This window comes from Cydia splendana, chromosome 7, assembly GCF_910591565.1.
Source record: "Cydia splendana chromosome 7, ilCydSple1.2, whole genome shotgun sequence".
In the NCBI taxonomy this organism is placed as follows: Eukaryota; Metazoa; Arthropoda; class Insecta; order Lepidoptera; family Tortricidae; genus Cydia; species Cydia splendana.
The window spans coordinates 12,650,746-12,722,834 of NC_085966.1; the positions used below are offsets into that span (position 1 = coordinate 12,650,746).

Consider the following 72,089-nt stretch of genomic DNA (forward strand, 5'->3'; position numbering starts at 1 on the left):
CAAAATAAGGGGAGGTGGCTTACGGCTATGTAGGCTGAATTGGAATCATTTTGTTGAAAATATGGTCTGCTCAAAACTCTTCTTAGCGATTTGTGCCGTTACATTAGGTCTTTAGTAGGTAAAATTGATAAATTAAAATAAAGCCGAATATATCACGATTTTTCAAGTATATAACAATGACCCGGTGGGCTTTTGAGGTCAGAACAAGACCATTTTGTCACTATTAACATAATTATAAATGAATCAGCCAACCCTTATTTAAAGCAGGGCAGAATGTAGCAATTAATAAGTTTTTGGCAAAAACTTTATTTTTGGAACAATATTTTCTCGTTTCATCACAGAGTTCCTATAGCCACCTCCAGTCTCCATAATATTACATTGTCACACGACCTACATATATATGAAAATTTTCAGCTCAATCGGAAATCGGGAAGTGGGTCAAATTTAGCTTCCAATATTTGATTCACACTAACTAACCAACTAACAAACCTACATACTAAAACTAACAGGGCAAGTTAAATAAAAGCTTACAAGGTTTTATTATTACAAGGCTACAATTAAAAAAGTAAATAATAGTTTAACAATTTCGAGCGCTTACGTACTACTTCGAGTACAAGAGTGTTTGTAATAACCAGAGTTCTAAAAGAGGGTTATTGTATATTATTCGAGCATTATTATTGTTAGGGATGTACCGTCTAGTCGGGAAAGCCGACTAATTGGCCACATTTGTAGTCGGCGTTTAGTCGGCAAAAAAGGCCGATTAGTCGGCCTATTATTTGTTACAAAAAACAGAAAATAAACGTAATAAACAGCCAGCATAAGCATATTGTTAACACTATTAATACTAGTAGTTCGCCCCGAACTGAGAACTCGCGGTTTGCCAAAAATTATATAGAGCGATTGACTTTGTTGCACCTACTTACGTATAGCGTATAGTACTTGCGTATAGTTCGACATAAAATAGTCGAAAAAGTAATTTTCTAGAAAAAAAAACCGACTTGTATGGGGGCCGGTGAAAGATTATTGTACATAGATGGTGCACTATGTAGAAAAGGTGGTAAAACCACCCACTTTTCTAGTAGGTAGCATTTCGTTTCTGTAAGGCTCGTAGTTCTAACCTAACCTAACCCACTTTTTTTCGGTTCTGTGAGGATCGCAGTTCAAACCTAACCTAACCCACTTAACGGCGCGTGCGGTGCGGTGTACGGGGGTTTGAGCGGGAGGGGCTAGTAAGTTTGGCATCATTATACTTTATACCTACATTTTATGGTAGGTAATCATAGTGGTTTATTTAGCTTAGGTACTATCAGTGGTTTTCCGGGTCCAGGTCCGAGTCCGGGTCCGAGTCCGGGTCCGGGTCCAGTTCCGGGTCCAGGACCAGGTCCAGGTCGAGGTCCAGGTCTAGGTCTTGGTCCAGGTCCAAGTCCAGGTCCAAGTCCGGGTCCAGGTCCGGGTTCAGGTCCAGATAAGAGCCCGGATCCGGGTCAGGTCTGGCTCCAGGGCCAGCTCCGTCAAAATCGAAATTCGAAATCGCCAAACGTGTAGTCATTGAAGAGTTCTGTTCTGATCATCATCAGCAATTCCACTTCTAATAAAAATACACAAATCTCTATACGCATGCCTTTAAGATTTGAGAAGTTCCCTCGATTCCTCATGAATACCATCATCAGACCTCGAGCTTGACAATAATGTGGCTTAAAAACTTAACTTGCTTAACAAACATAACGAAGAGGACAAATCGCCAAACGTCGTCGTCGTTGAAGAGTTCCATTCTGATCATCATCAGCAGTTCCACTTCATCAAATGCGACAGTTTTTAATGAAAATGCTTGATTTTCTGATGAAAATACAAAAATCTCTATACGCATGCCTTTAAGATTTGAGGAGTTCCCTCGATTCCTCGTGGATCCCATCATCAGAACTCGAGCTTGACAAAAATGTGGCTTAAAAACTTAACTTGCTTAACAAACATAACGAAGTGGACAAATCGCTAAACGTGAACTATGCTTTGTTGAAGAGTTCCGTTCTGATCATCATCAGCAGTTCCACTTCATCATATGTCACTTTTTTGAATGTATATGCTTGATTTGTTGATAAAACACATAAATCACTATATATATGCCTTTAAGATTTGAGGAGTTCCCTCGATTCCTCATGGATCCCATCATCAGAACTAGGTTTTGACAAAAACGGGACCAATCTGTATGCATATATGTACATACAATAAAAAGAAAATTTTTCAAAATCGGTCTAGTAATGACGGAGATATGGAGTAACAAACAAAAAAAATCACAATCGAATCTCCTCCTTTTGAGATTTGGAAGTCGGTTAATAAATGAGGGCACCACTTTCTACGTAGCTGTCACATTTTTGACGTAAAATGCTTACACATGGCAACAATTTATAGTCTGTCAAGCCATTTCCGTCAGTAGAAAAAAGCGGCTAAAAATGTAGGCGCGAAGGGTTATCGTCCCATAGAAAATTTGAATATCGCGCCTTTTTATACTGACAAACTTGTTTGACCGAATAGTATGGAAATTTTAGAGCTCCATTTTATTTAATTTCTACTATTTTATGTCCCACTATAGGCGCATGTATTACAAGGTCTGTGGAGCCCTTAAATGATACTGTATCTGTGGTAAGCCGAAATATTTCCTGTCATATGTCAAATACCTATATTAAGGTAACGGCGGCTATTAACGCGGGTATCAAAATCGACGTCTAACACCGCGGTGTTTACAAATACGCATTTTGCAAGCAAACAGATCTATTCCCTAAGAAATAAAGCATACACAAAACAAGCTCATTCATTGGTCTATCGTGCCCAATAGTGTGAATTTGTGTAAGTGTAACAAAAAACTCGCGATTCGTCAGTTTGTGCGACGGCGGCGCAAGAACCGATTATTCCATACAGACGCGTGACGCCACAGGTAAGTGCACTCCAATCTTACTTAGTGTTTTACGTAATAGTTATGGCAAATAAACTAGTGCAATGCCTTTTAAGAGGTTGTGTATTGTTTTCTACACGATTTTGAATTACTTTTAACTTAGTTTATAACCGGTAAATACGTTTAAAATGGAAAATAAAATACAGCGGTGATAGGCGCCAATTACTTCTGTGGTAAGTAATTCCGTGGTATGCCACGGTAATAGAAAAAGTGGTAGTTTTGTTATTTACTCTTTAGTTTCGGTACAAATTATCAGTTTTATAATTTATTTTATTTATTCCAATCTTGATCTATTCACGCTATTAAAGAGCTATTTCCGTGGTATGGAAAGTATTCAACTAACCCTTAATTTTTAAGAAAAACTTCAGCACCGATTTCCTTGTTTCTATGGGAACCCTTAATCTGTCAACTTTTTTTTATTTTGAGATAAAACCTAAAATTTACTTGCCGGTTATGTGATTTTGTCTTTACAAGAAGCTTGTAATATACGTGTTTGATTTGATTTGAAAAACCATCTGTGTTTTATTCTTTTTATGGGTCGGAATTAGGTTTAATCAAACTCCAAATTAAGCCTATTACCGATGGTATGATCAGATTACCCTCGGTGATAGAATGTATAGAAATCTATTACTGACCCAGAGAAATATCGAATGGGTCGGTAATAGGCTCTTAAAGAGTTATCTATTACCGAGTGACTGTTTGGTATTGTATTTTTGGTATTTTTAAACATACTCCTATAGTTTTATTTTTTATTTTTGTATCATTATTAAACTTAATGACACAAAAAGAATATACAGAACCCACGTCGTTATTATTGTTTTAACCCTCGGTATTAGGTTTCGAATTTTGAGTTTGGTTTCTATTAACGAGTGCAGAAAAATCATGCCAATTGTACCCTCGGTAATGAAAGCTCAATTCGCGATAATAGAATCACAGCCTGTCCCTTGCCACGGTAATAGAAGATTTGGTCATTTTGGCTTCAAAAAATATTTTAATACATATAATAACCGAAAATGAATCCAAAAACGTGTGAAACGGAAAGTTCATTAAATGCTCTGATGAAAAAAAAAATATTCCTGGCTGTTAGACAGCATTGATACCCTTAATTTTTGGATCTCTTTTGAAAAGTTCCTTAACTACCACGGTAATAGGTGCCTTTACCTTATGTTTATTTTTATCTTGCTAATTATTTCAAAATGGTAAATTTAAAACGATATTATAAAAGTGCAAGCCGAGCACTTTCATTTGGTACCAAACTCGACCATACTTTGTTGCAAAAAGATGACCAGAATAGCAAGACCCCTCACAAATAGCTTTTTAGCCTAAGCTCTTCTAGCTCAATAACCCATTGATCGAACCTGCTCATAATTTAATGACTAAAATATAATGCCCTCAACTAGAGTCTGGCTACTGAAATATTACACAAATGTTTGGTGGGAAATTCAAAAAATCTTGGGCTGGTCACACTTTGTGTAGTAGGAATTATAGTTTTGATACTAGAAAATATTTTTGATTTTCTGTGCACACGTAAGGTACCTAAAGATATAAGTTAAATATACGTTGACGTGCACTCAAAGTCAACTCACATAATTTCTACCACAATGTAAAGTACAGTCAACGATAAACACATGTTAACACTTTCTCACCATATACCATTGTAACAAGGCGAAAAATGAAATGTAGTGTACATAAGACCTAGCTCGATAATACCGTAATATTAATCCATCACCAAAAAAATACACAAGTACTATGCCAAATATGCTAAATGCTAAGTATCAGAATATTTATAGAGAACCAACTTCCAAATTTGTTTACATTTGTTTAGGAGTTGTAAACATTGCAGTTTTTTGTTATACAACACTACACGTCGACTTCGCACATTGTCGTAATTATTTATGAGCTTAAATAATAGTTTACGAACCTCACTCAGTACCTATAGACATTATTAATATTATTAAAAAAAAACCCTTATAAACCGCAAACAATTTGAATGAATGGCATAAATTGACAACTGACTTTTAGCTTTATTTTTTAAATCATAGACAATTGGTGATACAACAACGAAATATCTGTCAACAATTTTTGGCTAGCCAGACTCTACATGTTTACCCAATTTCATTTAAATTAGAACAAATTTACTTAAGTTCTTGAGTATCAAACTATCCTCTGATTTCAGCTTAAAAACATCGAAATGCCGGGACGTGCCCCTAGCCAGCTGCGTGTCCCAAGTCGAATGTAAGAACTTCGTTCGCTTCGCTCGCTCGTTCGAAAACAACTATGGAATGATATACAAACTATAATCAGAGCCTTTACAAAGCAGTTTTTTTTTGATATTTCTCCTGTTTTCTTCCAGACACTTGACCGTTGGTTTTCGATACACCCACAGATTAAAATCTTCCTCGCCTCCCTTTTTCCGTGTTGCCAGTGCAATCTTATTTTGACAGTTAAAGTTACATTTATAATAAACTATTATCTTTTTATATTGATATTGAAATAAAATTGATATTTAATTTTAGAAATGCTCACATTATGTTTTATACCAATTTTATTCTCAAATTAATACCTACCTATTTAGGGTGTACCATACTACAACTATTGTTCACATTATCATAAAAATGCGTGGGTACGTACTATCTCGTCGCAGTCCGTATAATATTTTGATTATTTTGTAGTTGGTTACAATTACAATCGTAGTATTATATTATATTACAGAGGGTAAGTTTTATTTCTATTATTAGAGGTGTCTTTAATTAAGGTGCTAGGATCTCACAAAGCATGGGTTTCAAGAAAAATCTATGCTTAAAGGGCTATAGAGAGAGAGAGAGAGAGAGAGAGAGAGAAGTTGTATTGAAGTTCCCTGCGAGAATGAACTAAGAATGAGATAATCAGGGTAATTATTAATGTTTTGTGTAATGGCGGAAAAAAATCGTAGAGCCCATGTTCGCTGGGAACTGGCTTCTGGTCACTACGTACGGTAAAAAATGCCCGATCATTAAGCCCTTGAACTACATAGCAGAGAACATCTTTCAGTTAATACGACAAATAGCGCAACACAAGGATCAAAACGTTTGTTTCTGGCCGACTAACCAGTTAGTCGGCCATCCGAGCGCCGATTAGTCGGCTAGTCGGCCATACCGCCAAACCCATAGGTCGTTACATCACTAATTATTATATAGGTACCTATCTGTAGATGTATGTGTAGGTTCTTTGGCTCGACCGTTTGATGGATTATAATGTATGAGGTGTGATCAGATTATTCCCAATTTTAGGAGTGACATTTTCTATATTAAAATTGCTTCCGAAGCTTAACCGCAACGAGACCCCATATATTTTTAAACCTTTTTTCTAATGGCATTAAAAAAATATATTTTAGAGTTCCATAACTCAAACAGAAAAAAGAGAACCTAGTTTATTCAGTTTGTCTCTCCGACTGTCAAGAGCCTATTTTATCAAGAACGCTTGAAGTTTCGAGTTTAAGAGGGGGTTTTTAAATTTAATTTTTACACATTTTAATCAAGGGCAAATGTTATGAAAAACTTCACTCAGAAACTAGACTATATTTGCGAGGGCAAAGCAAACCTTAAAAAGATAAAGTTGGCTTGGTAGAAAAAAAACACGAAAACATTTGTGTAGTTTTCATTTATTTTCAATGGTAGATATATTATTATGGTAGGGGAGCCTAAGAGGGGATTTTTGTGTTTACTCGAGCGCGTCAGATTAAGATATGAAAGATATCTTGCTACCCCGTGTAGTCTACCTTTACCCCTTTTAGCCATCTATGTTGAGCCCTTGGTTGGTGGGGGGTTAGTGAGGGGTTCAACAAATTGTTAAGCAGATTGTGGATTTGGTCATATTAGTCCAAATTAACGCTATAATTGTGCTATTACTAAATCTGATAATTATTTGCAGGCATTTCCTTAATCTGACGGTTACAATGTAAAAATTAGGCGTCAAACTTGTGTTCGTCAGATTAAGAAAATGCCTACAAATAAGTATTATATTAAATTATAGAAAAAATATAGCATTAAAGTGGACAAAAACGACCAAACCCACAAACTGCTTAATGATTTTTTAACCCTCCACCAACCTCCCGAAATTAAAAAAAGAACGGGTTGCACTCCGGGAGTGCCGACAGAAGCGAAAACTCAATGACTAGTCCAAAATGACTGCAGCACTATGTATGTATAATTGACCCATCCTCCTTTCTATTGAAAAACTTTAGTTCCGAAATTGCTGGCCAGTGAGCTTTAAATTGTAGCGTTAATTGTTTAAAATTCGAATAGAAATTAAAGTTACCTTGCAGACCTCGCATCTAAATATATTTGGTCATGATATTTTGAGTTTTATTCACCAGTACTAGAGTTCACTTTTATTAGCGATTTCATCAAGATGTAGCTTTATTGAATTATATTGGAGTGATATAAAGTTATGTAACTGTGAGATCCTCGTATTTCAGCCCGTACAAGATTAGAACATTGAGCTTTATTGCTTAATATAAAATTCCAGTTTTAAATAATTGACCTGATTATGATACGTTATGACTAAAGTTCTTTTGTGAATAACATTGTCCGTGACACATGACGTCACCGTTACGTTACGCGTCTGAATCGAGTTTATCATTTTCTCCCCACCTCAAAAAGTGCTCAGCGCCGCTAAAGAAGATTTCAATTCAAAAAATTGTAGATGGTTTCCGGCTCGCTGGAAAAAAAACTTGATGTAACTTTTTTTTCTTCTTATCATCTAATATTTCGATTCCAATAGGTCTGTATGACGCTCGAATAAATCCCGATTTAGCATCGTGGGCTCCCCTACTATTACCCTGCATACCATAGCAGTATAAAATAGTTAATGATATAGTGTAGGCCTGCAGGGATTTATTAGCGTTTCAAATTATTAGCATTTTATATTTTATAACACTTTAAACTCTCGCGTTTTGTACACATATTTAATTACACACACACTATTATCCGCGGATCGTGAGAGAGGCGATTGAAATTAAAAAACACCCTAAAAATTTCAATCGTGAGGACGGGTACAAATTATCGTCTACTTGGGGACCAGTGATTCAAATGTTGAAACCAGCGGATATATCTTCGGACCAGTGTACGGATACTGTGAGTGTTGCGTGTCGTGCCGTGGACAATAAACATTAAACTTTAACGGGTAGCTGCAATTTCTTTGTCTACCCCGAACATTTTTATAAACTAATTTCGGGTAGTTTAGTGGTGTTTTATTAATATCTCCGTTGACATTTGTTGGGACGTCAGTCTTTCCGTGACCACAGCTGGTGCAACTCAGCTGAAACGTCGGAATTAAAGGTAAAAACAATGAAATTATATCGCGGTAGACCCGTTTGTGTAATTAAATATTTTATATTTTGTACTAGTTTATATTATATAGTATTATTCCAAGCTTAACAACGTAACGGCTTAATAAAACAATATGGCTAATCAGTGTACCAACGTACGATGATTGTAATATTAGTTCTAATGACAGTGCGTAGGGCTGATATATGTTATCTGTGACTCTTAGCTTTTGCCTGTCAACTTGCGGCTAAATGAGAAACCTCTTTGTAAAACGAATATTAATTATAAACCTGTCAAGAAGAACATCGTCTTTATATTTAAAAGCAGCATAATAATCCCCAGAAGAGGCTCACAGGGTGGGCTTTCAATTCAGAAGCCGGGATATGTTGGAGCAGGTTGCTTTGAAACCGACGCCCGCTAGTTGGAAAAGACGCTATTTCTATAAATTGGGAGCCAGAGGTCTGATAATTCCAATTATTTTCATCTGTTTTCACCGTGTTTTGGCAGTCAGAGAAGTGATTACTCACTAACAAATCTGGGAGTTGGAGAAAGTAATATCCGTTTAAGGAAAACTAACCTATTTGAACAAACTTTACACTACTTACTGACGTCCACATAATAAAAAAAGAATAAGATAACATAGCGTGTTTTGTGTCGTGAATGTACTAACAAGAGCATGTTTCATGTGTTTGTTTAGCTTTTGTTCGTGTGCGTAATTTCTTTTTTTTTGGTTATTGAAATTCTTACAGTAATAGCTGTAATAGTACCAAGCGATTAATAGATGTGTTTGGCTTCTCGTGAGCGTATTGATTGTGAATGGAAATCAGTTTTAAGGAAATTCTGGTACATAATTGTTACTTTTGAATTTCACTCTGAATTACTGGTTGTAACTATCATGTTATGTGTATGTGGATTTGTTTTCATATTGTCAGTTTAAACAGTAAAAGTGAAAAATGGGAAGATTCCATGGTTGTAGTAGAAAGTGTGACAGAAAAAGTAAGGAAAAGTCAAGTGCAAGGCAAGGCAGTATTATATCAAATATCAGTATGCTCCATAATATAGACAAGTGAGTAGTAGGTCTCTGGATATGGATTGTTGTAATAGTCATTCATCTCATTCACATAGATGGTAGCGAGGCCTGCCATCAGATATTTTCACATGGCATAGAAAATTATTATCATGATAAAATGGCATTAGGTAATAAGTGAGATAAAAATAAGAATAAGAATAAATTTTATTATCAATAAAAACACACAACAGAATATGTCAGGGGTCTTCAGGTCTCCACACTAGGCTACGCCTGTATCGAGGGGAACCAGTTACAGTTAAAATGATTGAACTAGTTACACAATAAAGTTACAATTACAAATAACAAACTTAAAGTGAAGCACGAAGCTGCTATGTGATATGCAAGAAACGATTTCAATTTCAATTTCACTTAAATACAAGTGAGAGAAAATATACAATCTTATTGCAAGGTATGGAAACTAAACTTAAAGTATTTTAACTACAATATCTTCTGTCTCAGCATAAGTAAGTCAATGTAAAAATTTAAATAAGAGTGTTTTAGCTTCTATAATGGTAAATATTTAAGGTTGCAGTGTTTAAGCAAAGCGTTGTAAGTAGTCACTCTGACTCTTTCCCCAAAACGTTTCCCAAAGGCGGAACGGACTTCTGGAATTGGTAAGTTAAAGATGTGTTTATTAATTAAAGAATTATAGCAAGGCAACAATTTTGAAAATTTGTGTGTGTGTAAAGAGATTTTCATTAAAAATTGCTGACATACTGTTAAGACCTTGGCTTTGGCGTAGAGATCTATGGTTGGAAATCAAAAGGGTTTTTTAAGCATCACTTTTAAAACAGAGCGTTCAGCCCTTTCAATTTCCAGCATAGAGGTATTTTTGCCGCACTTCCCGAAACTGTGATGCAGTAGCTAATCACAGACCGACAGAGCGCGGTGTAAACGAATTTAAGCACAGAATCATCGGCAGTGTTACGAAGCTTTTTAAAAATAAATATGGATTTTCTTATTCTAGCAGATAGTTTGTGAATGTGGTTTTTGAAATTCAGTTTTTCATCTACTAATAGACCAAGATATTTTATTACATCAGTATTCTGTATTGAATCACAGTTACAGGAGCTAGAAATAGGGTAGTCTGTGCATGAATGAAATTTTATAATGATGATATATGTGAAAAGTAAGCTTGAGTCAGTCATTAACTATAGGAACTAAAAGACCGAAATAGTTCTTTTGACCGAGAGCAGAGCACTCTCTGTAGTGAATGAGAAGGCACAAGCCTAGTGAAAAGGTGTGATCATGATCAATTTGAGGTTTATTAATCATAATTTAAAATAAAGTAGTATTCATAGCTGTTGCAAAATTGAAATGCTTAGCAAACTAATATTTGTGATAATAACTTGGAATTTGGAATACAAGAGAGTCAAGAGACTGAAAAACTTAAATTATGCATGTGACTGTTTAAAATATTACCTATTTATCTTTGTGTTGAAATTGTGACGAGATCACTACAAGAGTAACAGTAATATGAATATAATGAAACTGTGAAAGATATATTCAATTCAATACAACTGGTTATGAAGTGAAACAGAGAAACTTATATTATTAAGAGATAGTTAAGTAGCCCAAGCCCTCTCGCGCATGAGAGGAGGCCTGTGCCCAGCAGTGGGACGTATATAGGCTGAAATGATGATGAATGATGAGTTAAGTACCTGACCAGTGAAGATGTTCCCTAATATTTATTTATTTTATATATAGGTACTTATCCATGATCATTTAAAAAAAAAGTGAGTTAGTGAATTTTGTGACCTTAAAGAGAAGTACTTATTTTATAATAATTTGTAACAACAGGAGTAATTATAAGAGAGAAATTTTAAAGAATAATACATTTTGTGTCGTTAAAGAGAAAAAGGTATTGTATAATAATTTGTAACACAAGAGTAATTATAAGAGCGAATTTATAAAGAATAATACATTTTGTGTTGTTAAAGAGAAAAAGGTATTGTATAATAATTTGTAAAACAGGAGTTATAAGAGCGAATTTATAAAGAATAATATAGCAATTTGGTAATATGTCAAACAATAAAGAGTGATTCAGTATAAAAGACATGCAATTATTAAATTTGAGTGAGCTATATATGGTACATACATTAACAGTGAGTCATTGCAGGTGAAGAGCTGCAATGATGTAGTCAATGAATAATAGTGAATCAATGATATGTAAATCCATTTATTTTTGTATTTAATGAGTAACAGTGAGGCAATGGCATGTATTATGTACCTATTGATAAAGTAAATGAGTAACAGTGAAACCAATGACATATTAGTCCATGTATTGATGTAACGAGTGACAGTGAGTTAATGATATATGTGAATCCATGTATTTTTGTATAAAATGAGTAACTGACATGAGTCCATGTATTGATATAGTAAATGAGTAACCAAGTCAATGACATGTAAGTCAATGTATTGATCTATTAAGTGAGTATCAGTGAGACAATGACATGTTAGTTCATGTATTGATGTAACAAATAAAAGTGAGTCAATGATAAATGTGAATCCATGTATTTTGTATTCAATGAGTAACAGTGAATCTATGTAATGATGCATTAAGTGATTAACAGTGAATGACATGTGAATCCATGTAATGATGTATTAAGTATCAGTAAGTCAGTGACTAGTGAACCCATGTATTGATGTATTATATGAGTAACAGTGAGTCCTTGTAATGATGTATTGATTTAAAGTGAGCCCAATCCGCATTGGGCTAGCGTGGGGACTATAGCCCAAGCCCTCTCGCGCATGAGAGGAGGCCTGTGCCCAGCAGTGGGACGTATATAGGCTGAAATGATGATGATGATGATGATGAGTCAATGACATGTGAGTCCATTTATTAAGTATCAGTGAGTCAATGACATGTGAACCCATGTATTGATGTATTCAGTGAGTAACAGTGAGTCCATGTAATGATGCATTAAGTGATTTAAAGTGAGTCAATGACATGTGAATCCATGTATTAAGTATCAGTGAGTCATTGACATGTGAACCCATGTATCGATGTATTAAATGAGTAACAGTGAGTCAATGACATGTGCATCTGAATCCATGTATTGATGTCGTTTATAAGTAACAGTGAGTCAATAACATGTGAATGTATGTATTGATGTAACAGTGAGTCAATGACATGTAAAAGCATGCATTGATGTAGTTTGTAAGAAACAGTGAGTCAATAACATGTGAAGGCATGTATTGATGTAGTTTATAAGAGTGAGTCGTTGCAGGCATTGGAGGAATGCCTGTAGTGATATTGTTCATAAGTTGAGTAATATTGATTCTATTGTTCTGTTGTGCATTAAGTATGTATAATGTGGATTACTTATGTTTAACTCTTTAAAACGCAGAGACGCGTTGTACTCCAGGATTGGCCGAATATTAGCATTTTATATTTTGTACTAGTTTATATTATATAGTATTATTCCAAGCTTAACAACGTAACGGCTTAATAAAACAATATGGCTAATCAGTGTACCAACGTACGATGATTGTAATATTAGTTCTAATGACAGTGCGTAGGGCTGATATATGTTATCTGTGACTCTTAGCTTTTGCCTGTCAACTTGCGGCTAAATGAGAAACCTCTTTGTAAAACGAATATTAATTATAAACCTGTCAAGAAGAACATCGTCTTTATATTTAAAAGCAGCATAATAATCCCCAGAAGAGGCTCACAGGGTGGGCTTTCAAAATGGATGTATACTTTCAGAGATATTGACGAAAAACTTACGTTAGTGTTCGGTAAACTGACTGAACTCAATTGACTAGACTTACAAAAGTCATCATTAAGTATGGGTCCGACGTAAATAAGGATCGAAAACAAATTTTATTAGAAATTTTGCCGCGAACTAAAGCGGAATTTATTTAGGAACGTAATACAATTCGTATAAATTATGTGGCATCAGGGTTCTTCTTCTTATTGACAGGAATTTTAAATTCTTCCCTAGGCATTTTTCACAGCTTCGCCTGTATAATCATGGTAAACTTGGCTGATATTCCATTTGCTTACAGAACGGAGGCGAATCAAACAATAATTAATAAATTATTACATTACTTTTTATTTTCCCAATAAACGTAATGAACTAAATAGAATTGCTGTTACCAAAAATATTGTGAAACGCAAATATTCCTGGTAGCATACCCGAAAATATTCCTCACTCAAAAACTGTAAGCAATGTTGTGCTCAGAGCAGCTGTGATCCTGTTAGAGGCTAGTGAGTGCGAATGCGAAAGAACACGTTATCGGCGCCATGCGTTAGAGAGAAACAGCGTGATTAAACCACCTTTCCTTTCCGACCTTCCGCAGTTAAACGTCGATTCGTTAGACAGGAATAATACTAAGTATTACTTCTATTATTTAGTTATTTGTATCCTATGCAACCACTAATTCAGTCGAGTTCAAGGGAAGAAGAAGTAATATTTTCCAAACAAGGGAAGTTCGGAAAATATTACTGAGAACTTTATTCCTACTGCTTATCACCAATTTACCGATATCGAGGTCAAAGTTACATTGGTTCCCTTGGCCTGCACGCGCTTGGGCTTGGTAATGGGAAGGAACGGCCTTGTAACGGTGCCCTACAACATTTATCGTGGAACCGGCCAAGTTTACAAGTATCTGCCGTGAAAACTTTTGAAAAATTGATTACTTTATTTTTTATTAATTTAACATTCTCGTTATGATGCAGCAAACAGTTTTTTACATCAACAATATTTGTACCTATGAACCATAAACATGGAGGGCGATTCGAACTTTATAATGTTTCATAACAAGAAATTATTATCCGTATAATCTTCATGGTATTTTTCAACGTCTGTCTTTATTCGGCGAGATAATTAACTGAATTTGAAAACTATAGATGTAGTGTAATTGTTTTCCATTGTAATGTCTCGGAAACGTTCGTATTTGTCATGCTACTTCCATCAACCTGAGTACCTACTTTTTGTACCGAGACTGACTGAAATAGCAAGACGCGTTCGTACGTTTCCGTGAAAATACGATGGAAAATAATTTTGCACTACATCTGTAGTTACTTTTATGCATGCATTATGGTATCTATGTATTTTCTACATCATCGACATTGACATTACTAATCTCATTAAAGTGCTAAATAAGCGTAATTAAATACTTACCTCTCTGCAGTCTGCAGTCAAAAAATGTAAGTGTTCTTAAGACGAAATAGGAGCTGAGTTTAAAATATTTTAGGTAAATATACCCGTCTCGCTAACGGAAGCGGCACCTAAAAGTAGTGCGATAAGGACAAGGCGAAAAATCCTGCGTAAAAATCTCAAAAATCGAGGTTTCGTACTCCTCTGTTTCCTCCTCCAAATCTTAACCAATCGTAACCAAATTTGGAAATCTAAATGATTATGAAATTATCTGTGTTGGACCGTTTTGCTTTTTTGGCTAATTGATATCAGTTTTGAATTCCACGCCTCTCATTGCGGCATAGTCAATTAGGCCATATTGGCCATTTTTGAAGGGCTCTAGCGCCTTAAAAAACAAAAATATCAAAAAAAGCAAAACGGTCCGACACAGATATTGACAATATTAATCTGTGTTGAAAAAATCATTGCTCTAGCTTCAAAAACCACGGAGGAAAACGAGGAGTACGTTTGTATGGAGAAATGACCACTCCCGTTGGCTCTTAAGCCCCCTCCAGACTATGCGCGTGAATCGCGGGCGAATCCGAGAAACGCGAGTGTGGAGTCGATTTCGCTGTCTGCGAAAATCGACTCCACTTGCGTTCGCGGCTTCGCCCGCGATTCACGTGCATAGTCTGAAGGGGGCTTTAGAAGTTAAATCACAGTAAGCATACAAGTGCAGTTTTCTAGAAAATGATGCATTCATGTGAGACAGGGCAATTTCTTGTGGTTCTTTAATAAAGTCCACTTCCATTTCCATTTCTCTCCAGGCAGTTATTGTACGAAAGAAGGTACTATCACGCTCCGCGATTGTTGCGCCGTTTAGGGACCTAGCTAAAGTCGCTGGTCAATACTTATACTATAGAATTTCTAATTTAGCAAGAACCCTAAATGGCATAACAATCCCGTGTGGTGACTGTACAACACAAGGATGAGTAAATATTAACTAAACTAAGCTTAACTTATCCTAAATGCCCAGTAATACCGGGTGTGGCCTGTAACATGAGCAAAAAAACTGTAGGCTGTACTCCTCATACTGACCAACATTTGTTCAGCGACTTTTAAAAATAACTTGTGGTTTAATTTTTAATAAACTTTAAAGTTTATTCTAAGACGCAATGTATTGCGAATTTTGTTATGTTTAAGGCGTGACAAGCAACGTCAATCACAATGATATGGCGTCGCGATGGCGTCCATTGAAGATAATATTTATTTTGTATGAAAAATAGGGAGTCTAAATACTTCATAATTTTTAAAAGTTGTTGAACAAAAGTGTCACGGTTTGAGGAGTACAATCTATGTTTTAATTCTTTGCTCGTGTTACAGGCCACATCCGGTATAAGCATTGGGGCATGGATCATCATCTCAGCCATAAGACGTCCACTGCTGAACATAGGCCTCCCCCTTGGACCTCCATTCGTACCGGTTGGAAGCGACCCGCATCCAGCGTCCTCCGGCGACCTTAACAAGGTCGTCTGTCCATCTTGTGGGTGGACGTCCTACGCTGCGCTTGCTAGTCCGTGGTAGACACTCGAGCACTTTTCGACCCCATCGGCCATCTTCTCTGCGTGCAATGTGGCCCGCCCATTGCCACTTCAGCTTGCTAATCCGGTGGGCTATGTCGGTGACTTTAGTTCGTCTACGGATCTCCTCATTTCTGATTCGATCATGGCATGGATACAGTGAAGTAAATGTTCAGTTTTAATTTTATGAAATGTATAGATACATCTATAGATCTATGGCCCTTTGTTGCCTGAAAATCAATGATTTATAACTTTGATTTGTTTTGATTTGAAGTAAGACCTCTTCCTCTTTGTCTAATATTATTTTAGTGACTATTCGTTGTTATAGTAGCAACTAAAGCAACTCTCTGAAAATTTCAACCGTTTAAATGGCAAATTTTACAGGAAATCAAGCAGAAATCGGTTAGGTAGGTACTTCAATCAAAGTCTGCTTTCTAAAATTATACGCGTGGACGAATCTGCTACAATTTAGATAGAGTTGTTTGTTCCGGTAATTAGCAAAGTTTTCGTCTTCGTGGAACTTTTGTGGTATAAAATCAATGAATATAGCGTGAATAACTCAATAGTCATGCCAGTGAAGGGTCCAGTTTCTGATGCTACCAAACTGCAAAAAAAACATTGATAATGGTTAGATCTACCAATCAACCTTAACGCAAAGCAGTGAGATTACCCATTAGTGAGAAACAATCATTTCATTAAGCATCATAATCCTGCTATCTACCCAATTACGAGGTACGATTTTATGCTGTTTTATTGCATTTTGAAAAAATATGGATTTCCAAATAGTTTTCCGCTATTAAGTGGCGTTGCCCTTTGTAAAAGCCCTATACCCTTGCCATTTCCAATCCCATGACAATACCCATCTGAAACACCGCGACTTATGCGTCATGCCTAATTAAATACAGCAAGGGTTGAATCAATATTGCAATAAAAAATAAACAATGATTAAAATTTCGGTTTATAACTTATCGGTTTTCACACACTGCCATTTATCATTTAATACTTAATTAGAATAGACTGTTTGTAGATCAACTTTACAAACAGTATTTTCTAATTAATTTATTTTCCTTGTGATCGAGTACGTTGACTCCGATAGTCGATAATAGTGTAGAAACTATGAAAGGGATCTTAACCTTTTACCAGGCTAAGGGATATATATTAACATGTGTTCTATTTTTGATGAGTAAGACTGACATTCGATTGTCATTTTTGAACTGTCAGCCTGGTAAAGGGGTAAAAACGAATGAAAGAAATCACAAAACCTTTGACTTGTTGAAGGTTTTGTGATTTCTTGAAACTACTAGCAGGCAGACTTCGTAAACTTCACACATTGATTATTCATTAAACTGGAGCCCGATTCAGATATAAGGGAGACCGAGGTGAGTTTTGACAGAGGAGAGTTGTGACATCGTCGATTTTTTGGAATCTAATGACTGTTAGCGAGCTCGCAACAGTGTGCTCGTAACTTGAACTAACAAACGCGCGCTATTGCGACCTTGTTTTTAGTTAATAGATTCCAAAAAATCAACGATGTCACAACTCTCCTCTGTCAAAACTCACCTCGGTCTCTCCAACAACTAGTTACAGTTTTGAACTGGCTTTGATACGACTTTGACGATCATCTTGGTGATTGCGAGCAGCTCACTCACGACTTTCACTTCATTTCGCATGCACCAATGTATCTTCAAGTAAGCTGTCTTCAAGATCGTATCAAAATAAGATCAAAATTGTTACATTGGAATTGGGCTCCTGTTTACGATAGAGAATTCAGTATTAGCGCGCATGCACGTATGTTTGCCCTCTTATCATTCCGCTGCAGGGTTTTACCGCGTCGTTCGTTAGCTTAGTCTAATGAATAAACACTAAGTGCTTAAGTACATTTTGCAAGTTTAAAAGGTTGTGAAAATTATGCATGCATTAGATCACAGTGGAATAAGAAAGGTCAAGGTCACAAATCTTTGAAATATTTAGGTATATGTATTGTTTAAACTATTTTATCTAACAAAAACGAGTAACTGTTGTTCTTGAGTAGGTAACATAGCCTCGAAAAGAGGGCTAACTACGAAAATTTAAAATGTGAATTACGTTATCTGTCTCTTTATCACTATTGCATAGATAAAGAAATAGTTCGCGGTAATCGCGGTAGGCTCTCAGGAAATCAACTTCAAGCGGAACACAGTACACGTCGGATACAGCTTTTGTTATTACATTTATGTATAGAGTCTGGCTAGCCAAAACAATATTGACAGATATTTCGTTGTTGTATCACCAATTGTCTATGATTTAAAAAAAAGCTAAAAGTCAGTTGTCAATTTATGTCATTCATTCTAATTGTTTGCGGTTTATAAGGGGTTTATTTTAAATAATATTAATAAAGTCTATACTGAGTGAGTTTCGCAAACTTATATTTAAGCTCGTATATAATTACGACAATGTGCGAAGTCGACGTGTAGCATTGTGTAACGAAAAACTGCAATGTTTACAACTCCTAAACAAATGTAAATAAATAAGGAGGGTGGTGCTCTATAAATATTTTGATACTTAGCATTTAGCATATTTGGCATAGTACTTATGTATTTTTTTGGTGATGGATTAATATTACGGTATTATCGAGCTAGGTCTTATTTACACTACATTTCATTTTTCGCCTTGTTACAATGGTATATGGCGAGAAAGTGTTAACATATGTATTTATCGTTGACTGTACTTTACATAGTGGTAGAAATTATGTGAGCTGACTTTGAGTGCACGTCAACATATATTTAACTTATATCCTTAGGTACCTTACGTGTGCACAGAAAATCAAAAATATTTTCTAGTATCAAAACTATAATTCCTACTACACAAAGTGTGACCAGCCCAAGATTTTTTGAATTTCCCGCCAAACATTTGTGTAATATTTCAGTAGCCAGACTCTAACGGAACATTAATGACTTGTAACGTAACTACTTCGGTAAAGCGAAAGCCTCATTAAAACAAAATGATATGATATTATCAGGATATTATGGTTTCAAGGCTCAAGTTTCAATAACTTCGACTTGTTATCCTCATTAAAGCAACGTAACTAATGACTCCCTGCAGGCCTGCACGGTAATCCAGCACAATGTTTGCCTTCGTAGGTATATTAATTCGAAAAGTATGTTGATCTCTATAACTATCTCGTAAAATATTCGAAAAAGTTGTAGTAGGTGTCTGTTATTTCATCATCTCTCAGACTCAAAGAAAACAATAAGACTGTAATAATTTAATGTACATATGTATGTATATTATGTGTTTCAGCGTTGACACTTGCGATGTCACTATCAATTTTACTTGACAAAATGAGTGAATGTTTCCACATGTCAATCACGATTAATAAGTCGCAATGTTATAAATGGTTATTTTATAATGCCCTATACGCTCACACGCTGACAGGCGTGGCTCACTCCGCGATTTCGTCGCTTTGCTACAGGTAGCTAAAATTACATCCGTTCCGCCCCAATTTTGGGGCAAGCCATAAGCCGCGCGTGGCGCTGTCGCCACCTAGCGGCCATATCTGTGCTGATCGTAACAGACGCGTTTTGTTAGAGAGTGAGTCTTCTGTACCTAGTACTATTATTTATTCTGTGACGCTGATCCAACGCCATATTCGTATTAGGTATTTTTAAACACTGTAAATACGTTTATTATACATTCAACACTCGTTGTAGTCTTCTTCCTTCTTCCCAACCGCGTAGCATATACATACATATGTAAAGACAGTGTGTATATTATAACAAAGGCACTCGGTGAATTGGGCCCTGAAAATTGCTAGATGATAATCAGAGCCCGGAATTCTCGTAGCATTTTTGAGCTGTCTCTCGTTTATCGACTTCCGATTATATATAATGTACCTATATCGATAAATACAGAATAAAATATGATTACGAGTAGAAGTAAACAACATGCAGTGTTATCGCGAATGAGCGATCTCTTCGAGGTAACCTTTGGATACCAGCTTTTAGGAAATTATAAATAGAAATTAAAATAATAATATTTTATTGTTTCTTATAAATAATTCGTGGGCCTTTTATATTATTATTTTAATTTCTATTTATAATTTCCTAAAAGTTGGTATCCTTTGCACCAGGTACGAACCCGCGCGAGCATCAGAGGTCCTCTCCCTAATTCTACGTCCCACCTCCCTTATAAAAGCTATGGCGTTAGACCCCCAACACCCCGTTATCTCGAAGGCGAGTGGTACAAAATAATAATTCGCCTCAAGGTCGGAGTATTTTATCCGCTTTCTTAACGCTGCCAGCTCTGCCGCAGCGCCTGCTGTCTGCACCGTCCGGTTAATGGCTGCTCTACACGAATGGCCAACGCCGGCCAATCCAAGGGACGCATTTATGCATTAGAGGGAGCAAGTGATATTGCTATCTCAGTCTACCGCATGGCTGCGTCCCTTGGATTGGCCGGCGTTGGCCATTCGTGTAGAGGAGCCATAAGGTGTGAGGCGGCGAAAGTGCTGACGCACGTCGCGTCCCACATTAGGCACTTTCCCTTCCGCCACGGCACCAAAGTTAAGCCGTCCGGCCGTTTGCCATCGGTGCGACAGAGGCCAGGTGGTTCCAGAACACACGGTATGTTCGCGGATATTAGGGCCCTCCGGACGATGTCGTTAAGCGCGTGGTGTCTGGGAAATCGCCCTGAACAGCGACAGTAGCTCAAAGCGTGATGGCCATTAGCTTCCACCGTGGAGCCGCAGATGCATTGGTAAGGTATACAAACATCGCAGCCCAGGCGAAGAGCTACAGCCACACGCATTGAATCACTGTCAAGGAGTATTCCCAGATGAGGGGAAGGCAATGCCTGTAACCACGCTCCCACTTCTACCTTTGACACCGACCGGAGTCTTGCCAAATCCACACCCGTAGCAGCACTCAAGAGACGGGCAAGTGTGTTTCTGGCACCCGTCGTGTCATCCCAGGCTCTCTGCACTTGCGGAGCCTCAGGCACAGTCGCAGTTGGGTAACGAACTGACCATATTGCCAGCGCAATTTGGTTAATTGATACTCTCTAAATAGCAGTAAGGACTAGTATTTTTTTAATTGTTAATGAAATGGGGTCCTGCAACTTGGAAGAGTTTGTGAAGGATAATAAAATAACTCACATTTCATTCCATTTCATCAACATTCCAATTCCGACGGACAAATGTGAAATTTAATAAGTCAGTAATGCTGCAAGAAATGTAAAAATAAATGTTAATGTCCTAAACAATTGACAAGTCTTGTAGCAATGCTGCCGACAGTAAAACTGGTCTGCAATGTTGTCGCAATTAGAATGTAATATTTAATAACTGACATTTAAATAACAACTTTCAGATTTTTTTCATATCACATTAATTAAATTACACATCGTTAATGATTATGACTAGAGATAATATTTTATGTGTCATCTATCAGTAAGCACGATCAACCAGTACCTATAGAAAGAACTAGACTACACATTGGTTGTTACTTGTAAGGTAGGTATAAAATTAATAATTTAACATCAGAAGACAGTTAACACATTCAACACCAAGAACCCGACTGTCGGGTACACTGTTCGTAGCGACTACGCGCTACATACGACGAAACCGTGGCTACGCGCTACGAGCGTAACCCGTAGCACTTAGTGGTATTGAATGTGTTAATGAGTTTTTAATACAATACCTACAGCAGACATAAATTCAAATAAGTATAAAAATATACATCCCTCAGAGTATATTATCTCCAATAATACCTATAAATAAATCAGAACGCGCTGAAATATATTATATTAGATATTTGAAGTGTATTTTCACTACGTAAGTATTCAGAAAATATATTTTTCTCCGGAATTGCCGTCCACATTTGCATGCGTTACATTATATTAAATCATATTTACGTCAAGGGGCTTCAAATTGGGTTATATTCTTTGGGCAATATGTGATCAGGGTGCCTGCTACAGTTATTGGCCATTACAAAAAATATCTACGTAATATAAACTTTATTTAGATATGATGAAATTCAAGGAAAAGAACATCCAGCTAAGGAATTACTCTTGATATGATGTCTGTGCCTTATAAGGGAACACGTTTAATGACCTACAACTCTTTTATTCTGAAATATTTAATATAATCTCATAACAACAATAATTTCATTATCTTTGTACACTTTTTACAAACCTTACCTTTGTAAGGTAACGGTAGACAATTCAAAAAGGATTTTTTTATTTACACAAACATTATCTTAATCTAACTTAACTACAAGTATATACCCGTATAGATTGTTAATGTAATATGTACTTAATTAGAAACACAATTGTAACAGGCAAGATTTCACAAAATTAATTATTACCTTGGAGATATAGGAACAACGTATAAAAATAAAAGTGCTAGGATACGAATCCATAAATTGATTAAGTATTGTTCGCTAATGGTATATGACGGTGTACACAGTTCCATTTTTAGGGTTCCGTACCTCAAAAGGAAAAAAACGGAACCCTTATAGGATCACTCGTGCGCCTGTCTGTCTGTCCGTCTGTCACAGCCTCTTCTCGGAAACTACTGGACCAATTAAGTTGAAAGTTGGTACACATATGTAAATTAGTGACCCAAAGACGTACATGTAACGTAAACAAATGAATTTTAAACATGGGGGCCACTTTTGGGTGGTAAATGAGAAAGTAAAAAATAAAGTTTATCAAAATATATCGTGTTATATATCAAATGAAAGAGCTTTTTTATAATTTTAAAATAAATAGGTTAGAAGTTATTTAAGAACATAGCCAAAAAATGACCATTCCCCCCTTTATCTCCGAAACTACAGAGTTAGAAATTTTTTTAAAAATACACATGGTAGTTCTTTACCTATAGATGACAGGAAAACCTATAAGAAATGTGCAGTCAAGCGTGAGTCAGACTTAATGTACGGAACCCTTGTTCTATGGTAGATGTTCGATGTATGGCAATACGTAGTAACCTCCAAGGCGAAGTTAAACTTTTTTTTACATTTTACGTTACCTACTATCTATTATGTAGTTACAGGTACTTTTTAATTCTAGATTACACGTTCTATATAAAATAATTCCACTTTACCGGTATCCGGTACGTGTTTTTATCATTATTAGTATTATGATTCTACGTAAACTCATATGTTTGATCATTTAATTCGTTAGTAATTGGGACTTGATTGAAACTAGGTACAATTTATTAGTAGGCTAGGTACAAGAGTTTAATCCTTTTCTTGTTCACATGTACTTAAGCTTCCTAATCATTTCTTTATTTAATTTATAGATATCTTTATTTCAAATAGCAAATTACATTGAGTTTATAAATTAAAACAAGAAAAACAACAAACAGAGTTGGTTAATGGTGGAGTTATGGGCTAGGGCTGCGATAGGGCTGCCCCGTCGTCAAAGCCTAGGATTTTTTTTATTTACATAAGTAACATGTCAATAACTCTGTTTCAAATGCAAATTAAAGAAACTGAGTTATAACTCGCACTCGAAGAAATAATTAAAGAGTCATTAGCTTTTTTGAGGCTTGTCTTGAGAGTTTATATATTTTATCTTGACGCATATTAATGATGGCAGTTATAAGTTGTCTAACTTTGCAGACGAAAAAAAATATTAGACTTTTTCGATAGAATAAAAGTTTGACAAGTTATTATTAAAAAAATCTTAAGTACGTTTCAGCTGGAGAAAAATGATGCAAAAAGAATTTTAAGCGTAACATTACATTAGGACAATCAATTATTATGCGACGAGATCGGCACCCATAATAATGGGTTTGTTACAAAATGAAAAGTTAACTTGACGACAGCACCTCAAACACCTGAGGAGCGATATAACCTTTTTTTATAATAAAATTAAGACTATTTGCTTCATAAAATCGTTGTTGTTAGATTGAAAGTATTATTATCGTGTCTAATGGGCGCTGTCGTCAAGTAAACTTTTCGTTTAAAAAAAAAAACTTTATTTCAGAATAATAATTCCATACAATATTGTTAGTACCATAATACATTACAGCTAGATGTTAGTAAGTACATTAAAATTAATCATTAACACAATATTTTGACAATAAGATCAAGATTTATAATAAAATTAAAATTAATTGGAATCATGGATATATGTATAATAAATAATAAGTAAAATAAAATTGCCTAGAATTGAATTGAAGGATGTCACAATATTGTTATTCATATAAATAATAATTTCATGTCAAAAGTACAAATAGAAATAAACAAATGTCCTAAAAAATATTAAATATATCTTTTTAATTAATAATTTTGACCCAAGTGCACAGGATGGAACTATCTGGTCTGTCAGCGATTACCTTCAGTATCCTGTTGTCGTTGCGTCGGATGCGGTTTAGCAGGGATGCGACCCGCTTTCGCCTGATCGCATAAAAGTCGTCGGTACGCGCCTCGGCAAACATTCCTGACGCGCTACAGAACCGTGGCAACCTCAACAGGACTCTGAAGGCATCATTATACTGGATACGAAGGGCATTATAGGCTTTCAGCGTGTAGTTGACCCGTAGGCTACCCGTGTAGAATACTTGGCAGAACGCATTAAAAAGGGTGATTTTAACTTGTTTTGAGCAACGGGCAAACCTACGAGCCAACATATTGCTTCTGACTTATTGTTTTGTAACAAGCCCATTATTATGGGTGCCGAACTCGTCGCATAATAATTGATTGTCCTAATGTAATGTTACGCTTAAAATTCTTTTCGCATAATTTTTCTCCAGCTGAAACAAAGAGTATTTTCGAAAATATTTTGCATAGGTTGTGTAGAATAGGGTAGGTTAGGTTAGGTTTGTTTTATATTTTTTTAGAAATGTTATTAGTTTCAGCACAATAACAATTATGCGAAATGAGTTTTATGGTCTGTATTGGGTCGCATAATATTAGGACAATCAATTATTATGCGACCCAATACAGACCCCATTATTATACCTACCTATTTCAAAATAAGCAAGAAGTCACAACATCGCCGTGACTACATTTATTGGTTCGTTTTATACACCAGTTTTTACATTGGTACATAGATACCTTCAATCCCTTTGGATTGGATTCCCTTTGGGAAGTAGTAAATTCTAATGCCACATTACTATAGGAAAGGGTTCAAACAATAACGACAAGCCGTAGAAATCAGAACCCACCAACCGTTCTCGAATTGCCTCGAGACATACCTATATTGAATTTTATCGTTGCATGCAATTTTGTATGGTTCTCTTATTTAATAAAAAGAACTTCTACTTTTTTTGACACAAAGCTGTCTTTCGAACCGCGCAAGGGATACCTCACTGTATTAGGGGAAATGCGATTTACGATTTTTATTGGAACTTGCACGGGTTTTATTAAACGTGATATTTGGTTGTAGCGTCAGCAACGACACAACTGCGGTTGTCGGTCGAATGCCATAGAGCGTGACTACCGCCGACTTCCAAAGTCTAAATGGCATTACTAACGCCGATTGTGTTGCATAAATTACGCTTTGTTACTATTACTTTCCCGTATTTGCCCTGCTGACATTTTGCCGAAAACCGCTTGGGGATTGGGGTCGTTTTCATAGTAACTGTGAGCTAACATTTGGTAGAAACAGAAATGAAGGTATTTTAGCGTAATATTTGGTATCAATATTTTTTTTCACTTAATATACGAATAAGCAACTGTTTTTAAATGTACATAGGAATCCAATGATGTAAAATCATGTGAATGTCAAAGCAATCCAAGTTAATACCTACTTGATGTTTTATGCTATAATATTCTGGAAATGATGTATACTATAGGCGTAATAATAAAATACTGTATAACTGTAAGGTTTACTCGGGTAATTCCGATGTCGAAAACTGTCGGATAATTCCGAAAAGAGACTTTTATTATGATGGAATTAAGGGTGATTTTCATCTGAATTTCGGAATTATCCGACATTCGGTATTACCCGAATACACCTTACAAAAGATCGTGAATCTTTATATCCGCAATCCCTTCAATGATTTCTGAAATCGCTACATTCCTTTTTCCTTATTCCTTAGTTATCATATCCCACCTACCGTCTCATTTTAATTAATTAATTTATCGCCCCAATAAATAACAATTTGTGTTGATTTTTACTAACGCAACACAACGTTGTTTATAATTTTAATAAATTATAAAATATATAATATGTATTCTTTAAGTATTTACTTGCGATTATTCTGTAAATATAACAGATATCAAAAAACTTTAAACTGACATCTAAAGTACGTTACGAGTAAAATAAAACTAGAAATATCCAAAATATTAAGTTTAAACGCCCTCATTATATTTAACTAATAATCGCCCGTAGCTAAGCAGTAAACGATTACGTCGATCATACCTGTGTGTATTTTGTGTAGAATAGAAGAGAGAAAGTAGTAGTTGCTTCTATCAATCGTAAAGTGAATTGGGATGGGCAGCATTTTCAAGAGCAAGTGTTTTTTTTTTATTATGAAATAAATACTGGCGGTGGGAACAGTCGGCAATAAGCGATGAATACGAGATTAGGTATGCATTCACACTGGATCTGTACACGTACGGTTCTTGCACGAGAATACTTATAATCGATCAGTAGGTACACATTTTATAGCTGCCAGTCGAATACTGCCTTTAAGTTGGCTTATTTACATTATTATTGACACCTGTTTTAGACCATTTTACACTAATTCAGTTCCACTCTTAACATACTAACGACGTATTTAAATAGACAACAAGACAAAATGTTAGGTATTATGTAAAAGAATGTTTGCTTCAAAGCTAATAAATTTTACCTACTTAAAACCTACTTAGCTTCCTTCCCTGAATATTATCAGGCAGTCTAATAGCCAATTAGGTTGCCACTGTTGCCAGTGCATCGTATAATGTCTCAGCCTTACTTTACAGTTAAGCCACCTATATTCTTTAGAGGTCTTGTGACTACAACATCATAATACAGATTGGAGCCCACTTAGAGTAAACATGTTGCTTATTATATTGTAGAGGTGTAGATTAGCAAGATCATGGGAAATGGCCAACGAGGCTCCCTCCTCTTGATTCATAGCTAGTGAAGGTCCTGCTTGCTGGAGCTATCCTTGGCTGCAGCTAATGTACTTATAACATACCTACGACATTCCACGGCTATTCTCTAAGATATGTCTCCGGCTGCATCTAATTGCCATCACTTAGCACGTACCTACTTTTTTAATACGCCGTAGCTATACGACTGCAGCCAAGTTTTTGATAAGTCGATTGTAACGTTCAGTTGTTTTCCGAGTCTAGTTAAAGTGCGTGCGCACGGAGAGCGCGCGCACCGGCGGGGGCGCAGCGCGCGAGGAGGGCGCGCGACGTGTGGAGGTGCACGACGAGCACGTCGGCGCGCGCTGCAGCCGGCTCACGCAGCTCGTCATGGTGCCGCGACGTGTTATGCCGTTCATGCCGATCATTTCTAAGGGACAATAAAAAAATTGTCGTCAATCGTTGCGTTAGGTACAAATACGAGTACAAGCTCGTCACTTCAACGTCACGTCAACATAGGTAATCACTTTAAGCCCTCAATTACGTACGCCAATATGAGGTTTATTCCTATTAAATGTGATTGAGCATGGACTTAACTGATGTGTATTTATATCGACGCATTTAAAAGGTTATAATAGCGCCGCAGTACCTACACGTGAAATATCAATGTTTTCTACCAATTTTTTCGTTTCCAATATTTCAGGGTAACCCCTTGTTGCACAATGTAAGTACAACAAGAACGTACAAAGGGAAAAGGTTTTTTAAAGGTCAGACAATTCGATAGATAAAAAGTAGGTAAATAGACATTTACATACTATAGCGTTATATTTACATTAAGCGCAGCTGAGTGTAAATACTAAATAGTGCCTCGAGGCGCTCTGTAGCATATTATACGAAAGTGCCTTTGCCTATATTTTTATATTTAAATACAAATAGACCTACTGTGCGATGAAACGCCTAAACAGCGTTTGGTAGATGCGAAAAACCTATTTAAATAATGCTACTCGGCCGTAATCGGCTTAACAAACAATAAGTATACTATATTTTGTTTAATAATAAGGCATATTTATGAGTAAAGCAGCAAATAATTACTTAAAATCTGTTTTTGTGTAGTATCTAAAACTAGGCAGGTATCTTATTTTAGAAAAATATTAGCCATCTTGTTTAACCTTCAGAACTTACGAGTAATTTTCCCTACTTTTAATATTTTATTTAGAATAAGTACTAGATGATAATACCTAGTTCTGTAGGCGCCCGTTTGTTTTTCTTTTTCCAGTCAAATATTTTTTGTTAAAGTTTGTTTAACTTTCGAACAATTTTGCAATCTTTCGCTTGTTCGGTATCAGCAGTAGGAGTTAAACAACAACTTTTCCCCGTTGTAATACAAATAATTATTTCAACAGTTTGCGACGTACAAACTCCACATTTAACCAACTAGGTATTTTTCATTTATCTATTTATACCTTATCCAAAAGAACAACAACAATTATCACCAAACTGAAATTAATTTAAATATTGCTCCGGGTTAAAGTTAAACTATACCTAAGTTGAACGGGGACGATCAATTTGCGAACTTTGTTTTACGAACTTAACAGGACAAACCGTCCCGTCCTGTTAGGTACGCGCAGAATTAGGTAGGTACTTACCGACCTAAATCTGCGCGTACCTATTTGAAAGTTTATGGCGACTTTACTACATTTATAAATTATTTTTGCTATTCAAAAATAACCAAGTCATACATTATTCAGGCAGAATAATGTGTCCGAAAATAGATTTTAATTCTTTATTTATTACTCAAATAAGTGACACAGCATTACAGTATAAACTAAGGCACTGTGAAACTACAAAATAAGAATACAAGAAAACAACAAAAAAAAACTACAAATAAAAACCAAAGACAAATTAAACATTAGATTTGGGCGACGACGTAACAGCGTGGCTCCGTTGCTGTATGAATAGATGTGAATTCATGATACAAATGTGCTCAGGTGGCCGACAAAACGAGTCAATCCCACTTCAGAAGTTTGACATTCAGCAACGTATAAAACTTTAAACCAGGCTTCAGCTGCTGACTTTCTTGCAGAGTGAAATTGTAAAATAAATTTCGACGCTGGAAAGGAGAAATTGGATAAACGACATTTTCAGAGATATTGAGTTATATACATCGTTGGAATCGCCAGATTTTTCTGCATCGAATGGATTAGGTTTCGTACCCATCTGACGACTTTAGTGTCGCTTACTGACATAAACGCCGTCGAGAACGTAATTTACTTTCTATACATCTCGCTCGCACTCGCATATTAGTGCAAACGGGATGTATAGAAAGTAAATTACGTTCTGGACGGCGTTTATGTCAGTGACAAACTGATGGTAACCGTACTGTACAGACTGGCGTTTAATTGACTACATACGGTAAATCGAACATTAATGCGTCTCTTGGAGTGGGTAGGATTAATATACGAATATCACTGAAAAAATTATAACCTGTGGCCCGTTTCACGATACAATTTACAAGCGGAAGTCTCTTTCTATCAAAGAGTACTTTCAATTGATAATAACGTGTATATTTTTAATAGTATAATGGAAACAATGACGATAGCTTGCTTCCCTTGAAAGGCATAACTAGTGCATAAATTGACCACATACTATAGATTAATTAATTACACTAAAATTAAATACTGACCGAAAAAGTATGAATGAGGGAAGAAAGCCTGATATATTCGCTATATAATACCATTATAGTTAAATAAAAAAGAGGATGTTCTTCTCCGTAAATGTTTATTAACTAAGTGGTTTCCAAATCGTCTCTGTCTTATAAAGGGTTAACTTGGATAATTTTGCCTTATGACAACTAGCCTTTCACTGTCGGTTAACTATTTTTACCTGACCGAATAATAGGTTTTAATGTCATATGGATAAATTTACTTAACTGTCAAATGTGAACTATTGGCGTTTATCATCATTTACCTAATTTCAGATATAAAAAAATTGTCGTTTATTCCATTTTACCTGAAATTTGTTGGAAGTTGCCTAGTAAATTTTTTTAACTTAAGTACTTTCTTTTTGTTGTTGTTATTTTTCATAATATCAGTAAATGCCAAGTAAGGGAAAAAATAGATAAAATAAAATTATGTTAATCTAAGGTATGAAAACACAAGATAATATTTTTTCGTATTTTGGTTATAATATTAATTTCCCATTCTTACTGGTGCCTCGTAATTAAGTTGACCCTTTTTAAGCCATTTTGATCTCAAATAGAAATGGTACACTTGTTATCTTAAGACTCGTTACATAACTTCTTATTTGAAATAAAGCTATACAAATTCCTTAAAGGGTGTTTTTTTTATATGCGTAGGTATGACAATCATTTCCTTGTGGTTGATAACAATGATAACTATAAAACTCATAGAATGTAGATGTATCATAGGTTGAATGTGTCGCATAAGCAGCTTATCGAGTTTGAAATTGCTCCTTAAAAAGTGGTTAGATAATTTATTTTGATTTGTTTTTTGTCAAATTTTACGGTTATACTTTATTGCTTGACTATAAAATAAGCATACTTTGCAATAAGATAGTTTTTACTCGATCAATTCTGACAACAAATTTAGCTTAGAGTTCTTTACCTGACTAATTTCCTGTGATACATGTCGGTAAGATAAATTTATCTAAATTTATTTTTACGACCATTTTGCTTAAGCGACACTAAATTCTTAAATAACTCATTTGAAGGTAAAATAATAATAGGATAATGTAGAATACATCACTATAACCATATAAAATTTCTCATTTAGGAAATTCGTCATCATTAGGAATTTTGATGAATTTTTTTTAGAAAGTGTTGCAGTTTTTTGGCTCCCCCGTAAAGTTAGCTGCTTGTCGCATATCCAATTTCTCCTTTCCAGCGTCGATTTGTTTTCCAGCGTTACTTGTATCAAGCGAGCAAAAATGGCTTCCATAGGTAACCTCTGTACGCAAATGTGCCTTATCTAGTAAAGGTGCAACCTAGCCCCGCTTGAAACACCATTACCGGTGCTGTGAGACTATATTTATGTGTATAATCTCGAAAGAGCTTTTCACGTAACGAGATTCGAGAACGCGATTAGTTTTACACGCATACTGACCATAGTAAAACGTACTAGGTTTTACTATGGTCAGTACCTATTTGTGTGCGACGCACTGATTTAACAGATTTAATAGGAGTTTCATTCATTAAATTTAATATCAATAACCGTCAAATACACGTTGAATGTTAACACTTTTTAAACGAAAATTTATTTGAGGAGTTACAAACAAGACCGAAAAAAACTTGTGATAGTTTGGAAATTATAATTATAGAAAGTGAGCAGATTTCATTACTCTTGATAGTGTTATTGTTTGATCTGCAAACATTATTTAAAAGTCACAAAACGTCCTATAATCCAGTAACTTTGTCGAATTTTGTAACCTGGCTCTTTTGCGTCAAATCCGGTAGTTCTGATGTTTTGCAGACTTGGTTATGATGTTGTGGCTACCGGGCCAAATCAGCTTTGATTGACCTTAGAAACAATTTTGCCAACCGGCATCGCCTGAGACAAAAGTGTATACTCACTGCACTTACTTAGTCTACGACTACAAGTTCGAAAAAATTATACATTTTGAAAGGCTTTATCTCGGAAAATATTAGATGTACAGAGACAATTCTAGTGTCTTATTGTAGCAAATTTAGTCTACTTTAAAAACGCCCTCGGAAGTTACTATCAAAAACTAGTACTTTAGGGTTATAATCGCCCAAATCTAAAAAAAATTGCGGTTTATTCGATTTTTGACAAAGTTGCGTTCGGCGCTCGAGGTCACAAACTTGGATTATTCATTGGGCCCAAATCATAAACAAGTCTGCAAAAAATAAGAACTACCGGATTTGACGCAAACGCAAAATGTATAATTTTACTGTATTACTAGCTTAAGGTATTAACATAATAAACAGTACCTACGTTACAATACCCCTTATATTTTGAATTTTATTATTAAAATTTAATTTTTATGTTGAATGAAACCGTTCAAGTGAGTCCAGTAAAATATTTACGATGGACGAATAAAATAAGTTGGAAAAAAAAAATATCTGTACACAATCTCGTTCCTCCAATATTGAGGTTGTTGGTAGATGGCGACACTAACGCGGCAGGTCTCAATTCCATCCATTTTGTTCGGAGTTTAGACCTCTGCTCAAAATAAATCAATATCCGTTCAATAGATGGTGTCAAATAGGTATTGGAGGAACACGTTTTGTACAAACATGGTTCGTATTCTTATTTTATTCGTGCATTATCGGATTGCAACGAGTAAGTAATATTATTTCATAAATGAAATGACTCGTTAAATTAAGAATATGTGGTGATCTTACTAATACAATATAATTTGGTGAAATATTCATTTGGCTGCCCAATGCCCTCATAACGGTAATGTCCTTTGTCCTGGCCACGACATTAATGACATTATAGACATTAACAAACATTTGAGCGAGGACTCCCAATTAATCTGAATGAGGACAAGTGGCTCCTGACCCCAGACATATACCTATACGTATAACAGATAGACACAAAGACATATAACTAGGCAACTCTACTTATCTGGTTTTCTGTGTACCTATATTTTATCGATTTAAGATAGTGGTAGGAAAAATATATTATATACACGGTGGCTAAAAAATAACAGCATTCCCATTGCCAGGGAGGTTTTGGGATTATAGTGAGCAACTTTTACCATGGGACTAACCCCGAAATCGCGAAAAAAATAATTTACCTTCCCATAGAAAATGGACCAGCCAAAATGTACGAAACAGCCAAATATTTTTTTCGCGATTTCGGGGTTGGTCCCGTAATAAAAGTTGCTCAATATAATCCCAAAACCTCCCTGGCAATGGGAATGCAGTTATTTTAAGCCACACAGTATGTATCAGGGTCATACACAATTTATTGTACTTACACTTAACTTGTTCACGTCTTTCCTGTTAACATCGCAAAGAGAATCAAAAGCTAGTTTTTATGCTGCACTATTTTATATGTAGTGTACAGGCGGGATATATTTTTTCAATACTTGATATTGGAATAAGAAAAGCATGATATATTTTTCTTAAAGTTTAAGTAAGTATTAGTAAGCACCCGGGTCATTAACTTTTATTGTATTGTCCACACCCTTTTTCAGAAATGTTTATGGCCCATCAACTCAAAGGTCCTTTCAAGTGTTAATACTTCTTACACCTTCCTTAATTTTGTAGTACTTGATACACCATGCAGACATCTCCATCTCAAGTCTACGTATTGCTGCATCCCTGTCGTTCGTTACAAAATTCAGAATGATGTTAACAAGCTTTTATGCCCCAGTGGCCAGAATGTTTACTTCAAACATGTACCCCGGCCTTGAGCGACTAAAGAGCAGACGCCTAACGTGTTGTATGTCGATGTCGACAACTTTGGATACGTATTCTGCAGATCCCATCTGTAATGATACTACATTGCCTTTTTAGTCACCTTGAGTCTTCTTATTATGCCGTTTGTCATCACACACAGCTGTTGTAAACCATCGTCTTCTTTAACTGTTACAAATGCTAGAAAGTCTAAATCGATCAACGCGTTTATTTATGGCTTTTACTTTTGCCCATTGGATGATGAATCTAGATATTGTATTCATGCCATAACATATGACTAAATAAATAAATAATAAGTAAAAATAATAGTAAGTATTTTAGTAGTTTCCTATAACAGAAAATTATACTGTTATTCAAATTGATGTACTTCTCTTATTATTTAATATTTCTGGTTAATTATTTTTGAACATTATATAGAGGATATATGTAGTCACTTGGTATATAATTTTGGAATAATCCATTCAATCTAAAGCAGAGCAAAATCAATTCCGCATTGTGATTTTTTTTTGTTAGAACGAGTAGTGAAAAAGTTATAGTATGTTATATATTTGTAATCTACTCACAAAACCCTTTCATTTAATACCCCTTCTTCTTCCTCGGTCCCTCATTGCTGAGGATCGCGACCATGTATGCTACGTCTCCACAGTGTGCGATCATAGGCCATATGGGTCACGCACTGCATGTTGCCGCCAACCACCCTCTTCACAACATCAGACCATCTCGTGGGTGCTTTTCCTCGCGCTCGCTTGCCCTCTATTTGGCCCAAGATAATCTGCCTTTCTAGGTCGTGCTTTTTAGACCGCATGATATGACCAAAGAAGCTGAGCGCGCGTTCTTGACATTTTGTAGAGAGCCGTGTGGTGATCTTCAGCTCCTCTAGGATAGACTTATTGGTTCTCATAGCCGTCCAGGGTATGCGTAGGAGCTTTCGCCAACACCACATCTCAAAAGCGTCGATTTTTGCCCTGTCGCGACTTTTCAAGCTCCATGTCTCGGCACCGTAAACGAAGATCGAGAATACCAGAGATTGGGTCAAGCGCACCTTGGTTGAACGACGAATACTTCTGTTCCTCCATATCTTGTCGAGGTTCGCCATTGCACTTTTTGCCATGCCAGATCTACGGCGTATTTCGCCAGTGCAGCCACCATCACAGGTTATCAGCGACCCGAGATACACAAACTCACTCACTTTGTCATATTTACTGAGTGCATCGGTGATGGGAAGTAGATTAGCTCGGTCAACCACCATTACTTTCGTTTTGGAATGGTTAATCTTAAGACCAAGCCTAGTACTCTCAACCTCAATTTTCTTCAGAAGAGTTGCCATCTCCTCTTCGCTCGATGCCACTATCGTCGTATCGTCTGCGTATCTCAGATTGCTGACCCTGTGTCCACCCACTACGATACCGCCTTTCCAGCCGTCCAATGACTTCCTCATAATATGTTCGCCGTACAAATTAAAAAGTTTCGGCGACAGAATACAGCCTTGACGAACGCCTCGTTCTGCATGGAAATTATTTGACTGTTCACTTTCCAGTTTCACGAAGCTCGAACCATCGAGGTAAAAAATTCTGCACCAAAAAAGTAAGGTGTTCAGGCACGCCCATCTCGATCATCACATCTAACATCGTACTCCACTGGACGCAGTCAAACGCCTTAGCGTAATCAATGAAGCACAATACCAGTGGCTTGTTAAACTCACGACATTTCTCAATGAGAAGTCGGACGTTCAGGATTTGCTCGCGAGTTCCCTTACCAGCCACAAAACCGGATTGTTCGCTCGGTATCTGGTGATCAACGAAGGAAGAAAGCCTAGCGTTTATAATGCGAAGGAGTATCTTGCTTGCATGCGACATGAGAGACAAAGTTCGATAATTTTCGCATTTCCTTGTAGAGCCCTTCTTATGCAGAGGTACAACAGCGGACTGCGTCCAGTCATCTGGCCACTGGCCAGTCCTCCAAATCTTATTGCATATTTCATGGATGACCTTCGTTCATTTAATACCCCACATGGTATCTTTAAATGAAAAAACTAATTAATTCTTTGTACCGCCGACTTTATGACGTCACTGATACTACCTCCACCATTTTCGCGCTGGTCATCTCATATATTTGTGTTCAGGATATCATACTAAATCGAAATATATAGCCTGACCGATTTCTATGATCAAGTTCACCATAGATTTACTTAGAAAAGCGGACAGACTATACCAAATATACCCAGATCTGACATGACACGAGCGATATATTTCTAGGAGACTTTTAGACAAAATAACGACTAACTAGCTTGTCTCATATTAATACCTACCCACAGACTTTTGGCTCGTGCAAATTGTGAACAGGTTTCATAATACGCCCACGCGCAAAGTTCTACGACTCTACCTGCTAATCAATATTTCCTACAGTACAAAATCAAACCCAACATCTAGGATACAAAATCATAAATATGATTGCTAAATTGTGATTGATTCATTGACTGCCACTTTTGTTGTGTGTTATTGAACGGAAGATCCAGAAAAATATATTCCACTCTCTTCCCCGTCGTTAAAGTGACATCAAAATCAAATGGGTTGTTCGATGACACCGCAATATTGGTTTACCCATTTCTTACGACCACTCATTTTCATGTTATCGCGAAAAAAATATTAGGTGTTTCACATATTTAGATCACAACGTAACGATTACCTAGACTCACTTGTAATTTTAGTCGCTATTGGCGACATGTCATATATTTTTTTGCATTCTGGTCCTTTGAATACGAGCAGGCTGTACTATGAACCATAATTGGTAGGCGTAGGCAGTAGTAGGCAGTCAAAGAGTAGGTTAACCTATTGTCTTTTATATAGAAATTTTCCCTGAGACTCCTACGTGCTTTGCTTCGTCTGCTTCGGGCCCTTGTGTTTCTGTTGAAGGAGTTCTGCCATCCTGTGGCCTATATTGGAAGCTTAAACTAGACATTTATACTTCGCGCGAATAAACAGGGGGCTCCTGTGTTGCCCCTATAGTTCTTGTACGCTCCTTTTAACAACCAAATATAAGAATAAAATTTAATGTTGACATTGAATAAGTAGTAATATGATGTTAAAGGAGTTAGCTAGTTTGTTAGTGCACGACACCTTGCACTTTGTGACTATGCGCTGAAACTTGGCACAGTTGATTCTTAGCTGGTCATGAGCAGATACAGACCGGGAGACCTCGAGAGCCACGTCTCATTTAGTGGGGGGGAGGGGGGGAAGTTCGACGCCGCCGCGCTTCACTTGGAGCAACATTTCTCTAAAACTGTACGTATTAGGGCATGTGATATATCATTTTCGGTTAAATTAAGGATGAGGATTTTTTTTTGGAACCAAAACAATGCACTTTCTAACAAAAAAAAAACATAAAGTAGAAAAGACAAAAAAACGTATCTTGGATTTTTTCATAATTACCAAATTTTTTTTTAAGTGTAGTAGGAATCTGAAAACAAAAAATATAGTTGTAAAGCTACACTTATTACGTTTAAGAATATATATAGTTTATTATACAAAACTGTTGATAAATGGGAGATAAAAAATAATATTAAGCGTGGGCCAGAGTGATCTCAATACAAAATATTATGAATGTGGGAAAGTTACTTATAATTTGTTCTACAATCGTTTATTTTTTAGTTTTTCGTAAATAACTCGTAAACGGTAGCCCACAGCAAAAAAATATCTTTTACGTAAATAATCTGTTTCAGATTTCTTATAAAATAAGTGCTCCTTTTTTTCGCTAAGGTCAATATTAAAAAAAATATTGAAGGGAGAAAATAAATACTAAGGTCCTCTTTTTTAGTCATTCGTAAATTATTCATGTACTAAAAATTTTTTTGCTATTGGCCTTCGTTTACGAGTTATTTACGAATGACTAAAAAAGGGGACCTAAGTATTTATTTTCTCCCTTCAATCTTTTTTTTAATATTGATGGTACCGAAAAACAGTAGTACTTATTTTATAAGAAATCTGAAACAGATTATTTACGTAACAGATATTTTTTTGCTGTGGGCTACCGTTTACGAGTTATTTACGAAAAACAAGAAAAATAAACGATTGTAGAACAAATTATAAGTAACTTTCCCACATTCATAATATTTTGTATTGAGATCACTCTGACCCACGCTTAATATTATTTTTTATCTCCCATTTATCAACAGTTTTGTATATTAAACTATATATTTTCTTAAACGTAATAAGTGTAGCTTTACGACTGTATTTTTTGTTTTCAGATTCCTGCTACACTTTAAAAAAAAATTGGTAATTATGAAAAAATCAAAAATACGTTTTTTAGTCTTTTCTACTTTATGCTTTTTTTTTGTTAGAAAGTGCATTGTTTTTGTTCCAAAACTAGATTCCTCATCCTTAATTTATCCGAAAATGATATATTACATTCCCTAATAGGTATAGTTTTAGAGAAATGTTGCTCCAAGTGAAGCGCGGCAGCGTCGAACTTTCCCCCTCCCCCCTCACTAAATGAGAGGTGGCTCTCGACGGCTCCCGGTCTGTATCTGCTCAAGACCAGCTAAGAATCAACTGTGCCAAGTTTCAGCGCATAGTCTCAAAGTGCAAGGTCCCCATACAACGGTGTGCAGTAACAAAGCAGCTAAGTGTCAGATTTTGTTTTTTGTTTTAATGTCATTTTCGGTACGAGTATGACGGACTTAGATGACGGATGATATACAGTGTGTTACCGGCCATCGGGCTTTTATTAAAACTGGTAATAATATGATCCATTAGCAGTTGTTTGCGTGTATTAGCAAATCATAATTATGTAAATTAACTGCTCAATTAAATTTCCAAAATTCGCACACGCAATGTAGTGGGTGTACTGCGTAATTGTCGTTACTCATATCGCTAACGCACGTGGTACAAGGACATGACAATTTCAAAAGTCGTCAACACGTCGGATTGTCAAAACAAACTAAAAAATATTAGAAAAACTGGTATTAGCTTTTCTTTAAAATGAGTTACAATGCTCGAGAGTTGTTGATACGCGTGGAACTGCAGCTCAAGGCTTAAGGCTTTATAGGAAACACTTCCCAAATTGACGACATCCACACAATGCTCGATTGATAACAGCGGCGTTTCAGCGAGTTCGTGAGAATATGCCAATCGCCCCTGGTCAGCCTGAAAGGGCCATGCACGGGATCATGCCAGTGCAAGTTGAGGAAAGGATTCTCGAGCACTTCAGACAGGTACCAAACCAACGTCAGGTACTCGTATTATGTGGGGTAATGTATTATTTTATTAAAATGTGGGGTTCGTATTTAAGTTTAATTTAGTTGGTAGTAAAGTCTTTATCAATGAGACCAGAGTGGCTTTAATTTGGTGTAGTTATCTTAAGTGCATCTTGAAATAAATTTCGTAATAAACAAAGTATGAAGAGCTGTCATTAGCACTTACTTGTCAATTTACTGTGCTGTACATTGCGGGCAATTAAAATTTTGTTAGAAAGTTAACGAAGTCTGAAATTTAGTTTATTAATTAAATTAATGTCATGGTTACATTATAGATATACGATAGTTTAACCTCCCTTAAAAAAGGCCAAGGTCCTGGTAACACACTGTATAGCAAACGGTCACATCATCACAGCTGCAGCTACCAAGACAACCTGACACAATTATCAAATAACTTACGATGTGTGTACCTGTTCGTTGCCAAGTTTTATCATTTTTTTCTTTTGAAACGTGCTATATGCTTGTTCGTTTATTCTGAGTTTTATTATTGTGATATTTCATAAGATTTCAAGAATAAATTATAATTATTTTGTGTGCGTTATGTTAAACTTATGGCATTCAGTGGGTAGTGATTAGAAATGTGATTTGTGTTTACCCGAATATTTGTTAATTAATATGTCGGTAGTCGCGAAAATGACCCTACTCTCCTACCCGCCAATTCAAATGATGAAAAAGTATAAATGTAACTTACCATGAGATGGAAGGGGCATTCTCGCTTTGGCGCTTGAACCGGTAACATTGAGTAGGAAGGCTTACTGCTTGTTAAGTTAAGAATGTCGAAAGTGTCGAAGTAGGAACTTAGAGTAAAATAAAGGCAATTGATTGTACGAAGGACTTTGATTCATCACAAGTCAGAAGTGGTAACACGGCGCCCATAAAAGGACCAGAACGTGTGAGTACCTAGTATATCTACATATACATATTTTATATACATACATATTTTATATACTTACTCTGACGTTATGGTAGTAAGTTTTAAGTTGTGTAATGCTTATAATCTCAAAACCTGATTAATAATATGCAGATACGCGATCATAGTCAAGTTGAAGTAACGAAGTAGACTTGTTACGTAATTTATAACTCTGCGGGTAACTTTTTACAAGAGTCATATTACGATTATGTACAGTGCAGTTACTACTGCACTGTACATAAGATGTTATTTTTATTTTTGTGTAGTATCAATGTTTAGCGAAGTTGAATACAATGGATACGATTTGGATAAATATTTAATGAATCCGTTAGCAATTACAAAACAAACAAGTACTGTACGTGTACCATTAAAGGCAAGTACGTTTATTGTCGTTAAAGGAACAATTTTATTTAACTGATTTTAAATTTTAGTGGTTTTAAATTTTAATATGCCCATATTGTGAAGAGACATGCAGAAGTTCTCGGTTGATATGCAGATCTAGTTGAAATACGTACTGTCGTTAAATGAAAGTGTTTACATACATGTGCATCCTATATTTGAGTTTCGAATACTGAACCTAATCTATTAAATAGTAGGTATATTTAGTATGAGCTAAATGATCCAATAGCAAGTCATGCTTGATAACCGCCTCTGGTTAGTTTTGAAATGAATGAAGAGTGTCTTAAGTGATTACTATGTACCTTAAGTGCCGTGTAACGACAATTACGTGGTTTGGTAACAACAATTAAACTTTCAATATTGATTTGGCTATTATGTATGTGTACCATGTAGGTAATATAACCGGGTCTAATGTTTAGTTACCTATGTAGGTGGGTAAAAGTATAGTTAGCATGTAGTTAGTCACCAATGTCACCATGTAGGTGTACTATAGTCAGACTCTAATGGTTCTAGATATCATGTAGGTGGTATCATATAACCGGGTCTAATGTTTATTTACCTATGTATGTAGGTAAAAGTGTAGTTAGCATGTAGTTAGTCACCATGTATGTGGTGTACTATAGTCAGACATTAATGGTTCTAGATATCATGTAGGTGGTATCATATAACCGGGTCTAATGTTTAGTTACCTATGTATGTAGGTAAAAGTGTAGTTAGTCACCATGTATGTGGTGTACTATAGTCCGACATTAATGGTTCTAGATATCATGTAGGTGGTATCATATAACCGGGTCTAATGTTTAGTTATATATGTAGGTGGGTAAAGGTGTAGTTAGCATGTAGTTAGTCACCATGTATGTGGTGTACTAATAGTCAGACTCTTAGGGTTCTAGATATCATGTAGGTGGTATCATATAACCGGGTCTAATGTTTACAGCCATGTAGATGTGCTGTTTATGAGTGCGGCCATGTAGTGTGCTGCTAGAGTCTACAGCCATGTAGATGTGCTGTTTGTGAGTGTAGCCATGTAGTGTGCTACCAGAGAATTTAATACGAGTTTGAGTCAAATACGAGTTTGAGTCTTATACGAGTTTGAGTCTTATACGAGTTTGAGTCTAATACGATTTTGAGTCTAATACGATTTTGAGTCTAATACGATTTTGAGTCTAATACGATTTTGAGTCTAATACGATTTTGAGTCTAATACGATTTTGAGTCTAATACGATTTTGAGTCTAATACGATTTTGAGTCTAATACGATTTTGAGTCTAATACGATTTTGAGTCTAATACGATTTTGAGTCTAATACGATTTTGAGTCTAATACGATTTTGAGGTTCATACGGTTTTGAGTTTAATTAATACGATTTTGAGTTTAATTAATACGATTTTGAGTTTAATTAATACGATTTTGAGTTTAATTAATACGATTTTGAGTTTAATTAATACGATTTTGAGTTTAATTAATACGATTTTGAGTTTAATTAATACGATTTTGAGTTTAATTAATACGATTTTGAGTTTAATTAATACGATTTTGAGTTTAATTAATACGATTTTGAGTTTAATTAATACGATTTTGAGTTTAATACGATTTTGAGTTTGAGCTTAATACGATTTTGAGTTTGAGCTTAATACGATTTTGAGGTTGAGCTTAATACGATTGTGAGGTTGAACTTAATACGATTGTGAGTTTGAGCTTAATACGATTTTGAGTTTGAGCTTAATACGATTTTGAGTTTGAGCTTAATACGATTTTGAGTTTGAGCTTAATACGATTTTGAGTTTAAGCTTAATACGATTTTGAGTTTGAGCTTAATACGATTTTGAGTTTGAGCTTAATACGATTTTGAGTTTGAGCTTAATACGATTTTGAGTTTGAGCTTAATACGATTTTGAGTTTGAGCTTAATACGATTTTGAGTTTGAGCTTAATACGATTTTGAGTTTGAGCTTAATACGATTTTGAGTTTGAGCTTAATATGAGTTTGAGTTTAATACGAGTATATAGTACGAATTGTCTGAATAGTCTAGAGCTGTTTATGAATGTGGCCATGTAGTGCGCTGCTAGAGTCTACAGCCATGTAGGTGTGCTGTTTATGAGTGCGGCCATGTAGTGTGCTGCCAGAGATCTTAAAGAGTTTAAAAATTTAAAGAGTTTATCTTGAGTTTAAAGAGTTAAAGAGTTTATTTTGGGTTTAAAGAGTTTATTTTGAGTTTAAAGAGTTTATTTTCAGTTTAAAGAGTTTATTTTGAGTTTAAAGAGTTTATTTTGAGTTTAAAGAGTTTATTTTGAGTTTAAAGAGTTTATTTTGAGTTTAAAGAGTTTATTTTGAGTTTAAAGAGTTTATTTTGAGTTTAAAGAGTTTATTTTGAGTTTAAAGAGTTTCTTTTGAGTTTAAAGAGTTTATTTTGAGTTTAAAGAGTTTAGTTTGAGATTAAAGAGTTTATTTTGAGATTAAAGAGTTTATTTTGAGTTTAAAGAGTTTATTTTGAGTTTAAAGAGTTTATTTTGAGTTTAAAGAGTTTATTTTGAGTTTAAAGAGTTTATTTTGAGTTTAAAGAGTTTATTTTGAGTTCAAAGAGTTTATTTTGAGTTCAAAGAGTTTATTTTGAGTTTAAAGAGTTTATTTTGAGTTTAAAGAGTTTATTTTGAGTTTAAAGAGTTTATTTTGAGTTTAAAGAGTTTATTTTGAGTTTAAAGAGTTTATTTTGAGTTTAAAGAGTTTATTTTGAGTTTAAAGAGTTTATTTTGAGTTTAAAGAGTTTATTTTGAGTTTAAAGAGTTTATTTTGAGTTTAAAGAGTTTAGTTTGAGATTAAAGAGTTTATTTTGAGATTAAAGAGTTTATTTTGAGTTTAAAGAGTTTATTTTGAGTTTAAAGAGTTTATTTTGAGTTTAAAGAGTTTATTTTGAGTTTAAAGAGTTTATTTTGAGTTTAAAGAGTTTATTTTGAGTTTAAAGAGTTTATTTTGAGTTTAAAGAGTTTATTTTGAGTTTAAAGAGTTTACTATGAGTTTAAAGAGTTTATTATGAGTTTAAAGAGTTTATTATGAGTTTAAATAAGTGTAGGGTGAGAAGAAAGTTTAACAACCAATCATGCAGCGCACTGAAATTTAATTACAGGGTAAAATGGATTCCAATATTGACACCCCGAGATCACCTAGACTGCCGTCACGAGCAAGACTGATGCAGAGTCGCGGTAGACGCTGGAGGTTAGCGACGGTGAATCTACCGCAGAGGACGCTGTGGACTGCGACAGCCGAGCGTGAGAACAGCCTGAATACAGATGTCGTCACCACAGCAGGCGCTGACGACGAGGGCCTCTCTCAGATGACCCGCACGAAGAAGGACCGCGGGAGTCAAGGCGACGCTCAAGAAGGACCTACAGTAGAGGACGTCATCAAGCATGTAACTAGTATTGTAATTTGAAAAAAAAATGTTTGATTTCAGAGAGAAAATATTAGATAATTGCAACTGTTAATTACAAACCTGATTAAGCCATTAATGTAATTACGTAGCTTCCCCAAAACATTATACCCATAAACAGTTCTTACATTTACCATAAAAGGACTAAAAATTTGATTATTGATGTCAGTTATTATGGCTCATACTGTGGTAGTTGTCTCTTTCTTCTTATTCTGATATATCAGGCTAAATTGTATTGCTCGTGCCATGTTTGTTATAAGTATGTTACAGTACTAAAATCAATGCAATGAAATTTGGGCTTATTCTATAAGTACGTGCCGATAATAATGTCTGTAATCCTGCGTGTAATAAGCTAAAATAACTAATCGTATGGGGTTGACAGTGTGGACGATGTATTTCGTGAACGTTAACATGATCAGTAGTATAAGTAGGTATTTAAATAGGTATCCCTTTTTATGTAATAGTAATACTAGTCTGAAGAATGAATACCGTTTACATCTGCAATACCGGATACCATGAGTAAATTAAATAATTTGAAGTTTACCTCTACTAGAGTTGCTGTAATTCTTTGTATTATTTTATTGTATTCTGGTGTACAATGAAGAGTATTGGTATTGTATAAACAGACTAGTCTAACTATAATAGGATTGAAAAGGCATCGGGCAACACGGCCGAGTGTGATATTATTGTTGATCGTGCACCGGAGGTAGCACGCAGTCGGATGGCCGAGTGTGATATTTCATAAGATTTCAAGAATAAATTATAATTATTTTGTGTGCGTTATGTTAAACTTATGGCATTCAGTGGGTAGTGATTAGAAATGTGATTTGTGTTTACCCGAATATTTGTTAATTAATATGTCGGTAGTCGCGAAAATGACCCTACTCTCCTACCCGCCAATTCAAATGATGAAAAAGTATAAATGTAACTTACCATGAGATGGAAGGGGCATTCTCGCTTTGGCGCTTGAACCGGTAACATTGAGTAGGAAGGCTTACTGCTTGTTAAGTTAAGAATGTCGAAAGTGTTGAAGTAGGAACTTAGAGTAAAATAAAGGCAATTGATTGTACGAAGGACTTTGATTCATCACATTATCATATAACCATTTACTTTTAACAGCAGCAGTTTCCAGCCATACACTCCATCAAAGCCGGCACATTAGGTGTGTGGTAACTAGAAAACTTTTTTATTGTTACCTTTGTGATAAGGTTTACTCGGCTAATTCCGAATGTCGAAAACTGTCGGATAATTCCGAAATTCAGATGAAAATCACCCTTAATTCCATCATAATAAAAGTCTCTTTTCGGAATTATCCGACAGTTCGACATTCGGAATTAGCCGAGTAAACCTTAATGCTTATTTAATGACTGTTAAAATAGGGCCACATAGTCACGTTTGAGTAAAACTCATCAATTTCAAATTAGTACATAAAACAATAAACTATACAATGAGTGTCACGTCACGGGCACTCATTTATTTACGCTAAATTACAGTTTAATTAAATTTGTTAACAATCTAAGCTGTCTTGCAATTTGCGTTACATTGTTTGTTTGATAAAAGGCTTATATTCGGCTTGCCATGGGGCAACTCAGCTGAAACTTCAGAATTTAAGGTAAAAACAATGAAATTATATCGCGGTAGACCCATTCGTGTAATTAAATATGTGTACAAAACGCATGAGTTTAAAGTGTTATAATGCCATGACAAGTAAAGGGTTCATGCATCAACTGAACGTTTATTTTTACCCAACAGCGCAACGCAAAGGAGAGTAATGTGTACCTACACCAGTCTATGTATCTAATATGTATGTGTGTCCCGTTGTGATACTCTAGAGACCATACGCGTTTGCCGATTTTGATTATTAATACATCAATAGATTTGTCTTCATGTCCTAACTAGTGTTTCTTCTCGTTTTACATCGCTGTCTGTTGTCAAAGAGTTAGCCAGTAAAATAAATTAGTAGGTACCTAGTACCTACCACTGAAAATCCGCAACATGGTGAAGGATATATCTGGCTTTACTTGCCGTGTAGGTATGACACACGACACATTACGTCCTTTTACTTATTTTATATGTAATTATGTATATGGAAATAAGCATGTAAGTACTCCAAGAGAATGGGTAAAACGTAATTGCAAAGAGGACATAAAGGCACATTAGCACAGTCGTAAAAGATGACAGTCTCTCGGAAAGTACTCAGCACACGGAATTTTGATGCTATTAAAGTCATATTGCCTGCCGTGAGTAGTGGAACACCTTTTCTAACGTATTATATGCATACCTTACTTATAATAATATATACCCAACAAACAAAATATCCTTATAAAATTAAATCTATAAGGGCTAAACACTCATAGTTTTTTTTAAATAGCATTCATTATGTCAAGGTACCTTTATACGGCTCATTATAAGAAGATTTGGCTAATATTACCTTTATTTTTATAATTTGGCCATGTACTCGTTAATAAATCCAATTAATATGGCTACAATAAGGGTTCAAAATGTTTTGTTCTTATAGAGGCTCATTATAAGAAGATTTGGCTAATATTACCTTTATTCTTATAATTTGGCCATGTACACGTTAATAAATCCAACTAATATGGCTACAATAAGGGTTCAAAATGTTTTGTTCTTATAGAGGCTGGTTACATTGCTTTTTAGCTGTATAATATTCAAAGCAGTGTAGCTTTTAATGTGGCCAATTATTCTTATAAAAGAAATGCACAAAATAACTATGACGCTTTTTGACTCATAGGAGCATGTTATTAGATTGTCTATCCAACAAACAAATTATAGCATTTTATATGGTACTTACAAGAATTAAAGCAATCCATATTCACTTATATAATAATTATAAAGGCATTATTCTCTAAGGTGTTGTATTAAAAGGTTTTACATAACTAGATTCGCCACTACGAAATGAACAATCTGATACCAAATGATCAGCCAGTGGTTCCGTATAGGATAATTTTATGGAGCATGAGTATTTTGTTTCTCTTTACACTTTTGACAGAAAACGAGAGTTAATTAAATACACCGTGTTTTTATTGAATTCTGTTTACTTCGGGGTATGGTTAAGTAATAATCATAATCATAATCATAATCATCATTTATTAATAATATAAAATTAAATTAATAGGTACTACAATATGTAGGAAGGTATTACATAATATTATTCTTATTCTATGACATAGGTTTACTTATAAATAGCTCTTTGTGGTCATAGAACGTCTGCTCGAGGAGCCAGTGTTTAAGTTTAGTTTTGAACATTGACGCACTTTTTGCAGTAACAATTTCACGCGGAAGGCAATTGTACACTTTTCGACCCATTACATGACTTAGCTTTTTGGTTTTCGCGAGTCTGTGCGACGCGAGTGGCAGCATTCCAGCGCGCGCGCTGCGCATTGCGTACCTACGCGGGGCTTCGATGATTGGATTGGAGTCTACTTCATCACGTGTATTTATTGCCATTTGCATTATTAGAAGCGAGGGAAGCGTGAGTATTCCCAACGACTTGAACAGAGGCCTCGCGGAGTGACATTGAGGGACGCGAACTATCGCGCGGACGGCGCGCTTTTGGAGCCGGAAGACTCCCTCCCAATCGGCGGCACCGGCCCACAGTTCAACTCCGTACTGCAGGAGAGCGTGGACTGACGCGAAATAGCACGCTCGGACCATTTCAAATGGAAGTACTCGAGCCAGCCGCTTTAACGCAAAGCATGCCGTTGCGGGTTTCTTGCACATTTGGTCTATATGGCCACTCCAGGTGAGGCAGCTGTCTAGCTCAAAGCCAAGAAATTTGGAGTTCATTACTTGGCTGATTACAGTGTCATTCGCAATTACTGACAGCTGCCTAACCTGCCGCCCAGACAGATCAAAGCCGATGTAATGCGTTTTGCTCGTGTTTAGGATAAGTCCGTTAATGTCAAACCAATTAGAGAGTGATGCGGCGATCGAGTTAAGTTTGAGTTCGAGCTCGTCGTATGTAGGGGCGGACACAACAACAGCCACGTCGTCGGCATACATGAAGGTCTAAAGTACGTTTAAGAGAACTAAATGGCATAGTTAATTTAAAAAAGAATTGGATTTTTTGAAATAAAAGTTAAAAAGTAATTAAATGTAGCATATAGCGTTGTTGTAACACGGGCATTACATTTAACTCAACCAAACAATTGAAATCTGTGACATATCAATGTCATTACGAACATCGATCTAACGAGATTGTACTTAAGTTTAGCAGCAAATGTATGAACTCATTCTAAACACTAATCAATATGTAAACCGAAAAAGTGTGTTTGACCTTAGAAACAATTGTGACAAGCGGCATCGCCTGAGACAAAAGTGCATACTCACTGCACTTACTTAGCCTACGAATACAAGTTCGAAAAAAATTATAAACTTTGAAAGGCTTTATCTCGGAAACTATTAAATGTACAGAGACAATTCTAGTCTCGTACTGTAGCCAATCTAGTCCACTTAAAAACGCCCTGAAAAGGCACTATCAAAAACTAGTTCTTTAGGGTTATAATCGCTCAAATCTAAAATAAAATCGAAATTTTCGCGCGTTTTTCGATATTTGGCAAAGTTGCGTTCGGCGCTCGAAGTCACAAACTTGTATTATTCTTTGGGCCAACATCATAAATAAGTCTGCAAAAAATCAGAACTAGCGGATTTGACGCAAAAGAGCCAGGTTACAAAATTCGACAAAGTTACTGGATTAAACGTGTAATGGTAAATTTGGATGAGTCGGATGTCTACAATTAGAACATTTATTTTTTAGTATAAAATGAGTCCAGTTCCATGGCCATCTCAAGTTATGTAAATTGAGATCTTTTGATTTAAAAAAATTGACAACATTCGCGAATACTACCACTGTATAATCTGCGGACAAGCAAAATTTATATGAGTACATCTTATAATGGCCTTGCTCAAAACATGACAAAATAATTTACCGCATTTTTAGCACAAAACCGCTTAAATACAAGGACGCGTTGATAATACAACACACTGCATATCACATTTTATCATGAAATTGAATTCCCACACAGTTTTCATAGTAAATATGTAAACATTCGGGTAATATATATATATATATATATATATATATATATATATATATATATATAAATTCAATTTTTTTTTCAGTAAAATGGATGACACTTGTAAATTTTTTGTCAAACTGCAACGAACTATATATATTCAGTCGCTGTCAAACTGTTACAAAAATGTAAATCACTAAGAAAAAAGACCTATTACAGAGACCTATTAAACGTACAGTTAAAAATCCCAAAGACTTTTTAAGAGCCTCTGTTTTGCCGTTATGAGTTTTACTCCCTTAAATCTGACTATAATAAAATGTGTATAAGGGCTATTGCCCTTATTAATGCTTTCAATATAATTCTTATAAGTATATTAGCTTTTTAAGAGCACTTTCCTTACCATTATAAGTTTGACTTCCTTGTTGCGTGTCATAATAAAGCACGTACAAGATTAAGAAAGCTCACAATAAAGCAACTACAAGGGGGATATAAGGTAATTGTCCTTATAATTTGTGCCCAAATGCACCCTTATTAGCGATAATTTGGCTCATATAAGAATATTATTTTTGGCAATATAAGCCAATACAAGAGGAATTTTTGTTTGTTGGGTATAGTAGATAAGTATGAATCGTTTATTTACATACAATATGTATATAGTGGTACTACTAAACGAAATTAATAACAAGTTTAAATCTAAAATCTTGTGCGAGATAGCCGCCAGCTCTTCGGTCACCAGTTACGTCAACCAGAAGAGAAGATAAGTATTAGAAAAATATCACCGATTATTATCAGACATCAAATCAGCCTTCGTAAAACAAAGTTGCTCTGTATATGACGTACTAAATTCGTAACCGTAGGCTGTAGGACTAGCTATACAAACTAGGGCTCGCGGTCGAGTCCGTGTTTCGTTTACACGTTTCGAATACCCGTTTCCGAATAACACGTACACGGTTTTCTGGCCCGTTCCGCACGTGTAATTAAGAAACGTGTAATTAAGATCCGTCTCCACGGATAAACGGGTATTCGAAGAAACGGATCTTATTTACCCGTGGCTCCGGACACGTCCTTGACGAGTAGCGAAGGAACGAACCGGCGCGGCGTACTTAAGAGTTAGACAAAAGATTCATGACGAGTTTCCATCATATTTAACCTTATTCCGGGGTTCATAGAGTCGAAATTCAATAAACGGTTTACAGAACCCTTTCCTGACCAGGTAGTTTTTGCTTGCAATGTTGCAAATACGAGTAGAAAATTAGAAATATAATAGGTATACCTATGCTACTTATCAAAATAGTATTTTATATAAGACTTCAAATACTTTATGGTTTATTAATATAACTTGATAGCAATAAATTTAAAGTGCTTAAAAAAAATAAAAGCAATAAAGAGTATAAAGACTTTACGTTAAAATCTGGCCATGCATGATCTGGTAGGTGGTGGTAGGTAAGTATACAATATTCTTACCAATTGCATATTTTTAAACAGTTCTTATATTTTTAATAATTTGTATTCTGTATATTGTATGTGTGAGTTTTTACGAATATATTCTGTCAATAAGAAATGTATATTTTTTAATCTAATTATTTTTAAGTTACGTAAGCCAGACATCTTAGTATTATTATAGTAAACCTTGTAAAAATTAATAAATACAGTGTAAACTCTATATAACGACACTGAAGGGACTGCGGATTTTTCGACGTTAAGTATAGAGAGTGGTTGTTAAATGGAGTGAAATAAAAAGGTCATCTTACTATTCTAAATATTCTAATGTATCTGTTTATAATATACTTAGGACACATTTTGCACAAGAAGAACATTCATTTCATACAAATAACAACGCCTATTAATTTATAAAGTGTAACATCTTGTCAAAAGTCTAGTGCCCGAGGTAAACATGTCCAAGTTGATCATACAAAAACAAAAGACAAATTTTCTTAGAATCTCCGGTACGTCAGTCGAAGTAAACACGTGCTAGATAATAAAACAACAAAACAGCAAACAAAAAAACGTACACAGTTGCAGTTTATATCAATTTCGGCAACTTAGAAAGTATTTCTTAATGATGTATTATGCCGTATTGTTGTCGTTAAATAGAGTGAGCGTGACGCTATATAGAGTGTATTACTGTATAGTAAACCAACCAAAGTCAAGCAATTTCGACATTTTAAGGAGTTTGTCGTTAAATCGAGTGACGTTATAAAGAGTTTACACTGTAATCATGTGTAACTGCCAATAAGTAATGTATTTACAACTTTTAATATAATTCAGTATGAATTTATGAAAAGTAAGACTTTTCTTAAATTCATTATCTTATTGTCATATAAAATGAACTTTAAGACTGTACTAATAAATATTATTTACAATTTTAGCAACAAAACAACAAAAAGATTTTAAATTAAAGTAACTTGGAAAGACTGTATTTTACGAATTGGCCGACTAAGTGGCGAACTGGAGTCATACCTACTTACCTAAACACAATATCTTAAAAGTCATATTTATTTCGTGTTCATTTGGTTCTTTAATTTTAGCCGCTGCATTTGTTACAATTTCATATATGTGTAGACAGGTTCTCCTTATTACACCGACATAAAGCTTATAATTAGCTATGGCAGTTCTGATTATGGTTTGGGACGCTAGTTGTTTTCTGCGATATCAGACAAAAGGGTATTGGAAAACAACACGTTCTAATGAATGGACAACCACCGGCCGGCATTTATTACCTGAGCACTAGTATGAAAGTGACCCCAGTCAACATGAATGATTACCAATTTTGAGATCTATTTTAATGTAAATATAATGTAACAATATAATTGCAAGGTAACCACGGTTGCATAGGTTTTTAAGGTTCTCGCGTGAAATCCTGCGTTTCAAATGCCGCTGTAGTTTTTTTGCTTCGTTGGTAGATTAGTTAACAGTTAGGTAATTGATAAAAATAACAAATAACCACAAAGTAGTAGTAGGTAGTATTTGTGTGTTGTGTACCTATTCTTCGCGAAACTATATAACTTACACCATTATATATAAAATGTGTTTCTTTGATTGAAATGTAATATGTAATGAAATTAACTTAAAAGCAATTATAGTAAAAATAAATTGGCCACACGAAGGGTTCCGTACCATTAACTACAAAAACGGTGACCCATCCAAGTACTTAAGTCCCAGAGCCCCACTTAAGTCTTTATTTTATTCTGTTTTTAGTATTTGTTGTTATAGCGGCAACGGAAATACATCATCTATGAGAATTTCAGCTGTCTAGCTATCACAGATCACGAGATACAGCCTGGTGACAGACGGACGGACGGACGGACAGCGGAGTCTTAGTAATAGGGTCCCGTTTTACCCTTTGGGTACGGAACCCTAATTAAGGTTCTAAACTAGGGACGAGTAAGTTAAAATTTAAAAATAGTAGACTATGTAGAATAGGGACACCTACTTCCATTCATATACAGAGTCATTTTTGGACCGTTAGCCATATTGTGCGAGGTGATTAGGTAGGTCATACTGAACAACTTTTTCTATGGGACCAACCTCGAAATCCCAAAAAAAAATTGGCCTTCCCATAGAAAACGTCGACATCCACTCGACCAAAATGTATGAAACGGCCAAAAAAAATTTTGTGATTTCGGAGTTGGTCCCATACAAAAAGTTGTTCAGTATGGCCTAACTAATCACCTCGCACAATATGGCATACGGTCCAAAAATGACCCTGTATTGTATAGTTGGTTAAATATGTTATATTAACACATGTGTTAAAACTGTTATAAATAATTTAAAAAAAAATTCGTACGCTAAACGAGTTCATCTGAAGTCAACATTCAATACTAGACCTTGCATACCCAGAGCTAGAGCATTGATTAGCTCAAACTGTTTCGGATCCGTTCGGGCCGGTCTTAAGTATCCGTGTAAACGGAGATACGTATCTGAGAAACGTTTCTTGGGAACGGTTCTTGGATACGTATCCGGATCCCGGCGGTTCCGTGTAAACCGTGTTCTTAGCACCGCCGGTCTTAAGAACACGGGTATTCGTTTCGGCGTGTAACACGGATACCGGGAGCCCTAATACAAACTCTGAAGACTAACCTGACATCGGCAACCCATCACACATACTTGATCGGTGACAGGAGCGCTGAGTGACTTCCAGTCTCATGCATAGCAGTCCAGCTAACGCCTGTGAACAAACGACAAGGTCTGAAGTAGATTTTATGATAGCAGTAGCAAATGAAGTTTTATATCCAGTAATATCCGTAATTTATGAGATTACTACGTCGAAATAGAAAGTAAATTTTAAAGTAAATACTATTTTATAGTAATGGGTAATTGTAAGTATATCGTAACTACTGTACTTTTTATGCAACAGTTTGATAATGTATAGCCATTAAAAAGCAGCTTATAGCCGGCCCCATTAGGCTATACTATACAAAGTGGAAACCTGCTTAAACCCGCGGCGGTAGCGCGCGTTCATATAGCAGTAGATGATGGGGTTGTAGCAGGAGTGGCTCGTGGCCAGCCAGTGGCTCGTGAACCACACGTACGGCATGCCCGGCCACGCGCCCCACTCCGCGTCGCTCTCGTGCGTCGTCCACATCCACAACACCTGTGCCACAATACAAGATGCAGACCTGTTTGAACCCGCGGCGGTAGCGCGCGTTCATGTAGCAGTAGATGATGGGGTTGTAGCAGGAGTGGCTCATGGCCAGCCAGTGGCTCGCGAACCACACGAACGGCATGCCCGGCCACGCGCCCCACTCCGCGTCGCTCTCGTGCGTCGTCCACAACACCTGTGCCACAATACAAGATGCAGACCTGTTTGAACGCGCGGCGGCAGCGCGCGTTCATGTAGCAGTAGATGATGGGGTTGTAGCAGGAGTGGCTCATGGCCAGCCAGTGGCTCCCGAACCACACGTACGGCATGCCCGGCCACGCGCCCCACTCCGCGTCGCTCTCGTGCGTCGTCCACAACACCTGTGCCACAATACACGATGCAGACCTGTTTGAACCCGCGGCGGTAGCGCGCGTTCATGTAGCAGTAGATGATGGGGTTGTAGCAGGAGTGGCTCATGGCCAGCCAGTGGCTCGCGAACCACACGTACGGCATGCCCGGCCACGCGCCCCACTCCGCGTCGCTCTCGTGCGTCGTCCACAACACCTGTGCCACAGCCCACAATACAGTCATTAAATGAAACTCACAATATAGTATGATAAAACAAAATAATGTAGCCACCATCGTACAGATTTACGAATGTAATAGTACAGCTTTGGCGTATTTTTTTCAGGTGAGGGAAGTGGGCAGGTAGATACCTACTAGTGATTAAAAGTTAAACCTGTGTTAATTAATCCCTTCTAACTAATAACGCATTTAATAGATCAGTTATGCTATCACGTGGGCGCTTTAAGGTATTTGAGTAGGGCGCTTTGACCTATTTTTTTTTGTGATTTTACCACAGTCAGCAGCAGAATTTGCTAAGCGGGCGAAGTGTTAAAAATGACCTTGACACGCTCTTATTCTCTTAACAATAAAGTCTCATCAAGATAACTTTGAACACGTTGGCCCGCTTAGCAACTTCTGTTACTGACTGTACCACGAATTTTATTTTTTCACAATTAAATCTAAAATGAAACGAAATCTTTTATTAAAACGTATTTTTACCCGCACTTAGGGATAAAAATAAAATGGTCTTGATGTTTTGCGGCTTTATCAAATACCATCGAGCCTGTGGGTAGCCTACCCACACACATTTAAATCATTGCCTATAATTTGTCAAGATAACGTCTAAACTTTCCTTTCCCCTCACTTTGAAAAAATACAAAAGGAGCTGGTTTGGTTATTAAGTAGGCGCTTTATAATGGGTAAAATGAAATTGTAAATGCTTGACTTACAACGTATGTACATAATAAGCAATGATAGGTAATAAGCACTTACTATAAACACGTTTAGTGGCAACCAGCAAATTGTAAACACGGCTACTACCATCACCATCATCTTGACCATCTGCAAACAACAGCATTATTAAAACAATAGATGGATTAAATATCTACATATCTAACATACATAAATTAACTCATAATTTTTCAGTTTTCTATAATGATTGTTTGTGAGACAAACGCAGTTTTGCCTATAATATTTTCACGTGGAATCTTATATAGGTCGTTATTTCCGTAATTATTGAATAGTGTAAGCACACACATTTTAAAATACCTATGTAGAGTTAGACCAAGAAAAGTCTGCAGAGATTTTGACAGCACACGCAGTGCCAGTGTTAATACGTTATAATTTCATAGAAGTATGACGTTTAAAATAACACCTGCGCTGCTTGTGCTGTCCAAATCTCTGCAGATTTTTTTGTGTTTAACTCTATGTATATACATATAGCCCGACCAAATAGTTCGACAATTTATCAAGATTCAATATATTCTTTATTACAGTCAGTTCAACTATTTATCAAGATTCAATATAGCATTGTAGCTCGCTGTATGCACACATTTCACAATACATTTTTATTTATGTAAATGTTGAATAAGTACATTTACATAAATAAAAATGTATTGGTAACTAAAATTACAACTTATCGAGTTTTGCGTATTCACTTTCAAGACAGGTACATCTTGATGCTTTATTAAATATACGACGAACATTGTCTAAAAATATGGTACAGCGAGACAAAATTGTAAATAAGTTCTATCTAAATACATTAAACAAAATCTAAGCGGCTACGCGCCACTTGCACCATTCCACTAATCCGGGGTTAAGCTAAGTGTACGTGTTAACTGTAAGACAGTCTTATAAAAATAATTAGGCCACTGTTATTTTTACAAGTTTTTAGGACGCCATTTAATCTCATTACTGTTGTTTCTTTTTTGTTTCCGAGTTTTTTTTTCAAGTTACAAAGCTGTTTGGCAGTAGGTAATGAATGAATGAAATGGCTCACGCGGCCCACGCACAAAAACAACCGGCTTTAAACTTTTTACGTTAAAACAGATACTTTACTTCAAACTCGTTAATACAATGAGACAATGAGGTAAAAGTTTTCGTTGGAAAACTCACGTATTTTGGACACGTGATGTGTACATACACATTACGTGTCCAAAATACTAGATGTTCAGTTCAGTAAAAGGATTCGCTACTTCAAGTATTTAATAAAGCTATTATTGATGTTTATTAATGTGTAAAGGCTCTCTTTATTGTTCAAAAACTGAGAACGTTGCATTTTATCCACAACAGTGGCAAAGAAATATGATGAATATTTTGAGCTGTTTCTTCAAGTTGTGTTTCATTGGGTAGCAAAGTTTGTTTAACCCTCGTGCCTTGACATCATCGCAACGCTCAATATTTAGCTTACTCGGGTATCAATATTAGGAGTTAAACAACAACTTTACCCCAGTACCTAAGTAATGGTAGGTAATTTTTGGTACAATTTCAATTAATCGGGATTGTGCGCATGTCAGCGGCTGCCCTACACAGCAACGTAGTTATGTGCGTTTACGTGCACACGAACAAGCTCAATTTTATTGCATCGTGGACTGTAGAACAAGGGTAACTTATAATATTACAGACGAACTGTAAAAAGTGATGCGAACTCACCTTTCGCTTAGAGCGCTGCATGCGTGTATCACGTGCGCTCTGCGCCTCGCCGGGCGGGCGGCCGCCCCACACGGCGTGCGCAATGCGCGCGTACGTGCACACGAGCGCACACAGCGGCAGCGCGAACTGCAGCGCCAGCAGAGCGCATGTGTACTGCGTACTCTGCTCGACCCGTTCCCACTGTTCGAGGCAAATGTCTCTGGGAAAATTACATAATATTATTTCCTCAAAACTATTTCAATAAAAAATTACAACATTTTTCAATTTTATGAACACTCACGTATTTACTCACGCTTGACATATTTTATACCACTCCGTCGGCCTTTGGAGTGTCGATACGACGGGGATTGGAGCAGCTGTAGCGAGTGCGCCTCCCCACACGGCTGCCACCACGAGCTTGGCCGCAGCTTTTCCTAAGCGCGGCCGAAGCGGGCGCATTATAGCCATGTAACGGTCGATAGAGATGGCGAGCAGCGTGTACGCGGACACAAGCACGGACACGGCCTGCGAGTAGTTCACCACCTTGCACATAACGGCGCCGAAAGGCCAGTAGCGCAACACTAGCATCGACACGAATGAGAACGGCACGCAGAACAGAGTCATCAGAATGTCCCCAACTGCTAAATTCACTATAAAGTAGTTCGTCACCGTCTTCATGCGCGGTGACGTCTGCACCACGAAACACACTAGCCCGTTGCCCGCGAGGGCCACCACAAACACTGTGCAGTACATAAAGTAAACACACGCTTGAAACAGCGGTGACGTCAGGAAATCTCCCGTCGAAGTGCTCGCTGAACACCAGCTCTCGTAGTCCGCCCATGTCTCGTTCGTATACAATGTAGAATTTTCTTCAATTGAAACATTTTTATTTAATCCATTGTTTCGTATCGGCTCATAAATTTCAAATTCATATTCTGTATGATTGATGCCATACATAATGTGGTTTTTCACATCCTTGAGGTTCTCCGAAACCTGAAAATAAACGTATGTATAAACGGTTTGGGGTAATAAGCACGCTTTAAGGCCAATTCGAACTTTGGGAATCTTGTCCTGATCTTTTATAGGTATACATATTACTTGATATCTTGGCAGCTGTCCGCCCGCACTTGTGCTTAAATAGTATTGGTAATAGCGGGATACACAGCAAACAAAAACAGATTAATATGTGATTTTTAAAGTTTCAATAGGCCTCCTGACGTGAGTGTTTTATAATCAGATGTAACAGTAATGCGTGTATAAATTGTGCGTTACGTTGCGCCGGTGTGTGCCGAGAGTCGGGAGCGAAAGCCGGCTGTAAATAATGTTGCCTGAAGCCATAATTCGGACTGTGTTTACTGTGTGCCAGCTTTCGCAAACACCGTGCTGTGGCATTTGTTTACGCCTGTTTACGCCGACGTCGCGTCTTAGTTTATAACGATACGTCTCATTTATTTGGTTATCTTCATAATATAGTGCAATTTTGATCCGTTAGTTTAGTTAGTTACTAGAACGTTTGAGTTATAAGTTCCAGAGAAGAAGGTTAACATAGCTACACAATCATGAATATGGTGAAAGTTGCAGAATAACTACAAATCAAAGTAATAATACATTTAAGATAATATGAAGGTACAGTGATCATCAATATTAATTAGCGGATGAAACAACGCTCGAAAAGTATCTTCCATCCGGATATTAAATAGGTAGAGATTTATCTATCTTCTATATATATTTCTTCTATATATTTGTTCCTGAGTCATGGGTGTTTTCTATGTATATAAGTATGTATTTATCTATATAAGTATGTATATCGTCGCCTAGCACCCATAGTACAAGCTTTGCTTAGTTTGGGGCTAGGTTAATCTGTGTAAGATGTCCCCAATATATATTTATTTATATTTTATATATTTTATATATATATAATAAAGCTGAAGAGGGTCGAAAGTCTGTACATGGAAGATATTTGAAAAAAAGTTGGCTGGGGATACTTACAATTGATAACAGAACACGTTCCAACAGTTTGTCTGTTTATCTGTTTGTCTGTTTATTTGAACGCGCATCACGTGAAAACGGCTGAACGGATTTTGATGAAAACTTTACTAATCTGTCGAGAAAATCCCCGGCCAGGTTATAGGCTATAAAAATTCAACCCCTAAAAGGGGGGGTAGCCACAACACTCGATTGACTTAAGTTTGCCCCTGAATCTTATGGCGCTACTTAGGAAGGACGGGCAAACTTTTTTCAAATATGTGCTACCACTATAGAGTACCCTGGTAAACTAACAGATGGCGCTGAATTTAATACGTTGTGACATAAATAAGCCACAGAGGAAGGATTTTGCCAAATTAACTCTAAGTTTAGAAGACCCCTCTTCTAAAATTTCAATCAATCGTACGGATATCAACAAATTTAATTGAATAATTGTGTTGATTTAATAATACAACAAAATTAAACGACAGTAAATTAATTGCCCTTCACTGCACAGTGCCATCTTTTGGGGAGCCGAGTAAACATTAAGTAACCAAGAAAACTAAAAATGAGTTTACATAGTTACGTAGTGGTAAAATAAACACACATATCAACAAGCGTATAATTGCATAAAATTATTTAAAATTATTTATTTTCTCCGTCATGAATTATACCTAATCGTAATTATATCGCATCCATATCAAATCCATATTCATACGAATCGCCTCCTTTAAGCAGTTAATAATGGCCACGAAGGTGGGTATTTTGGAAAAAATACATTGACCTCTGTCATATGCAGTGCCGGATTAAACCTTTTAACCAAAATAAGCACTTGCTTAGGGCACCACGTCTAGGGGGCACCAAAACCGAAGGCAAAAAAACGCGCAGGCTGCATCAGTATTGCAGTCGTCGTGGAGTAGGTACCTACATGAAACTTTTATACGTATACAAGTACCTATCTAATAACGAAGGGCGTAGGGATCAAGTAAGAGAGTGAGGGTACGTAAGAACATCTCCAACGTAGGCTTTCGATTTGACCTTACGCGGAGGCCCTTAAAGTCATGGAAAACCATCTTGCTTTCGGGCTTGCGGCCAGCCGATTTTTTCGACATAGGTTACCGATTTTATTGCGAATTTTGCTCTCTTGGACGCCAGATTTGTCGGCCAAGCCGAGTTGTTCCTTAGCCGCGATCCTGAGACCTAACTGTCAAAGGGTTATAAGGGGCCCCGTGAAAGCCGAAAACTAAAAGCATCCTATCAAGTAGCGCTTTCGAGTGAAGCCAAAGAGCGAGCAGTAGAAGAGTCGTGATTACATGCATAGATTCGATTTCAAGCCACTCTTTTGCAGTTCGGCGTTAGGTCTTATGCGAGGCCTTCTGCCTTACGACAAAGTTGATCTTCTGCCTTAATTACACTTGGGCGTGGATCCAAATCCAAGCTTTCCACTTTCGCAGCTGGGCCTTCTGCCTTGCTCACACTTCGCCAATTAAATTCATTTGGTCAATTCCAAGCTCTGCTTTCTTGCATCTTTTCTGTATGAAAACAACCTCGCTGAGACGCTTAAATATCGAGCAATATGCTAGGCTGATTGAAAACTGTCCCATCCCTTCTCTGTATGAAATCCTGGATTCGCACCTGGTTGGGACTAAAAGTAAAAATGTACAACTCTCTGTCAAATTGCGTTTTTTTATATCGAAAAATTTACGCGCTCGCTTCGCTCGCGTTTTCAATAACTTTCTAAGATATCATAAAGGTGACATTCGGGTGGCGACTGCAGCAGCATTACTCTGTTGCAACTTTACTGCTGCAGCACTGTCAATTTTCGTGATAAAATGATGTGACTGATTTCCATTCTCCGCTGAAATGCAGCAATGAACGTCACTCAATTTAACAAAAAAATTCAATGTAATCTTGATGACCCTAGGGAGAGGGGCCACCATGATCTAGAAATACTTAGGGCATTAAAATATCTTAATCCGGCACTGGCCGTTTGCGGAGTCAAACGATTTGGGACTCGCATTTTATACGCATTACCATGCCTTCCCAAAAAAAACGAATCATTCGCGAAAGTTTCGCAACGCATTGAGGTTACAAGGGGCACGTGGTCTTCCTCAGGAGTCTGAAGAAGACCACGGTGAGTGGCGCTCTAGCCAGGCAGGCCGCTTCGCTTTCGCTCGCGCGCGTATACCTTACTGTATCGTCCGATATACACCTACTACTCTGCCGTTTAAATCCTTAGAGAATATAACCAACGGAGACGCCATGTCTATAATTTTCGGTACAAAATAGTCTGCCGTTTTTTGCGGGGGAGAGGCACATCAAATGTGTACCTACTAACGTAAACATAGCCATGTCAGATAAACGTCAGTTGACCATTGGCCGCCTATTTTCGACAGAGGGGAACGCCTGTTAATGACCACTCCGTATGGTTATATTCTCTAAGTTTAAATCACGTGTAAAATTTGAATAAGGGCTAATAAAACTATTGATTTTGGAGTATAGTTTTATTTAGTGGTACCTAATTGTAAAATATTTTATCTGGACTTCAGTCCTCTAGCATATCCATATGTCAACTTTACTTCAAGTTCCGCCTCCAGGGGAGAGGGAGAGAAATTAGGATTAGAAATTAGCCGCTTACTGACACAGACCGAATTCCACGCGGGCGGAGCCGCGGGCACAGCTAGTCTCTAATACAGTTCGCGTTCTAAAGTAACCGTAACATTTTTTTCTACTTACATGGACTTATATCTGTCATATATGTTGCCATCCGAATGTCACCTTTAGAACACGTTTTCGTTTTTAACAAAAAACTTTTGTTATCAGAATAAGTTATATATATTAGGCACTGGTATACCTAAACCATTTTTTAAACAAGCAGATACGTCTGCGAGCGATATTCCAAATTTTATATTAAAGAAAAAAATGGAAAAATTTACGCTTCCGGAGGTTGCGGGTTCAAGTCCTGCCGGAAGCGTAACTTGTACCATTTTTTGTCTTTAATTTAAAACTGGTATACCTATTTTGATTCCTAAAATTAAATTACCACATAATTATAGGTAGCGAGTTCCGTGTATAATTCTGTTTATAATATAATATTACAGTGCGTTCTTGGAAATATTTACGAAAATCTGCAACACACCATCAAGTATCAATTACCTTTGTAGATACTAATTTTACTAATTAACAGTAGCAACAAAACAAAGGAGCGTACAATTTACCAGAATAATTAATATTAAAGGCACATACAATAATTTATTGTCAACGTATTTTTGGGCCACCTGTATATATCTTGTATTTTATAATATATGTCCGGCGAAAATGCCACGTATATTTTTTGATGATATAGGGGAAAGTTGGATTGAACCAGGACGTTAAGGGAAAAGTTAAATAAAAACCAAACCATTTCAATATGAAATATAGGAACTTTACTAGTCTTTGTTTAATTGACTTAACCTTTCGTGTGCCGTGATTATTTTTTTCTAATATTTTCCTCGTACGCGGATCCGCGCTCCCGATACGACGGCTATTAAGCCGTTCGTATCGGGAGCGTAGTGTACTTAATTATATCTACATATTTATTAAGTGAGATCACTATTGTCATTATCACATGTCGAAAAAACAATCAAATTTTAAACTTTTATTTTGAACGGTGTACCCCATGCCTTGTCCAAAACCGGGTATGCCAAATCCTATACCCGATTTTGCACCTTAGTAAAATAAAAATAGCATTGGAACTCGCCAAATTCTTCAGGTTCCCAACCAGTAAAGCCTTCATGGGCTTACTTTTTACACTTGATACGTCGTACCCAACAATCGTTTTTCCGTAGGTTGTACAAAATTGTGTCCGGTTTTGACCCGAACGTACCTACGAGAAACTAAAAATCTGCTGAGCTAAAAACTAGATGCAATATCAATCAAAGTAAATTTTGTTGATCCTTATAACATATATAATCGCATAAAAATACCAATTGTCCTTCCCTCAACATACGACAGACTGGTATGGTGATGAATCCATGGAATTATTACATCAGGCACCGGTAAATCATTTTTCTTATTTCATTTCTTTACGTCGGCACGCACGTCTATCAACTTTTGTTGACAAAATAACTAAAATGGTTGACAGCAATGACCAAAGCATTTCTCAATCTGGAATATCTAAGTAGCCATACTGCCGTGTCCTGGTTTTACCCCGTGTCAAGGGTTTGGACTAATCTCCCCTATATCTAAAAGTAAAGATAAGTTTTATTTGAATCCTTATGACAATAAGGAAATGAAAGCTTCTTTCTTTTTGTCACGTTCCATTTCTCTAATACCTATCGATATTGGACGGTATATTGTACAGTGTAAATTATATTTCTTATAAGTAGGTACATTAGGTACAACGAACTCATTTATTACAAGACTGAAGAAACAAATTCTTGAATAAAGAAAATTAACTTTCAATAAATTACGGTCTCTGAGCAAGGTTTAAGAAACCAAAATACATATAAGGTATAGGTATACTTACTTATTCAAATTCATGTCATAAAATTAATTTCAAAATTCATACCTACTTAAAGCTCCATTTATCTAAACGGTTCAAGAACTTGCATGCAATTTTCGTTACATTGCGGTATTTGGTCGATCGACTGAATTCATTGTACTCTGTAATTAGCAATGTAACGAATATTGCATGCCATTTCTGGAACCGTCTAAATGGGGCTTTATAGCTGATACGAGTTACATTATTCAATGTACATAAGTGTCATCCCGTCTTTGCATCAAACAAGGTACGTGTCTACCGATTTGTTTATTCCACTTCGCTACCCTTTACCAGTACTTACCTACTGTAATATTTCTAACACGGTCAAACTTTTTCTTTAGGGCCATCAGTCAACGTCGTCGTATAAAAAGGGTCTATTCAGACAAACAAAGTTTGCAATCGTACGTAAAGGAAAGTGCGCCATTGTAGTGCTAAACGGTTTTAAAAAAACAGGTAGGTACAAATATGTTAAACTCCCTACAAAGCTGGAGATACCTGGTTCAAAACCCGGTAAGAGCATGTATTTATTTATATGTATACCTATATAAATGTGGTGCCTTGCACTAAACAAGGGTCGGCTGGTTTTTTATTATGTTAATAGTGACAAAGTGCTTTTGTCAAATTTAAGTTTCTGACCTGTAAAGCCTACCGGGTCATTGTCAAACACTTGAAATTTTCGGATCCTTTTTTGATTTTGACATTTTTCTCTACCAAATATTATTCTAGTTTTAGTTATAAGAGCTCATTCCAATATGATACTGATCTGTCTGACAGCCTGTAAGCCTAAGCTGTAGTTGTAAGTGTGTGGCCTGTAAGTTTTAATTGTCAAAAAAAGTTGGTTCTGGTAAGTAACCAGGTCTGAACTATGTTTAATCTTAGTACCTATGTGCTTTCATTGAAAAGAAATCAGTACCTAAATTTGGGCAGCCGTACGCAAGACCTATTATGTCTATGTAGACCAATTTGTCTCATTTTGTTGAAAATTTAGTCTGCTTAAAAAAACTTTTCTGACTACTGCTTTAATACCTACTCGTTTTTTAAATTGTCCTATAAGGTACGAGAATATGTATAAATATCGCCCTCAACTAACCAAAACACAAGCTTTAATGGCCTTAATGTGTGTAACAGATTTTTATGACGAATAGCTTCCCGGGCATTTATTCGTGAAGTGGTCAAGAAAGATGTATACCTAAATCTTGGAAAAAAAGTGCGAGTCGGACTCGCGTTCTAAGGGTTCCGTACATAACATAATTTTTAACAATGTACTTTTTTAAATGAAACGGGAGTGAAATATCTTTACAAAACCCGTAGGGGTCGGATCAAAAACTAAGTAATTAAGTCCGACTCACGCTTGACTGCACATTTCTAATAGGTTTTCCTGTCATCTATAGGTAAAGAACTAATTCTAGACCCAGTAGTTTCAGAGATAAAGGGGGGGAATGGTCATTTTTTGGCTATTTTCTTGAATAACTTCTAAACACTATATTTTAAAATATTATAAAAAAAATATATTTGAGATTCTCATAATGATCTCTTTCATTTGATATGTAACATAAATACAAAATACAAAAAATACAAATACAAATGCGTTTATTTCATTACTTTTTACATCAGTTCTTAGGTATAATATAAGGGTTAGGTAGGTATAATTAGTCCATCTTAGGTATGGTATAAGGAGTAAGTAGGTAAGTATTTATATAAAAATTGTGTAAGTAAAGAAAAAGGTGCGGGTACAGCTTGCTGAATTTAAACCCGCCCTTGGTCAGCTAATTGGAATGGTATTAAGATTAAATAATATTTAAATTATGAAATTCACATAAAAAACAAAACATTAGTATGTAACAATAGTTTCCTTAATAAGGGGTACTTATTACAGAAACAGTATTAAACACAATATAGTTTGAAAAACTTTATTTTTTAATTTTCGCATTTACTCCCCAAAAGTGGCCCCCATGTTTAAAATTCATTTGTTTACGTTAGATGTCCGTCTTTGGGTCAAAAATTTACATGTGGGTATCAAATTTCAACTTAATTGGTCCAGTAGTTTCGGAGAAAATAGGCCGTGACAGACGGACAGACAGACAGACGGACGAGTGATCCTACAAGGGTTCCGTTTTTGCCTTTTGATGTACGACGGAACCCTAAAAACAGCAGAGTATAATACAGCTGCTGACAAAGTGCTTTTATTTTCGTCTAAATGCGACAACTTTTTCTTTTGTGCAATAAAGATTAAATAAATAAATAGTGGGTATTATTAGTATTTTTAGAATAGTTGCATTTAATAGAAGTCTCAATTTTTCACTAAAACTAAAAAAATTAAATACCTATACATTTTTGCTTTTATCCCTAGGATTATTGTTTAAAATCGTTCTGGAAGTTGAAAATCGTGTCTTTCCAGCCCGTTTTACGGTATTTCGTCAGTTTGTCTTAGCTTCGATTGTTCGTCGCATGTTCGCTCGTGTAGCTTCAGTAAAAAAAACAAGTTAAATGAACAATGGGCTAGTTGCTCATTGTCTATCCACAGCATAATAGGTTTTCCGTAAGTCATGATTTTAGCAATATAATTTAATTTTCCTTAATTGAGTACTTGCGCTGTTTTATAATAAAAAGGAATGAAATACTGCTCATAAAGAAATTACCTAATTTATTCATATCTACGCAGGGTATAGCCAACCAAAGGTAATTAAAAGATAATATACCAATGAAAATTAATCAAGATTGCAGTGTTTTCTCATCTGCCGCCCTCTAATTGGTTTACATTATATAGACTTGTCTGTGTCTACAGGCTATTACTTAGCTAGGTATAGAATGGTAGATTATGTATTTTCATCCGCTAAATTTATTATAACTAGTATTTATTTTTCACATACAATACAATTTTGTGTTGTAAGTTGTATAAATTGTATCGAGATGACAATGGCCACCGTACCCAAGCTATGTGAAAAATATTATATTGATGATGATTGTCCAGGGGCCCGTTTCTCAAAAGCTTATAACTTGTAATATAAGTGGAAGTCCCTTTCTAACAAAAGCTGTCAAAAAGTGACATCCGCTTGTATTACAAGTTACAAGCTTTTGTGAAACGGGCCCCAGGGCCACGAAATAAATGATCCGAACGACTACGCTGTTTACCATCAGAGTCGACTGCCCTAAAATGTGAAATTAATTTCCTACATATTTAATAATAATAACATACCTAAGCATACTATCCTACATTATGTAACAACTATGTCGTTATAATTACTAGTACTACCAGTCTTGTCCGACTATACCAAAACTTAAATTCTGTAATAAATCAAAACAACTTCATAATCCCGCTCCACACTCGTGCGCGAATCGCGGCACGAAGCCGCGAACGCGAGTGTGGAGTCGATTTTACATATCTGCGAACTCGACTCCACACTCGCGTTCGCGGCTTCGCGCCGCGATTCGCGCACGAGTGTGGAGCGGGCTATAGAGCTAGTTAGAATCGTCTTGGTGAGAAGTATAAAGCTTACACCAGACAGGTACAGTCAGAAAAAAATATTACAAATACTCCTTTAGTCTTATAAAAAATTAAACGGATTTTTTTTTATAGGACATTTCTTTCATTTCATCGACATTTCTTACACAAATTGACTAAGCCCCACGGTAAGCTCAAGAAGGCTTGTGTTGTGGGTACTCAGACAACGATATATATAATATATAAATACTTAAATACATAGAAAACAACCATGACTCAGGAACAAATATCTATATCATCATACAAATAAATGCCCTTACCAGGATTCGAACCCAGGACCATCGGCTTCATAGGCAGGGTCACTACCCACTAGGCCAGACCGGTCGTCGTCGCATTGTACCTATTAAGTATCTCAAGAACCATCGTTAGCCAATATTGTAAATATTACGTACCCTATTGTTTGAGGACCCCGCAACAAACATAGGGAAAAAGTAGTTTCAGTCAAATCCCACAAAATTTTTGTATGATGTAGATTCATGGCTCTCAATTATTTTTTTTATATGGGCACTACTCTCTCAGAAGTATACGTTCAGAAATAATAAAGAAAGAAAGAAAGAAAGAAATACTTTATTTGGTGTAAAACATAAAACTTAACCTATAATACATCTTATTCTAATATATTCTAACACCAAAATGGATGCCACTCAGCATATGCCGATGACTAAGATACTTCGTCATGGCGCTGGTTTTCAGGGCAACCAGGAAAAACATAAAAAAAAAAAATTAAAACAATAAAACAGAATAAAACCAAGCTAACATGTGGGAAAGTGAGTTTAAACTATTATTAGACAAAAACAGTACCTATATAAGTAATATGTGCTTTAAACAATTAAAGAGTAGGTGAACATACTTGTTTGTAAACTTGAAACAATTAAACTTAAAGAAATTATAATAATAGCATCTGGCACCGTACGTCAGCTCATGTGTTGGAAGTTTGAAGATCAATTAAATACTTTTTAATCATACTTTTAAAAGTTGCTGTCGAAGTACAATTTCTTATAGGTGGTGGCAGAGTTGGGCAAAAATTAGCTTGAATAAGAATAAAAATTAAACAGAAATTTTATTCTTATTCAAATCAATTTGAATTAGAATAATTCATGCACTAGTTATTTTAGAATAAAATTAAGGTGAATAAATCATGTGACTTTTATTTTAAATGCGGAATAAAAAACAGAATAATTATTCTAGAAGTGAGGCTATTCTAACTAAGGTTTAATTCAATTAAAATGTTATTTAGAAGGTTACATATCAGAATACCGAAAATTAACTTACCTAATGTCGAATCACCTATGTTCGATTCACCTATTTTTAAATTACCTAACGATCATTTTACCTAAATATTGAATGACCTAAGTTTATAATACCTAATCTCAATTAACCTAATGGATGAAACACCTAATTAACGTTTTACCTAATGCACATTTTACCTAACGCACGTTTTACCTAAAGCTATTATACCTAATGCATGAAACACCTAAAGCTGACATACCTAATGGACGATCCACCTAAAGCTGATATACCTAATGAACGATATACCTAAAGTTGATTTACCTAAAGGATAACATACCTAAAACTGTTATACCTAACGAACGAAATACCTAAAGTCGATATACCTAAAGGACGGAATACCTAAAATCGATATACCTAATGCATGTTATACCGAAAGTCGATATACCTAATGGACGATATGCCTAAAGTTGATTTACCTATTGAACGAAATACCTAGAGCTAATATACCTAATGCACGTAACACCTAAAGTCGATATACCTAATGCACGAAATACCTGAGGCTGGTATATGTTTTAACGAACGAAAATACCTACTGTAAGTTTTGTAACATGGCCATTATTGGGCAATTACTCCACTGTCTTCCAAGCCGAGACATTCGCTATAATTGCCTGTGTGCATGAGAATATAGTTAGGCGAACCCAAGGGAAGAATATCTATATACTCAGCGACAGTCAGGCCGCTCTCAAAGCGCTCGAAGCGCCCAGAGTGGACTCTAGACTGGTATATAATGGCGTCCAAGCTCTGAACCAGCTTGGAAGGCAAAACAGGGTGCAACTGGTATGGATCACAGGGCACGAGGGATTCATAGGCAATGAAAATGCAGATGAACTCGCCAGAGCCGGATCTGTAAGTAACCTTATAGGTCCGGAACCATTCGTGGGGCTCTCACAGGGAACCATCACAATGACTATTAAAGACCATACCAAGACCAAACACCAGGAAGAATGGGATAGTCTGACGGGTCTAAAGCATGCAAAGCTTTATGCAAGGAATAGACTCCGGCTGGAGCAAAAAGCTTTGGAAACTTAGCAAAAGACAACTCCAAATCATAACGGGGGTGTTTACTGGCCATTACGGGGTCAAAGGATTTCTGGCCAAGATGGGACACTCTGACAACACCGATTGTCGTATGTGTGGCGAAGAGGAAGAGACAGTAAGACACTTAATGTGTGAATGTCACGCCCTCGCCAGACAAAGAATGAAGGACTTTGGAGCAGGATACCTGGAACCAAAGGACTTTAAAACGCTACCCATGAGCTCCATCATCCGACACATGGATATGGTGGGAAAAGCTCTTGAGTAGTTGACGGATCTCTTCTAGGGGGTAACTGCACAAAAGATCCCTATGGGTCGAAGTGTATCCGCAAGGGCCCCCGAAAACAATAAGATAAGATTTGTAACATGGCCGAATGACTTCGTTTACAGTGACATATTGGTTACCACGGTTACCATGACCTATTAAATGGAAATACCAGCGGGCTCAGCTGCCACCACCATTTAATGCCATAATAACGTTTAACTGTGGCATTACGTCTTTTTAAGTTTTTACTAGAGATGCCCCGAATAGTGAATTTGGCCGAATACCGAATACCGAATATTGGGCGACCGAATATTCGGCATGACATGCGAATATTTTGAGTCACAATTATTATGAAAACTGTTCGCCAACTAAGCACAACGTTTGCGAAGATATATTTTTATGTTGAACAGAATTAATTAATCATAATCATAATCATAATCATAAATTTATTTCATAGAATATGGTATGTACAATTTTGGTGTCGTTGTGTTTTGGTATAGAACAGCATATTCTGCCATCACTGGCGTAGAAATACATAAATAGGTGATGGAATACATTAACTACAAATACTCTGTATACCATAACATTAACAAGCAATAATAAAATATACATCATTCAATAAGACGTGTCAACAATAAGAAAGAAATACAAAAAAGAAGATTATTACACAAAATACAAAATTAATAAATAATAAATTTCAGACTTCATTACAATTTAAAAATGTATGTACTTTATAGAAACATTTCTCCAGAAGCCATTCGGATAATTTTCTTTTAAATTTTGACAAAGGCATTTCCTTAAACCGAGTCGGCAACTTATTATATATTACTATGCACATGTAAAACACATTTCTCTTACAACAATCTAAGCGAAATAATGGAGAAAAAAGTTTGTATTAGTATCTAGTGGGCCGTTGTGAGATCTCTGACTGCAATCTAAACAGTAGTGGATTACTTATGTCTTACAAACAAACATATCTCTTTTATATACATAGATGCTACTGGTAATATCTTTAGCGAGTAAAATAGTGGTTTGCAGCTTTCCCGGTAGGGTACCCCGCAAATTGCTCTAATGCATTTTTTCTGTGCCTTAAAAATATCATAAATGTCAACTGAATTGCCCTATATTATCAATCCGTAGCTGAGAATGGATTGTATAGTAGGCAGACATAATAGGCAGTAATAGCTGCTTTTTGGGAAATAACTTGTCTCAGTCGTCTTAGGGCAAATACGAAACAATCTATCTTATCGCATACATAACTAATGTGAGATTTCCAATTTAAATAAATATCCATTTTTATACCTAAAAATGCGATTGTATCGGCTTCCTCGATTTTATTATTTTCAAAGATAACATTTAGTGGGGTTGAATTAGTTTTGTACGTTCTAAATTGTAAAATTTTAGTCTTGCTTACGTTTATCTTAAGACAATTATTTGACAGCCATTGATGTATCTCCGTTAATGACATTTCAATTTAATGTAGTTAGAGTCAATCAAATCAGATCCATATTAAAAATAAAATATTTTGTAATCAACAAAATAAATGCTAACAAATGTGTCTTCGTATTTAACTACTTTCCAAGAATTCATTTTAAATATTAAATATACCTAGCTTTTGGTTATTTTTTGTGTAATTTTTCGTTTTAGGTAGGTGCAATTAGATATTCGGTATTCGGCCGAATAGTAGGCAACATTCGGCCGAATATCGAATATTCGGCAAAATGGGCGAATAGGCCGAATACCGAATAGTTGCCGAATATTCGTGGCATCTCTAGTTTTTACTATGAAGCGGAGACTTTTTGCGATAATTTAAAACGGATAAATTTATCATGTTTGCTATAGTTTTCTTTGAATGTCTTTCTTAAGCTCTAGTTCCACGGTTTTTTTTATATTTTTTGGATTCATTGTTCAAATGTTAGAGGGGGACACATTTATTTTTTCTTTCGGAGCGGTTATTGCCGAAAATATTCAGTTTGTCAATAAATGTTGGTTGAAAACCCCTATTCGTTTTAAAAACCTATCCAACGATACCACACACTATAGGGTTGAAGCGAAAAAAAAATTCCATCCCCACTTTACGTGTAGACGAGGTTTTTTAAAGATTATTTTCTACGAGTTTGTTGGATTTATTGATTTATTGCAGCTTTCTAGCACTAACGATCACGGACCAAGGCCTCGGACAGACGGACAGACAGACAGACGGACATGGCGAAACTATAAGGGTTCCTAGTTGACTACGGAACCCTAAAAAATAGGATTGTATTATAAATTAATTTAAGTTTGACATTCTAATTTATTTTTGACTGCGCGTAACATTATACGATATAAACTATTTTTTGCTTTTTGTTTTAGAGTTTTTAATTTTAATCTAAATTTAATTAATAAATGTATAGATGTTATCATTTTTAATTTAATAATTTTATTATAGGTATCTATTAATTACATTATTACAATATTATTTTTATTTTAATTATTAATGCTATATTTACTTAGATTATCTGCAGTAAATAATTTTTTATAATGACTTTAGGTATTTCGTTGATTAGATACAGTCAACTGTAAAAATATGGGTGTAGTCAACTTATTTAAAAATATGTCCCATAGTTCTTAATTCGCTGACATAAGAGCTATGGGATATATTTTTGTGCACCCATATTTTTACAGTTGACTGTACCTAATGGGTATATCAACTGTATGTGTTACGTGCATTAGGTATATTAACTTTAGGTATTTCGTTCAATAGGTAAATCAACTTTAGGGATATCGGACATTAGGTATATCGACTTTCGGTATTACGTGGATTAGGTATATCGACTTTAGGTATTCCGTGCATTAGGTATATCGACTTTAGACTTTCTTTTTTAATGCGAATTTTAATTCGTTTGTGGTGAGCGTTCCGACTGACCATCTAGCGACCTTCACCAAGGAGGAGTTTTGGCCGAAGGGTGTCAAGTTTCGGCGGTTCCGCGGCCGGCTCCCTGACACTGCGGGGTTGCGTAATGCATCGCAGCCATAATGTGATATGTAGTGTTTAGTTTTTTTTAAAGTTTAGTTATAAAATATATTTTTATATAATATGTATGCTAGTTTTAAGGTATTTATGTATGGGCCATTAGTTGCCTGAAATAAAGATTTTCATTTCATTTCATTAGGTGTTTGGTTCGTTAGGTGTAACAGCTTTAGGTAATTCATGCAGTCGGTATGTCAGCTTTAGGTAATTTGTGCATTAGGTATATCAAAATTAGGTGTTTCGTGTATTAGGTATATTAACTTTAGGTATTTCATGTATTAGGTAAATCGGTTTTAGGTATTTTAAGCATTAGGTGTATCAAGTTTAGGTAGATCGACCATAGGTATTCTGAGCTTAGGTAAAACAATTATAGGTGAAACGTGCATTAGGTAATTCGTTCATTAGGTGTTATGAGCTTAGGTTAATAAACCATTAGGTGTTTAAAAAAATAGGTGAATCGAGCATAGGTGATTCGACATTAGGTAAATCAACTTTCGGTATTCTGATATGTAACCGTTAATTTT

At 36.0% G+C, this 72,089-nt stretch overlaps 1 protein-coding gene across 1 annotated transcript; it reads right to left on the reverse strand.

Moving 5' to 3' along the window:
* Positions 1-27,245: 27,245 nt before the first annotated feature.
* Positions 27,246-57,046, reverse strand: LOC134792181 (RYamide receptor-like). The gene is made up of 6 exons (XM_063763421.1): positions 56,290-57,046; positions 55,998-56,196; positions 54,339-54,407; positions 53,406-53,564; positions 52,499-52,586; positions 27,246-27,419 (listed from the first exon to the last, which is right to left on the reverse strand). Exons 1-6 carry the CDS (start codon positions 56,931-56,933, stop codon positions 27,250-27,252), a joined length of 1,329 nt encoding a protein of 442 aa, XP_063619491.1. The 5' UTR covers positions 56,934-57,046; the 3' UTR covers positions 27,246-27,249.
* Between the last annotated feature and the right edge of the window lie 15,043 nt (positions 57,047-72,089).

Coding starts and splice junctions, on each gene's coding strand:
- LOC134792181 (XM_063763421.1), bottom strand. CDS start 56,933: ATGTATGGCATCAATCATACAGAATATGAATTTGAAATTTATGAGCCG. Junction 56,197..56,289: donor TGGTATAAAATATGTCAAGC/GTGAGTAAATAC, acceptor TAATTTTCCCAG/AGACATTTGCCTCGAACAGT. Junction 27,420..52,498: donor TGATGGGTTGCCGATGTCAG/GTTAGTCTTCAG, acceptor ATTGTCCCTTAG/AAATGATCGGCATGAACGGC.